Source organism: Rhea pennata, chromosome 4, assembly GCF_028389875.1.
Source record: "Rhea pennata isolate bPtePen1 chromosome 4, bPtePen1.pri, whole genome shotgun sequence".
NCBI classification, from domain to species: Eukaryota; Metazoa; Chordata; class Aves; order Rheiformes; family Rheidae; genus Rhea; species Rhea pennata.
Genome location: NC_084666.1, coordinates 40,669,055 through 40,741,143, shown reverse-complemented (window position 1 = coordinate 40,741,143; position 72,089 = coordinate 40,669,055). Strand labels below are relative to the sequence as shown.

Here is a 72,089-nt window from a genome sequence, read left to right as displayed (position 1 = left end):
CAACTTATTTATGAAATACACTTAACAAAAGCACTAAGGCAACTTAGATGATTAATTTTTCATTAAATAAGTCATAGTTCATATGTGTAATCTTATATGGACTGAGCAATGTAAGTGTGCTTCCTTAGATGTATTTGAAGTGAAAACAAAGCCATGTTTTATAGTTAGTGGAGAGGCTTGTAGTTTTAAATCAAGGTAAGTTTCCTAGTGAAAATGTTCTTCTACTGAGTTGTGGGGTACTCAGATCACAGAGCAGATTCAGCGCTATCAATAGTGAAGAGATTTTTTAAGACCTGGCTAATGTCACTGAGCTTATGTTTGATTAGATATAAAGTCTTTGGAGGAGTTTTAATCGTACAAGTAAGATAACTTCTGATATGTAGATCATCTAGATTTATTTAGCATTTGTATTTATTTGGAGGCTGGAAAACTGCCACTCAATGCAGTTTTGTTTACAAAGATATTATTCCAGAAGCATGTGTAATGGCTTTGAGAGACACTTAACTCCTTGCAAATGTTTAGCCTGGCTGCTGCTTTGCTGTTGCAATAAACACAGGTGGATCAAGGCTTAAAAATCCCCTTTGTTGAAGAAAGAAGCAACAAAGAAGATGCACAGAGAATCTCTCCTACACTTCCAAATGCATCTTTGAGCTGCTTAGCATAAGTTCTAGATATCTTTAATTTTCTTTACTCACCTCTTATCTTCTATTTATATCAGTACTCCGTAGGCATTTTTCTGCCAATAGTTTAAATAACTGAAGTCAGCAGATAGAACAGATCGCATACTTTCTTGGCATGGCTTATGTGACCCTGCAAAGAACACTGGGCCCAATTTACTTCCCTCCACTTTTCCTTCTTTTGAATCATATTTGCCAAAGCCATCCGTCCTTTAGACCTGTTTAATCGTTTTCTTTTTCCAAACGAAGATGAAAAATCCAGATGCAGAATGTTGTAACAACATAAAAAAATAAAAAGTAAGTTTTCTTTAAACATAGACATGAAGGGCTTTGCAGGGCTGAAGGCTTCTACTATGTAAATTCCAAATTTTGGATGTGCTTCAAATGACTGATTCAATGCATTGCATATAGTGTTTATTACAAAGAGTATTTTAGTAAATTCCATTTTAGTTAGAACATGAAAGAGAATAAAATATTAGGAGAAAACAGATTTGATGACTAATTCTTCTGTATCCCTATAGAGTTGTAAGATGCATATAATTACTAGTTTTTAATGATTGACTTCTACATCGATTGGTTTCCATGATACAGTGCAAGGAGGTTACACAGAGATGCTGTGATTAGGACAGGATTAAACTTGTCAGAGGCAGAATTTAAAGGAATCTGTAATCATTCATGATTGATTCTAATAAAAAGGATCATTTCAGGCTAAAAGCAAGTGAAGTAAAGCTTTCTTCCTTTCCTATCAGTACCTTTAGCTCCTGAACACCGAAGGACAGTTCTTCAGCTCATCAGAACTAAACTATGTACAGCCCAACGAGTGGGACTTGGTCTGGAAGCAGGGCCTGCCTGTGTACTGGCAAAGACAGTTGTGGGTTTGCCTATTTCTGCCATAAGTAACAGAAGGGGAGAGCAGAAGGGATGCAAATGAATTTGCCCTGCACCACACAGGATCTTGAGTCTTGCCTGTAAACTGCTGTGATAAATTCAGCTCTTCCCAAGCATGTCTAGGTATGGCCATGTCTATGTAGTAATTTTGCTGGAATCCTTCAATAGTTTACTGAAGGTCCTCTATAATTTCAGATTTTTCACCATTTGAATTACTTTGGTTTGAACACAGTGAAATTAAAGTAACAGCTCCCTATGGGGGATGCAGGGGCAGCAACTTGCAACAGTTTGACCATAGTTAGTTAGCCTCTGTACGTAACATCTAAAATAGGAATGTCTTGCTGAAATAATAGTTGAGAAATATGCTCATAAATGTAAACCCTACTATGTGAACAGTTATACTATAAAACACTGCAGTCTACTGGTATAATACACGCGCCCTTCATTAACAATTAATCCACATACTGGAGAAAATCCATCATTGCTGATATGACTGTACACCATACAGTCTATACTTACGACTGGGGATTGCACAACAGAGTGGTGCAGTTAGGGGAACATGCCCTATCCCTGCATGATTAGACATACCAGCAAAAATCTTTAATGGTTAAAATCTTTAATCTTAAAACTGAGTGGCAGTCTGTGAATTAAATGTTAAGCCTCGGCTACATAGGTTATTCTTAATGTAATATCTCCATGTGTGGTGGCTCTCTTCCAGAATAAGTTGTTAACTTATGTCAGTGCAGGGTTCCTTATTTCTGATAAACCAGCACTACTGTGTTATTTACTCTGAAATAAGAGTGCTCACTACCAAATTTTACTAAATAGCTAAATCAAAGTAACTAAGTTTGTCTGAATTCCTCTATTCTTACTCTGACATAAACAGGCACAAATTTTGTCTGCCCTTCACAGCCTTCCTAGCAGATAGGAGATGGGATGCTCTAAGATGTTGCTACAAATTATTTTATTTATAGTGACTGGTGAAAAGTAGCATCTCCATTGTTGTCTTGGAAATGATGTTTCTCATGTGAGTCTGTATGTGGACAGAAAGTAATGCTCTTTTAGTTAAAATTGTTTTAGCAAGAATTTTGAGTTTAAAGAACTAAGTAATGAAATTAAAGTAATATTTGCACAGGTACAGATGTCCACATGGCCAGACAGCAGCTCAGAACAGCAGAAACAAAAACAAACAAACAAACAAAATGCAGGAAGCATCAAAGAGCTTGGTCTTACACCACAATCTTTTGGTAATATGGTCCAGGATATCTTAAAGTGGGATCATAGGCATATGTGCCTGCAAAAATTTCTAGCAAAGGTGCAACTCACTGAGAGAAAGACGACCCTGCAGGCAAAATTCAGTATAGATTCCTTTAGTTCCTGGCATGCTCACTCTTATCAGTTGCATCCATATCTCACAGGTGCCTTAAGCAGCATCAGAAGTCTAAACCATCGTCGGACGTATCTGTCCTCAGATTCCAAACTCTCTAGGCAAGAACGGAAATGGAGAATGTTTCTGTTCCATATAAAAGCTTCCTCCACACTCAATATATCATTGTGTCATAAACGTAACAGTCTTAAAACTATATGGGAACGGGTTTGTGTCTTGCTGTATGAAGGTGAGCACACTCCTTAAAGAATTTTTTTTTTAACTTCCTGTGCCTTGGCATATATGATTGCAGCACAACTGAGGATTACAGAGAAAACAACAGCAGCAAAATCCACCCAAGTCTGAATGCTGAGAGCGTATTTCTGGTTGTTTGCGTGGGGTTGAGGGGGGTCTGTGAGCGATAAATACATTTTAACCAGGAACCAGGTTGCTGCGCTGATTCCTTCCTGCTCTTCTGTTAGAGCAGGACCTGTCTGATTGCAGAGAAGGGAGGAGTAGGAAGGCAGCTGGAATTGTACGATACAGATTTCTTTGAAATTCACTGGCATATTCCAAACATGTTTTAATTGTTTTAAGAAGCTCTAACTTTATCTATAAGCTTTCAAGATAGGAAATGTCTGTGTTAGATAAATACCACATACATCTGTGTTAAAATAGGGAAAGCTTTTTCTTGGTGGATATTCTGCTGTTTGGCTAGGCCTCTAATAACTTTAAATTCTTCAGAAAAAAAACAGTAAACAATGAACACTAGCTGCATAAGTTGCACTTGAAATCAACTGCTGTTGATATACTGCAGTCTAAATTGGAAGGCTTTCTAATAAAAAATATTCCTACTACAACAATCACAAACGTATCAATGGTGCTGTACACAATAAACCAGACAAAAGATGCCTGCCGTGCAAACATCATCTCCATTGAAAAGAGATCTGCTGTATTTTGTCCTACTGCAGTGCAGAGAGAAACTGTTCCACAACGTATGGGCTCTCAACAACTGAAATTATATATATATATATATATATATATTTCCCTTTCAACTCCTTTCCCCTTTTCACTGTGAGCTAACATTCCAGTCTTTCAGCCAAATATGTATCATAAGAGATCACATTTAATATCTGGCATTGCTTAGAAAGTTGGTATTTTTATTCCCAGAGCAAGGTTATCAGGGAAGCTCAATTTGAGATGCTTCAATTTAACAACTGAAGGAGAACGGTTAGGAAGTGACTCTTGCAAGACTTTCCAGACAAAGGTGCTAGAAAAGCGCCCGCTCAGTAGTCCTCTCTGTTCTCTTACACTTGCGTGTCCTATGCTGCTTGCATTTGCCCTGTTCAGAAACAGTACTTGGTAGCGTAACACAAGATCGGTCTGAAGTTTAAGACTGTTGTTCCCTCAGGGTACTTCAGCAATTGAGTTTTATCTCATGAGGCTATCCTGTGAAATAAAGGGGTAATTAAAACAAAATATCAGGAGGTTGCCTTCATTTTAAATTTAAAGCAGCACAGCTAAGCTCTCTTAAAAAGTGAATTCCACTGAAGAGGTCTCTGCGCTGAATTAATAACCCTCTTTCTCCTTCCCAGCATGTGACACCACCACTAAAACCCAGGCTCAAGCGGGAACGCAGGAGTTCGGGGTCCTTAGCGAAAGCTGCGGGCTCTTTAGCTTTTTGCCCGGAGAAGCACATTTGCTTGATAACCCCGGTGCTAATCTGAACTCATCTCTTGAGCTTTCGGGCTGAACGCGGCGTTACCTGAAGAACAGCCGCGCTCCTCATTCCCGCGGCGCGGGCAACTCCCGATCTCCAGCGGCAGCTCTCGCTCCGCTTGCGCGCCGCCCGCCCGCCCGCAGCCGCTGCGGCACGGCACGGCACGGCACGGCGCGGCACGGCGCGGCGCGGCGCGGCCGCCCGCAGCCCCTGCGCCCGCAGCGCCCCGGCCCGGCTCCGCAGCCGCCGCCGAAGGACGCGGAGGACGCGCGGGCACCGGGCGCCGCAGCGGGTGCCGAAGCCCGGCGGTACCGCGGGCGAGGCGGCGGCGGAGGGGGGGGGGGGGGGGCTGCCGCCTGCGCCAGGGGACGGAGGGAGGGAAGGGGGGACGCGGAGGGGCCGCCGCGCCGCGCCGCCCGCTCACCTGCCGCCGGGAGCTCCGCTCGGCCCGCAGCCGCCGCCGCTCCGCGGCAGCGCCCGCCCGCCCGCCGCGGCGCCCTCAGCGCGCCCCGCGCAGCACCATGCCGGGGCCGGGGCGGGCGGAGCGCGGCGCTGCCGCAGTCCGCGGTCGCGGGGCGCCGCTGCGCTGTGCTGTGCTGTGCCGTGCTGTACTGTGCCGTGCCGCGCCGAGCCGTGCCGTGCCGTGCCGCAGCGCTCCCGCCGCTCGGCCGCGGCTGCCGGCTCCGGCAGGGGAAAGTAGGTCAGGGCGGCACTGAGCATGCTCCGGGCCGGGGGCGGCCCCGGCTGCCGGCGTGGGGTGCGGGCGCCCCGGCCGCGGCGGCGCCCCGTGGTGCGGCGAAGGCGGCCCCGGCCCCGGCCCCGGCCCCGGCCCCTGCGGAGCTGCGCAGCTGGGCGGGCGGCCACGCTGTGCTCGGCGTGAGGTCTGCGGTGCGCCGGGAGGCTTCCTGGGCAGGACAAGGCAGAGCCGGTGGGGCAAGGCACATCCCTGCCATCTCATACTTTTCCGCGATGTCTGCGGGGGAGATGGAGGGCTGGCTGGGTGATCTTGTAGAGCGAAATACTGTGCTTCGGGAGGATGACACGTGTGTTTGCCTGTCAGTGCTATACAGCTGAATCCACAGCAGGATTACAGCACCCAACTCTAGGTTTCTGAGCCCACGCTCAGGCGGTCCCAGCCTGACTCCATAGGTACCTAAACGTGCAGGGTCACAGGCTCATAAAATGGTCCTCTCGCCTGGGCAAATCTGCCCGAGTGTAGTTGTCACTACCTGACACCGACTGTGCAGCCGCCATACAATGCTCGGGGTGTGTGCGGGCAGGCACGCTCAGGGTGCGTGCTGTCCTCCGGCCCCGTTTCCCTGTGCTTCCTCACTGACCTTGTGGCATCAGGAGAGGTGGATGAAGGACCGCTTTCAGCTGAGCGTCAAGGCCAGTGGGATAAGCCACAGAGATCTCTTCCAGATGTTTGTATTCTTTCTATAGCCAAGCGCAGATTCTGCTCTTGATAGCCTCCTCTGATTGCTTCCAGGGCAGTAACTGAACCTCCCCTGCTTCTGTGAGGAGGGATCAGAGAGCATTTGCTGAAACTGCCAAAAAAACATGGGTTAGGGCTCCTATTTATAGCACATCTGAGGTACACTCTCATGCCGGTCAAAGCAGGTCTCCAGCCTGCATAGGAGAATGAATGATAACAGCAGTGGCTTTGCTGAAGCAGAGAGGAAGACTGACTCCAGGGAGCTGGATGGGTTATGCCAAGGGCATGGGCACCTGGCCCCACCACCTTGCATGTGCTGCCTTTGAACATCCATGCAGCCAGGGATCAGGAGTGGTGCAGGGGCTGGGGTAGCCAAGGATCCTGCTAGCCAGGACTGCCTCATATTTCAGGATCTCCAGCATGAGCAAACTGGAAACCATGGGGGGGAGAAGCATCTCGCGTTGTCAGACCTGGCAGAGCTGGGGGCCAGCTGAAGGAACAGGTCATGGCATATGCTTCTTACCATGCAATCTCCTGCTCATGCAGCAAAACTTTCTTGATGGCAGAAGCTATTTCAGTCACAGGACCCCTGTGTGTTACTGGCTTGTGACTTGTACTAGCTTGGCACCACTTGTCTATGCATTCATTTCTCCCTGTGCCCTTCTTGCCTCATTTGATTATTAGTTTTGAATACCATCGAGTGGCTTTTATTTGTCAGTTAATACTGAAGCAGTCAGTGACAGGGTCCCCAATTTTACAAGCTCCTTTAGGTCAAATTGCACTCTGCCACTCTCTGAGTGCATACCAGATCTGTGTGAGACAGTGCTGATTTTTTGTATTTGAAGATGTCATAAGCTTTTCCTAAGCCCCCCTGATAATGTCCCTCCCTAAGTCTCACCCTTCAACCTCCTACATTTTCAGTGCACATAAGCCTATATTGCTGGAAAAAGCCCTAATAATTTGGATGCCCATACACCTGTTGAAGAGGCAGTTTTGCTGCAGTTTTTGCCTTCTTCCAACACTATATCTTGATGTGAGCCCACCACTGATAGCTACATTATTTGCTTGATGCACTGTACTGAGAGATCACTGTCTCCCAGACTTTGTGTGGTCCAAGCTTGTCTTGTCATTCACTGTAGCTGTCCGACAAGCAAGTCAACAGAGAGATGTAGCGATCGTACCACGAGAAGCCTCCTGTGGCTCCATGTTGCCTGCTGTAGTTAGGAAGTGAGGACTTACACCATCACAGAGGTTAAAAGCAGTGGCCCATGCTGCTGTCCTGCACCATGGTTTGATGCTTCCCTGATGTTGTTCCCTTCTTCCCTCTCTGACTCCTACTCTTAGTACCTACAGTAGTTAATACTTAGTACCAAACGTGTAGTAGCCCTGAGAAAGAGAGCTGAGCTGTCAAGAAGGACCTGCCTGTCCCAGTGCGCAGGGTGCAGAGCCTGTGTCTGACAGTAAACTCCTGGTGACCAAGGGGAACTACCCTCCAGCATGTCAGGCTGTCTTGCCCTGTGGCAGGCCCTGTTCCTTGTTTCCAGCGTTAGACATACCCACTCAGTGTATCATCTGTTGCCTCAAATGCCACAAATCTAGTGTATTTTCTGAGCTAACTCTGCACCCTGCTGGCTAAGTTTGATGTCTTTAGTGCATAAAGTGCATAAAGAGTGCTATCTCTCTCCCAGATGTCTTAGCCAGCATCAAATTCATCTTTTGTCCAGCCTGGAGCAAGGTTTGAAATCCCAGTGAACAGGTTTTGGAGGTATTTTCTGTCCCACCTTTCTGATAGTGCTTGTGCCACTTGTGTGCAGCGAACAGGCGCATTGAATGGAGCAGGGACTGGACCGCAGGTTTTCTGGTTGAGTACTCTAGCTCTAGATTAGTTATAAAATCTTTTGTTTAATATTATCTACTGTAGCTGAACAGTGACATTTTATAGTTAGTACTACAGTGAGCACATTTTTCTTCTGTAAACCATAACATCATTTTAATCATCATCAGCCTATTACCTTAGAGTAAACAGAACGTTGGTATTGCTGATAGTTGTGTTTGCACAATGTAATCAGGAAAGCTAATCGTGCTGTTAGAAATAAGATTAAATTGTACATTTTGCTTAATAACAGTCCCTCTATCCACTAGGTGGTGCAGAATCCAAGAGTGGCTAGGAAATAGCTTATTTGTATGCAACACAACATAAGGCAATTGCAAAGATCCAAAACAAAAAAGGAAGTTTTCAAATGCTGTTGACCAAAATAGCTGTATTAGATAGCTTGCCAGTCAACATAGTTACATGGGATGATGTTCTGTTTAGTAATTACATTGGCACATTTCACATAAAATGGAAAGGAAGATTTTGATCATAAGAAATGCCTTTTTTCAGTATGGTGATGCTACTGTTTTCTTGTTTACGTTTCTGTACCTCTGTAAAATTAGATACTTCATGAATGCTAAGGAGAAATTAATACCTTTCTTTGTTATGATATATGTGTTAAACATGCTATATTAATTCAATTTAATTGTTTTCTGAAACAAAGGCTGCATGGTTTTCTGAACCAAAGGCATTTTGGTTGTATTTGTTTCTGTTACCTGAGATTGTTGCATTAGTCATGGTAATTACTTCATTCCCTAAAAGTCTAAAAGACTGACTGGAGTTCTGTTTTTTAGGAAAGATGTGGACACCTAAGGCATAGCTTTGTCCTACAACTGATGTAGGCTAGGAGGGAGATCCAGAAATTTTATCTTGCTGGGGACTCCCTGCTGCACCAGATGTGCCTAACTGGTGGGAGAGAAAAGGTGTTGCCTCGAATCAGACAGCTGGTTTGAAGGCTAATCCAGAATACTTTTTTTTTAAAAAAAAACCCAGTGTCCAGTCCTGCAATAAGTGAAAAAGGAGAAGACTTCTATTGGTAACTGATAGGGAAGAGACCTCCCTTCTGTGTATTGGTCCTTTTTATGAATGTCCTACTCTGAATTGTGTCGTAAAGCAGTATAGCTTATACTGTTGCTAGTATTTTATTTTTGTTTCTCACCTGACATGTTTTGAGATAACTGGAAATAAATTCAAAAGTATTAGACATGAAGTTTTTGATCTTTTGCTCTTTCTCATTTGTACCCTGTATGGTAGCGGAGTGGTAACTATTCATTGATTTGGATTTGTTTGGGATTTGTTACCTTCCAGTTTTGTTGGTCATTTCTTTTGTCCTCTACATATATATGAATGGGAGTGATCAATTAAATTATATTACTCCATATATCTTATATTATAAGGAATAAGCTTATAAAAATACCTTCTTTTTATACCTTTATTATGCCCTCTCTCTTTGCTCCTCTCAGAAAGAAAAAAATTCTTGTCTTGTTGTGGAAGACTTTCTCTGCACTGATCTATTTTCATCACTCAAATTTCAAGAGGAGTCATACTTTGCATTTCTGTAAGATAATGTTACAGTGCTCCCAAAATGTTTTTGTTTCATTTCCTAAGTATGCCTATGACATGGTTCAGGAAGAGATTTCCCTCAGAAATGAGTGATCCTCTTGCAATTTAGCAGCCTATATTCTGTGTTTTCATTTCCTCTTGGAAGCAGAGGTTCTCTCATCGTTACAATATATTCTTGTGGTATAAAGCATTGCTGTCCTATAGCGTGTATGTAGACAGTTTCTGTATCGGTTTGAATCTGTGCTGAAAGGGTTCATGCTCAGACTCTTCAGTGATGTGTGCAGCAGAAAACCTAACCACAAGGACATGCTAAACTGAAGTTAGATGCGTCTGCATAAATTATTGGCCGTGGAGAGGAGGATGAAATCCATACCTCTTGTGATCTGAAGGGAAAATTCCACAATGAAGTAACAAAAACCCAGATTCAGAGGGCTTGGCACCATTGCTTGGATGTTGCCAAGCTCTTTAGGCTATGAAGAAGTAAAAGAAGGGCTGTTCAAAGCCCCTCTGCTCCCCACCCCCCCGGCAACTTACAGGGGAAAGTAAAAACATTACACCTCCAACTGGATTTTGAGCCTGTTTCCATTTTTCTTGGGCTTAATTTAATTTAATGCAATTCTCATCTCTAGTTTGAGACCTGCTGCTTCTAATTCAGCTTCAAGCCTCTTTCCCTGGTGCAAAGGGGAGCAGACTTTCTGTGCATGCAAGGTCTGGAAAAATAAGTCTTTAAGGTTGGATACACCAGAACGGGCAGGAGGTGCTAGCTGTGCTTAAGGAAACTTTCCATGTGTAAGTTGAGGCCAACTGAATGCACTGCTTGTGGATAAGAGAGTTTTGGTTTCATTCTTTCCTTCCCCCTCAATCTCTGTCCCCCTGTCCCAGCAGTCTCTGCCCTGTGATTCCTTATACATCTTCCTTTTTATTTTAGCTGCTGAAAATTGGAGGCAGGGTATGGCTTCAGAGGACACTGACAAGACAAAATTCTGGGCTAGAAATCAAGAGGTGCAGAGCCAGAAATAGAAGGATCTGAATACTCTCTTGAAGCCTAAGTGAGCTTTTGTCTTCAGATAGCAGTTTTGGATGACAAATGAATTGGTGTGGACCCTGGAAGAGTCCAAGGTCTAAGGGTCAAAACAATTGGCTTTCATTTACCTTAATAATGTCAGGTGCCTCACACTTCAACTCTTTTCATTTCTACACAAATAATCTTACTCATTTCAAGTTTCTACTGTGTGAAACACTGCTCATTTTTTTAATTGCCTTTGCTGACCTCCTCTGCCCATATCTCTCCAGCTGAATAAACTTAGATAGGGCAATAAAAATAATTCCACACTACTAATTAGCTTTTGAAGCATGCGTGTTTACCATTCACTGCAGGAACTGAATATCAGACATTATACCACCATGGAAACAATCTACAACTGCATGTCATGAATGTAAAATAATGAGGCAAAGATTAGAGTGCTGAACTGCACATGAATGAGAAGATACTGGGAATGCTGCGTGACCTTCAGCAAGATTTGGTGTTTATGTCATTGAGAAAGATGAGCCAAATTATTCATGAATCTGAGAGGGGGAGAATAGGCATGAGATCTTGAAACAATTAGAATTATGTTATTCCTATGGGAAAAAGTCAGGATGATCACTTGAATATTATCTTCTCTGTTACAGTCTTACCAGAGTAAGACTTTTAGGAATGTGGCATCCTCTGTTTTTATATCTAACTGTAAAAAGGTGATAAGATTTAAAAGACTCAATCAACACAATTTTTATTATTCTTTTTTTTTAATAAGGCAAGTGCTTTAAGAAACAATGTGAGTCAATAAATGTGAATCCCAATAAGGTGTCTAGGGGCTACCCTAGGGGTAGGATGGGGCAAATTTTCTAGGGAATAAAATGTGATCATGAGTTAGTATGTTAAAAGCAACATAAGACAAAGAACTTTTAAGGATTTTATAAAATAAAACCAAATCCTGAACCTATTTCCAGTAAATTAGTCTTGTAGATACCCATATAACCTTGGAGTGCTTACAAGGCAATTCTCTTAATACACTGATTACAAGTTTCTGAAATACAGTGGGTAGCTTCTTATTGCTTTGACTGGAAAAGAAGATTCAGAGAATTGTAATTTTAAGAAGCTATAGACTGGCCATTTGCAACCAGTTACTAAGCTATACCAAGCTGACCAACTGATAGTGTAATGTTAATGTACATGTAATTTCTGATACATAATGAAATGCTTCTGAGACCCTGAGGGAGCCTCTGGCTTTCCTTCAGGCTGTTTCCAAGGGGATATCTTACCTGTGACAGAGTTCTCCAGCCACTATGTTCACAACTTCTAACATTAACAGGAGCTGCACAGAATTCCCCTTTGGGGTGATCTTCTTTGGCTCAGTCCTTCAAAAGTGGTGAACAGTAGTACACTGTCTACTGAACTGCTTTTGGTCTTAAAGGACATTTTCACTAATCATCTTCAGTAATATTTGTAATTGGTCTTTTTCCTTTTCCCATGACTTTCTTCTTCTACAGCTGACAACTCCAGTTGTTTCTTATATTAAAAACTGTATTTTCTATCTTTTCAGTTTTATGGTATAAATAGTCATCTATATTAAGCTCATTTTTAATAAAGCTCACTTTTAATACTGTATTGAGGTTCAAGATTTTCCATTACCTTAAAATAAAACTTTCACATTTTCTCTCTTACATTAGATCCATTAAATCAGCGTGTTTATCCCTTTTCAGATACTAGTTCATTCTGCTCATTAAGTATACTTAAATAGTACTTGAACAACTAGTTATCCAGCAGCCCTTTCAACTTAAGACCTATCTTTGTCACAAAGTAACCCTGCCATCTATTGGAAAAGCTTTTTTTTGTTGTTGTTGTTTTTTGTTTTTGTTTGTTTGTTTATAAAGCTGGATGGGGTAAGGGGTGGACTGAGTCTACGGCTTTTACCTACAGAAAAGGCCACTTCTATTCTGCAAAGCCCAGGCTCACTTCCAGTTGTCTAGCGGAAACGTGCATCTGAAATGCATAAATAATGAGCTGCTGGAGAAGGGATCAAATATGTGCTAAAAAAGCCTTTCTCTTTCAGTCCTTTGACTTTTTCTCTGTCAAAGATTCCCTGATTTGTCATCCTCCTCTCCAGTGACTTTCTAGGTAGTGACCTGGAGCTAGGGGGCTGGCAGGGAGTCCCCTGGCCTTGTGGTTCTCTGTGCGGTTGGGAAGGCTGGAAGTTCAGTGGGCAGTTGGGGATGCAGAGCAGCTGTAACAGGTCAGAGGTTTTGCCCACATGGGTCTGATTTCTGTTGATCTAGACCCAAGAATCATGAGGGATTCACCTGGAGACACAGGAGCAGCAAGTGTCTGAACAAACCAACGAGAAGCTCTGTTGCGGCAGCTGTGTGTGTTTCTACGCTGCAGGCCTCTGCTCGCAGGTGGTGCTTTCGAAAGGGCCCTCCAGTCTCATCTGGGGCTAGTCTGGTCTCTTCTCTATAAGTTAGAGAAGACTTTGGAGCTGGTTGGCTCTTCTGGCTACTGGAAATATTGGGACTAGTAAAAGGTAGAGACTTTTCCTAGCTTTCTGAGCACACGTTGTTTTCTTCCTGCAAGTCTGTGCTGCTGAGAGGTGCAGTGCTCTGTAACAGCACCAGTCATATGCTATGTCTGTGCTTCTGGGAACATCTTGCCTTGAAAGTCTCAGAGCTGACATCTATACTGACCATAGACCTACACTGTGCCACACTCTTCTGACACTCCCATCTTTGAAGGTGAGTTTTGCTTTAGTTATTCCACAAAAGCCGTTTTCTGCCCAGAAATTAAGCCCCACAGCTTTGTATAAAACTCAATCTAAAGAACAAGAGGGATCCTCTCCTCTGATAGAGAGGGAAACAAAACCCAACCCAAAGTAGTAAATAAAAAATTGTGGCATAAGACTTGCAGAAATTCATAAATCATCTGACATTGGCTTGCGAGGACTGCCAACTGTGTTCCTGCTTACTGAACCACTGTTCAAGGAGCACGGAGATTCCCAGATAAATGTGTATGTGGTTTGCACACAGCACAATCCTGGGCAACTTCACCAGCTCTGATATGGCTATATATATTGCCCAATGTTCAGTCCTAGCAAATAAACGCAACTGAGACTTTACCTGTGCTCATTAGGACATAATACTTGATCAAACTAATGTCCAAACATTTTCTGTGTTGTCTCTGTGCTGGAGTCTCTCCAGAAGGAACTAGTTTAGATGTGCATATCAGCACCTGGCCATGCAGATATGCCTGGCTAAGACTGGCCTATTGACATGACAGCTTTCCTTTAGCAGGTAGAAATTTCCCCAGAATGCTTTTTAAATTCAATTACTTTGCAGTGAAGCATATTAAGTTTTATTTTAAAGACAAGACTGAAAAGCAAGATCCAATAGGCAAGTAATTTTAAGGATCATCATACAACAAGGATATACTCAAAGTCTATCTGTCCTCTGGATACAACTTTTCAAAAGAGATGATACTCTTCAGGAAGAAGACAATCCTTCTGTTATGAGGAATTGAGGCAACTTTCTCTTTGATAGCACAAAAGATCAAAATTGTTATCTAATCCTCATTAAAATTGTCATTTTACAGCTAACCTCTTCATAGAAAGACTTTGAATAGAGTTGGCATTACTCTCAGATATCAAAAGAAAAAGTAATTGGTAGCAACCCATTATCTGGATGTTCATAACATTTTAGTTTTACCTATACTGAAAAAAATATTTTTTTCTCAACATTCATTAGAAGGAAGAAGGCTTGGTGCAATCACAGGCTTACATAAATTAAGCTGGAAAACATTTTACATTATTTAGTCTATCCCACTGTTTACGGAGGATTGTCTCCTAGCATACAATAGAGGGCAATTTTAGATGGCTAGTTTTTGAAGCCCCAGACAACAGAATTTATCTAGGACTGAAATGCAATGAACTGTAGAAGGCTACCGCTTCAGGAATGGGGCTTAGAAGGTTGGCTTCTGGGCTCGGCAGAAGAATCTCTGCACTACGCCTGTACAGGGAGAGTTTTGCATTACCCATAAACAGGGATAGTTTTGCAGGGAGAAGACGCAGGAACTCTTCAAGCTGCTCTTGATCTCAGTTGCGTGGAACCACTGCAGCAGTGAACTCCATTTGCAGTAAAATCCAAGATGTTCTTTCCCATTTTTCATTAATTTAGAACCCAAGTGTCATCTTAGGTAAATCCGTGTGGTCTAAGCCGTACATGTACGATGGGGCAAAACTGCATTCAAGCTATGCACATCAGTAATTTGGTGGCAGATATTTCTGTATGTTTCAAGTAAATAGGTATGTGAAGATAACGGTTTCTTCATACTGCTTTCTCTTTGCTGTACATTAACTGGTATGTGACTAATTGTTTCTCATTGCATACCCCTCGTTTCTGGCCACATCTGTGTTTTAAATCTTTGCTGTATTCATCTTTTTTCCTGGGATGAAGATTTTGAAAAATTCTCGTTGCTGCAAATATTCAGATCTAAGAAATATGTCTTTGTTTCTAGACTTGAGAAAAGTAATGTGGCAGAGTGCTGATGCTGGTCTATGAAGCAGAAACTTGGGTTCTAATCCTGGTCTAACAGGTGACTTGTACTCTGTCGACAAGACATTTTTGCTTCTTTTTCTGTGTTCCCCCAAATCTATAAATGATTATTAATATAGCTCATGTACTGATGAAAAGTAGTCGGTGAAAGTATTTGCAGCTCTGAAAAAATAAAACGCTTCTACTCTTGATATTCATTGTTAGGTGCAAGCTACATAATTTTGCCTACAGAGTTTATTTCTGAAGCCCAGAGAACAGCTCAATCACTTTAGAAAGTTAAGATGTGAAATTGCTGGAAAATATTACAGTCTTCATTGAGTAACTTCACGTTTACAGTATGTCTTACTAAGTCATGTTATATTTAAGCATAGTAAGAAGTGATAAAACAGTAGAAATACTTGATACTATATACAGTGCTTTAAAAACTAAATTATACAGGAAATCAAGATGTTTTAGAAAAAACCCTCTGCTAGTCTGTATATTTGATATATGAATATATATCAATACATATGTAGTGTCAAAAGCAACTGTAAAACTGCAAACTCAGTACCATGTTAGTTACTGAGTTTGCATTTCACTTTTAACTTGCCTTTTTAATTTTTGCTTACCATTCAGAGGGTCAAGGAAAAGATTATCTACATGACGAACGTATGGTTACATTGCTAATAATACTAATTGTTAATAATATGAGGATTTTCTATTCTGTTGTCTGTTTGGAAATGGTTTATGAATACATTTTTCAAAATTAAACCTTTTGTTTTGAAATGACATTTTTGTTAAAAAACTATCCAAATGTTAAGGAAGATGTACTCTGCTTTGCAAAAGGGGTTTAACTTTGGTGACATTTCTTAATGAAAATTAAGGCAAGCCCCAAAGTCTCAGACCTACTTGGGTCCTATAGAGTGGTTGTAGGGGTTGTGCTGGCTGGTTCTGTATCGTGCTTGTGGTCTTGTGGTTCTCTTCCCTCTCACATGCTATGACAAAGAATTGCAAATGCTCAGATTTTGTGCAGGGATTCTAGAATTCATCCTCTTGGATGAATCTCTCTTAGTTTCGAGGATTGCTAGAGGAGCTAAGTATATGAAGCCGCTGTCTGTATGTAGCCACTCTGTTTAATATTACAAACCTTAGGGCTGACGTGATAATGACACTGTTGGGGGGCGAGTATCTGCTTTTCAGTCAGTGGGTTCTTGGGCTGATTGCTGATGAGCATAAACACATGTGGTGAAAAGGAAGCAGCATGATTATGTATATCGATTGCATAGAGAGAGGCAATAATAATCCTGAGCCATACATGCAGGGGGTATGGAGCTCCTGGGCTGTATCTCACTAAGCTGTGCTGTATCCTTGAGCAGATCTTGTCAACTCTTGGCCCTGAGTTTCAGTTTATGTATTAGTAAAATGAGGGCAATAAACTCCTAATTAGATTGCAGAGATACTGTTAGGAGGTAATTGCTGACTGGTCTTGTATGTGTTAAGTATTATTATTATTAGGAGTTATTGTGGGATTCTTTGTAGTTGCTGCAGGTAAGATCATTTTGGTTTTGGATGTCTCAAAGAAATTAGAGCTGCAGTTCCTATACATCAATAAATGCAGGTTTCAAAAATGACAGTTCACAAGAGAATTTTGCTTTGATCTCATCATCCAATTTCTCTCAATCTCTGACAGTGTCCTAAAAACCTGCTGTTGAAAAATAAGAAGAAATGGATAAAATATGTGTAATGAAAGAAGAAAAGCTGGAACTGATGTAATCCTAATAGCAGCAAGACATACTGACTATTAATATCAAACTCTAATACTGTGCCTGTAAGAACTTTCAGCAGTAATATTATTTCACATGTTAAAAGCCCCAAACAACTTTCCATCTTGCTTTCTCTGTCCTGTTCCCATCCTTGGCACTTCGAACCTTTGTTCTTTCAAGCCATGATTGTTTTGACTTGCTTGTTCAGGATGGCCTGTAGGCTGCTGTCTTATGCTTCAGAATTTGTACTTTAATACAGCAATTTGTCAGTGTCTGAAATATTTTCTTCATGTGATGACACCGTTCTGAAATGAACAGTATAAACCAGTTGAGGGTGGTGGAGAAATGAGCAGCATTTCTGCTAGCCTGGGATTATCTCCAACTTCTGAAATCAGCAAACATGACAATAAAATCTATGAAAGCTCTGTAATGAGAAGCACAACAGGCATATGGCCATGACAAACAAGGTTCGGCTCTTGAGAAACACATGTGGAAGCACTGAAGTATATCAGAAAAGCTCCACGGATTTGTCACTTTGCATTTGTTTCCTTCTCCCAGGCAGACGAGTGATCTTGCTCTGCACCTTCTGAGCAATGGAACTTGACAGTGCTGAAAGCCAGTGCTGGGTCTGACCTACTCTTCTGTCATGCACTGTATGTTTTACATCAACATGCCTCAGAGAACTTTGCAATAATGATACAACTCAGAGTCACCAGACATTAACAATTATGATTTTGCCAAGATTGTAAAAATGAACCAGACTTTCTATGAATAATGAAAATAATCACACATTAGTGAAGGGTTAAAAATGGGTAGCTTTTCGGATGAGCGCATTAGGGTAGAGAGAAAGCTATACATATGCTATTTTTCTGTTTTTTGGTACTCAAGCTGGTGATGGCCAGTGTCAATAAATTCCTTATGTCCCTTGGCTGAAGGTATAAAGGCTGTGAGTATGTAACTACCACTTTTAGAACTGCTGAGAGCGACAGTACTTTGGCTCAGCTGCTACTGCCCACTTTGATTCTCACAGCAAACATCTCCTGGACGTTCTGACCACCGGGTGACAGGCAGTATTTTCAGAGTACTCCAACCTGAATAGAGTGGCCTCACTCTAATCAGAGTGAAGAGGAAGGTGGGTTCACACCTGCTGTCCCAGCTGCCTGAACAATCTTGATAATTCAAACCTACCCAGTTTAAGCCTGTGTCACGTGCTGTGTGAGTGACCTTACTGCCCAAATGCCTGAATCAGCACTGATGGGAGCTATTGGGAGCTATTGTGTCTACACAGCATAGCACTCAGCAGAGGTACTGGCTTAGTCTTCAGTGGCACTGAGCCTTGCCTGTACCTACCTGGTACCACCCTGAGCTAATAAGCCTTGTTTTGCTCATCGCCACTGTAATGTAGCTGCACTGATACCAGTTTCAAGGCAAAACCGTCTCTGCTAATTTGAGTATATGCTCCATCTCACTGTACCCATCATCTGCTCAATTGAGTGGTAGGGTTCCTAGCTTTTTTGCATTAGTAGCTGGTTTTTACTTACTCCTATGTCCATGGCTGCTTCTGTGGTTGTCTGTTGTATTTTGGAGGTTTCCTTAAACTGCAGTCTATGAAAACAGGATGGTACTGCTCTGCCAAGCCTGGCCAAAAAGAAAAAAAAAGAAAAAAAAAAAAGGCCAAGAGGGATTTAAATGAAATACGTTTATTGATTCTGCAACCCTCCAACACTGTAATAGTGGAAGGAGTTTCTAGATGAAGATTTCATCTGTAGTACTGGAGGTAACTTATTACACACTGTTGGGGGCCATGTTTTGTGCAGTGACCAAGCAATTCCCTCTTCATATACTTTTCTGGAGCCTGGGTCAGATTTCTTTCTGTCAATTGATGATCATCCTAATCAGTGACATGCTCAGTTCAGCATAACTTAATCAATGCTTTTAAATTACTCAATGTTTTTAAATTTAAAGATTTAAAAAAATATATAAAGGTTAAGTGCAGGGGTGTTATCTTCATGCACACTAGTAATAGTTATATTAATTTGATCCTTTTCTGTGCAACATATGTGTGTGCATGAAAGCATGCATGTGTAGACCCTCTAGACTCCCATATTCAAAGCCTGGCAGCTTGCTATATCACCTCTTTCCATCATCTGATTATGTGATCTGCGGCTATGCTAACGGGTTATATTTGCAGCAAATGGTGGCACCAATTTGTCCTGACTTTCATAGTGAAAGCTTTAATGTTAAAATCATACATCCTCTTGAAAAATTGCTCCTTGCAGACAGCCTGATTGCAGCTAGCACCTTTCAGTTAGAGGCCTATTAACTTCATTTGTTGCTATCTGCTTTTACACAGAGTAACTACCTCAGTGGCAGGCTAGAGGCTAATTGACAGAGTCAAAGGAAACTTAAGCCAAAAAGATCTGAGAAAGAGAGGCACTTAATTTATGAACACTTTTGCTACTGAGTTTATGTAGACAAGGCCTCCTGACTGTTAGTGTGCATGGCTATTTGAATAATGCTTATTTCCTAGAAGGATTTCTTTCATTCTTGCCTATTTTCTACTCATTGTCAAAGAAGATAAATAGTATTTTGAGGAAGGTCCAGCTCATCAGGCCAATTTGCTGGCAGTTTATTTTAAGAATAAAATGTACAGAATCAAAAAACAGCTTCCTGGTAACATGTGTGTCTCATGTAATCACCTCTGAGTCAACTTGTGCTGTGAATGTAAGTCTGAACTTGAAATTTATTTGATGCAGTCAGAGATCTTCCAAGATAGTTTTCATTTTCATAGCAGTTCTGAAGAGACCAGCAAATACTGAAACATGGCTTGTATAGCATTGCTTACTGCATTGAGAATAACTATTTCTACAGCTTAAGCAGGTTGACCTTTTAGCTGCCTATGAAAACGGATTTCTCTGAAAGAATGAGCCCACTGTGCTTTGCACTGTCCAACTTGTTTACAAGCTCCCAGCCCACAAATCAACATCCAGTGACCCTTAGCCATGCGTTTCAGACACTTCTCATCAGACATACCAACTTCCAGGCAAGCAGGTCATAGCACAAAAGGCAGAAGGACAGGCACCAAAGTTCCCTTTCTTGTGCACAGGCTATGGGGCTTTGTGAGTTACTGGTCATCTCCTTATCAGACCCAATGGTATTGTGTCCCGGTTCATCATTTTTCAGTCAAAAGCAGTGATTTGAAAAAAAATCTAAATAATTGATGTTTTATGCTTTGTCTGGACAAGTCATGACTTACCAATGGAGAAATAAACTTTGGAAATGTAGTGGAGTGCAGTCACTTCCAATCATCAGGGTGATTCTCCAAGTTAGGTCCCTTCAGGCCTAAGGTCCCTTCCCTTCCTGTGAAACTCCAGCTTTCAGCAATGCTCAGAGCATCTTTTATATCTCCAGGAGGCAAAAGATCTTGCTGGTATTGCCTTCAGTCCTAGAGTTTGACAGACAGCAAGTTGTCCCTGGGCAGAGCCGAGGGTGATTTGCCTTTGGAGCCCTGGGGCGTTCCTGCAGCAGACGAGTTGCCTGCTTGGTGAGCATGGCAGTCAGATGGACTTGCAGCCGTAGCACCTGGTGGTGTGTTGCTGTTTGTTAGCTTCTGGTAAAATCATGGATATTGGTTATAATTTGTGCTGTCTGTAGTGATTCAGGCCCTCTTCTCTTTGCCTCAGTATCTACCATTTTTTTTTTTGGGGGGGGTAGGAGCTCACTGAAGATGAGTCACAGAGTAGAACTTTCAAAAGTAGCTCCCAGTTGAAATCTCCTCAACTCTTGCTTTCATAAAGCCCTGAAAAATACCCTGGAGCTTATCCACGTGTCATCAGTCTTTAGTGTCTGCGTGTTCCAGAGAAGAAGGCCCCATAGCTCTGAGGAGTGAGTTTCTGCTCCAAATGAAGAGGTGTTTTTCTGCCAGAATAAAGTCTGGTAGCGTGGTGAAGCATTGCAGCACGTGGCCTGTAGCGTTACAGCCAGAAACGATAGCGCTGATTTGAACCTTTTCTGTGCAGTTTGTGTACGCACGTGCAAGTGTGCATATGTAGTCTCTCACTTTCAAAGACAGGCAGATTGCTGCATCAGCTCTTTCCCTCATTTGATGGCTCACAGCTGCTGCTATCTGATGACATTTGCAGTTAGTAGCAGCTGCTCTAAGTTATAATTTAGACAGTCTCGTTAGACACTTGCTAGGATGTAGACAGAAAACAACAACAAAAAAGGCAATGTGTTATCAGATAATATTTTTACTTCATGAAGGCTTTCTTGAAAATCTTTTCATGATTGTTTTCTTGAAGTTAGTCAATAATGTGTTCTGATCCTGTAATATAAAAGGAACTGTGGAGTACAGAGTAATATGAGACAGTATGAATGCATGGTGGAGATTGTCTTTTCTCTAAAACACCACTGTACCCCTGTGCATGGAAGCTTTCTCATTCTTGTCAAGCTTTGAGCATTTTAATTTGTATGGAGTTCCTTTGGCTCTGCTTCTGCCTTCTGGCTGGGATGAAGGTGAGGGGTCAGACTGAATAAAACTGTGATTTATGCAGGCCTAAAAAGTAATGCTGAAGCCCACTCTACTCCTAGTTTTAGTTTCTATCTGGCCTAGAAGAGGTCTGGGGCAAGACTGTGTCCAAGAGACCCCAGAGAAAAGAGCAGGAGTGCATAGGTTAGAGCTAAAGTTGGGATGCAAGTTCACTGAGCTCTGTGGGAAAGCGTAGTGCCTGCAAGGGGGAAGTGCTGCTGCCTTGTGTTTTGGCTGGCCGGACTGTGGCAGGCTCGCAAATGCCACTGTGGAAGGATGGAGCTGAGACTGGGCGATACGCAGGGTTGAGGCTGAGACAAACTGAAGGGCTAAGCAAGGCCTTTTTGTTTCACACTGAGTAAAGAAATAGTGACAAATTAAATTTTTAGGCTCTGGGGCTTCAATGCGAGGTTGGGGCAAAGACGAGTATTAGGGCTGGGGTGCAGGTTGAGATTCAATTCTCTTAACACCATTGTGGAGAAGTTGGTTACGTGGAAGTGGCCAAGCTGTGTTGAGAGCCAGCACCACTCTGGGTTACTGTCATGTTTATGGATGTGGGACTGGAAGGAGTCACTGCATTTGGGAAAAGACTACTCTTGGGCTTAAAATTACTGTGAGCCTTAGAAGAAAAGACAGAACAACTCAGACACAAGTCTGGTTCAACTGATATGGATTATCCCACACAAATGCATTGAGGTCAGCACTGATCAGTAGTTTTCAGGAGGCTAAGCTAGTGCCACAGGTAGACATGCTTCAAATACATTTTCTTATTTGATTTCGCTTGGATTTTCACAAATATAGCAGCAACACAGATGCTACTGGTGTGCACTGAATGCACTGACCTTTCAGCCTGTTGCAGCAAGTGTTGGATCCCTCTGGGCTCTGGAGAATCGTAGCGTGCTGGAAGCAAAACCAAGTAAAGTGTAAAAAAATCAATGCTCTTGATTTCAAAGAACAGCGAAAACATGAATCAGCCACAGAGATGTCATTGCTTTCTACTGTCTGTCCTGTTCAGCCATAATTTCATTGGAAATCAATCTTAAGTGCTCTCTTAGATGGAGCTTCCTCTGTCTGTATTTTTCCCCAAGTATTTTGATTTTTTTCCCTTCTTTCTTCTTCTTGTGTAGGCTTTAAAAAAAAAACCCTAACTTGTTAGGTGATCAGTGGCAGCTGATGATGGGTTAATTGAATGCTTGGTCATGAGAAGAAGCTACCTGGCCAAAAAAAAAAAAAAAAAAAAGGCTACTGAGATAACCATTGCCTGATCACTCCACACTCCAGTGTGCCTACTTGTCCGGCCTGCCTGCATCCAGCAATGGAGCAGAGCAACCTCTGGGGAACAGCTGTTTCTTTCAGAATTATCTAAACTAAAAGATAATGCCAAATTCTGTGGTCCGTTACATGTGTTCTGTGATTGTAAGTGACAGTAGGCTTTGGTTTATAATGCATCACTGCAATTACATAGCGAGAAGTTTGTGGCTGAATTGGCGAACTGGAAGTCGAAAGGTCTAGGTCTCCGCTCTATCACAGGCTTCCTCAGGAATTTTGGACAAGTTGCTATTTTTGTGTCTCAGTGTTCCAAACTAGAGAAGAAAATTATTTAAGCTACGGAGTGAATGTAAAAGTAAACTTAGAACTTTTTACACTTATTGTAAAGTGTCTTGGAAAGAAAATGCTTTTCTGGGACTGCAAACATGTTGCATGCCTACTTTCAGCTGGGTTCGCTTGCTTACCTGAAAAGAGAGATACCTTTTCCTGCTTTTGTTCTCATGCTGTGCACAGAATGGGATGGAAGCTCTATTTGTTTTTTAAAAAGATCTTGGTAATTATAAATTAGTACTTGCCTTTGTGAAAGTACTGATGGGCTTAGCTGAAGCCTGCATATGTCTCTGTTACTTAAGCCTATTATTAAAGCTTCATTTCAACTTAGGGAAATGAAAAATCATCAAAACAAATGATTATGCAATTTCTATTAGGCAATGTTTTTGCTTTGCTAGAATCTGTAAGGTATAGTTCATCCTTTTTTTTGCAAACCTGATGGGTCATTGCACTTGTGATGAGTGGATCTTCATGGATTAAATTAGTCTGTTCCATTATGTCATATGCATATTACACAGTATGTGAAGTAGCTTTGCCTTAATCTGCTTTATCATCAATCATGCAATGTAAAAATTAGATGCAGAAGGAATCGCCCACATGGAATGTAAAGTTGTGCTAGTAGACTAAGGGGTGAAGCCTATTCAGTGTTTAGCTTTGCTAGACAGCAACAGTAATAAACCCTGCTTGCCAAGGACAATTCCAAAGTGATCAGAAATCTACAGATTTGATTCTGCGACGTATCCCAGAAACAGGCCGCTCTGTAATCATTCATAAATGAGCCAAAAAAGAATAATACTTGATTCCACAAGGACTTTTCAAGGAGAAGGACTGTCAAAATTAGTCATGATACCTTGAAACAGCAGGAGGCACATCGCTGAAGTCTGTGCCATTGAGGAAAAGAAGCAAGACGTCCTTAAACCTGTGTAGTGAAGCACTAGTCCTCCCCTGATCTCTACTACGTAACTAGAGGTTTGCTTTATGCAGCACAGGACAACATGGCATTAAAACACTTTTGCAGCGAGGAATATTAAAGAGTAGAGGATGTTTGTTTGTTTGAATAGCATAGAAATCATGAACATGTTCTGGAAGTTTGTAATATGAGAAAATATTCTGAAACTGTGCTTGCCCAGCAGAGATGGGTTTTGGAAAAAGAAGTAAACCTGATCATTTTTCCATCAGCATCCATGGAAAGAAAGGATGGTGTGTTAGGCTTTTAATATTTGGAAAACAGGGTGGATGGCACAAAATGTAAAGAAAAGAATATCTGCTTCTTCTCTTTAATTGAGAAAGTCAGATAGCAGTGATGAAATTGTGGCTGGCTTTTCTGGGCTAGAATAAGGAAGCAACCTCTTTACAGAGGGACAACATTTAGAAGCAGCTCACTGTGCTGAGCTAACAGCTGTGGTAGCATAGATCTAGGGAAGCTGAATTTTAAGGCGAGTCCAATCATGACTCTGTGGAGATCTTTCTTCTCCAGCTATCTTGGCCGCCCTTACCTGTTGCAGTTTTGGAGGAACGGAGTGTTATTTTCAGCATTCCTTACAGTGAGTGTTACAGACCTCTCGCTGCCCAGTGCATTGCCTGGGATGTGGGAAGCACTTAAGATGAATTGCATCAACCAGCAGAACTCTCAAGACAACCTGATAGACTCAGCACCCACTTTTCTGAGCACAGCTCTATGCAGCATTTGTGCTTTCCAAACATAAGCACCAATAAGTTTATGCAGCTCTTGAGTTTACATGTATACTATTCAAAACAAGAGCTTCAGTCTTGCAATAGTGGGTTTTGTGAGCCCAAATTCTAACACTGGTGAATGACAGCCTGGATGGCCTCTATCTGCCAATGTATTTAAAACAAGGCATTCTTTCAATGTGTTTGACTATTTACATATTTTAACTGGCACAGATGGAAAATTTATTGCTCCTTGTGAAAGAAAGTGTTCATGACATGAATACTAAAAAATACAAGCAAATACTTAACTATTCATATTGAAGAAAATAATATGGGTCATCTTCTGTCATAAGGAAATAAAATTGTGCAAGCAAAAAAGAAAACTTTTTAAAAAAGGAAGTATTTTCTAGGCATTTTCTAGGCTTTTAAAAATTCTTTTATGATCATCTCATCAGTCCTTTTTGTTTCTGTTTCTGTGTGAAAGCTCTGCTGTGAGGTTCCCGTTTGGTACCTGTTGTATCTGTTTATGACCAGTACTCAGTGAGGACTCCAGTGGTTTCCTGCCATTTGGGATTGGATAGAGGAATTTTGCTTTCTTCATATCTTCTGGTGAATACTTGAAAATAATTTCTCTCATGTCTTTGGAAATTAAAGTATTTCTGGTTTTAGTTTGAGCCTAACACATTTTTTGAAGCACAGCGAACAGTGGTGTAATAACTGAGCTTTTGTCTTGATTGTCCTGTCCTATACACTAACTTAGAAAAAGGGAAGGTCTTGGAACAGTTTTTAGGGAGATCTAGCAACATGCACTCTACATACAGGTCAAGTGATGCAATGAAGTTTAACAGCTTTCATGTCTTTGCTTGGCTTCTCAGATTCAGCATTTTGGAGATTTCTTAACTTACAAATGCACTTGAGGTTGATGAGGTCTCAGCTTTTGTCTAAGGTAAGATCCTCTTCTGCACGCCTGCAGTTTGTGTTTGCTTCAGTTTCTACAATCCAGGCTCTGTACTGCTTCCTCTTGAGCAGGGTGGATTCATTATATCTGCATGTTTTGGAAGGACTGAGAACTCTGAAGAACAAGGCATTTGTGGTAATTTTTAATCCATACAGAATTGCTTGTTTCTCTGAAAACTGCATTAGTTTACTGAAGATATTTGCTTTTGTTTCTTTACAGAAATCCTTTTTAACCAGTGAAATAGGAAACAAATCACTACTTTCTTTTTTTTTTTCTTTTCTCCCCCCCCCCCCCCAAAAGAACTGAGTTTCATTACTTTCTTATGAGCTCAGTTTTTAGGTTAGCAATATACTACCATATTTTCTGAAAATAGTTTGGTCAATAAGAACTTGAATGTAAATTTAAGAAATCCAATTCACAGCTTGCACAACATATGCATCTGCTCACTTTCAACACTCTAATGGAGCGGACCCTGTACCGCTTCACTTCAGGCTTCACAAAGTTGGTTATAGCTAACCAATGGTGCTTATAAGCTGGGTGGTTTATTAGCTGGATGGTATCTGCTCTCGGTATTTAACTCTTCGTCATAGCTGTTTTTTAAAAATCTCTCTTGTTCATATGATGACTCCTCTGTTTTCAATAAATCCAGTACAATGTTTATAAACCAATTGGTGAAAAACTGCATCCATGTTACTGCTCTAGATACACTGCATTAGATGCTAGTGTTCTGCTCTGTTTTTGGAACCTTCCCAAGAATCATTTAATTATGTTTTTTATTTCCCTGATTATCTTCACCCCTATCCTACTCCTTTTTTCTGCTACTTCATATATTTGTGTAAACTAGATAGTGAAGCAGCATAATCCTTGGGCTGGCAACAGTATTGCATGTTGTTAAGGGAGCTCTTGTTTTGTAAATGTTGAACCTAGGTCCTGAAAAGCATTCTCATTAAAAACTCTGTTGTTAGGTGTTAACAGTTGAAACTTGCCAAATCTTGACATCAAAGAGCAGGGATTAAAAAGGAGCCACCTGCTTGTAAATTCACCGGAAAAGCACTTGAAAGTAGATGGTTTCTCAGATTGGAGTGCAGGTAGCTTCATCGAGTAACAAAGGCAATTAATGTGCATGTGCAGAAATACCTTCAGCTATAACTACTGCAGCAACTGACCTATGTTTCTCCTCAAAGCAAACCTGGTTTGATACTGTCCTCTGGAAAAATTAATATCTTACTTTGAAGAAAGGAATGGGTGAAAAAAATAGGGCCCCATCATGCAGTATGAAGGGTTTATACTCCTTCTCATGAACAACATTATCAGATGCATCTGTTCATCCTGGGCTATTCATAGTCAGCAGCACTATACTCACTTGGTCCATCTGGTCTTGAGATGCCCACCGACGGAAGAGTATACAGAACATGTAGGGTCTGTGCTACCATTAAATGTGTGACCAAAGGACAGCAGCACTTCAGAATGAAGATACATTAGCAGTTTTCTTAATTGTGTACCTTAATTTAAGATAATTTACTCTATAAAAATGAATTATAAAAATAACTTATGACCTATAAAATAACTTAAAAGGAATTAAAGTATATTGTTCTTTCACTTTCTATTTAAGTTGTTACAGCTTAAATGCATAGAATTATTTTTTCTTAGCTGCAATCCTTTCCAATACCTCTTCAGAGGTATACTGTGTGGAACCAAATCAGGTAACAACAGAATTCTGTATCTATGATTTTGATGGGACTGGGCAGATTCAAGATAAAGGAAATTTTCAGCCTGTAAATTAAAAACTTGCAAGACAAAAAATAAAATGATTTCTTAGAAATATTGCCAAGCAATTCCTGATGTAAAAGCACTACATTGCATCTACATTCTGTGTGATTTTCTGCAAAGTAATTAGATGGCTATATTGATAGCATCTCTGTATCAAAGTGCTTTACAAAGGATGGTAGCTATCGTTATCCCTGTGGAGATAAGGTACAGAGAACGAGGGAAGTCCAAAGTTACTCAGAAAGGAGCAGGAAATTCAGATCATTTGAACGCTTTTACAATGGTCTGTCCACCGGGCAATGCCGTTAAGATTTTTCCCCTTTTGAACATAACCAACGTATTATTCCCATTCATATTCAACTGCGGTTCTAAGATATTGCTCAGATATTCTGCATGTCAGTGCACACATTGGCTTAAGCTGGTTGAACACATGGAAGCTAACTTAAGATTGTGAAAAATGGGACCTAAACAAAAGCTTGAATGTGGTCAATAGCAAACTGACAGGTAGCAGACTCTGGGATCTCTTCACCCCAGCTGCCCTTGGTACACATTTAGGGAATTCCAAAACATTTACTGAATGCTGTGTTTGGAAAAATAGCCCAAGCCCTAAACTGTCAGGATGCAACTGGCCTGATAGTTACCCTTCTGAGACACGGTGCTAGAGGGAATCTCCTCAGCAGATGCTCCCTAGGGTCAGTGTTGGTGCAGTCTCTTTGAGTAATCCTGGCTGCCTTAAATGAAGTGTTTGGATCAGGCTTGCCAGCAGCCAAGAGGTTACTGATGGATGGATTTATGTGTGACGTGGCCTGCAACAATCGCAGGGAATAAGGTAACAGTTTAATTGATCACCAGGTTAATACAAGATAAACCAAATGGTGGCAATTGTTAGAAAATAAATAGGCCAGAATCACTGGCCTTGATTATTGAAAAAATGTTTATTTTTGTCCTAATGCAAGGATACAAAAGTGGAAATCAAAATGCTTTATCTGAATATGCATATATGCATTGTTGTCATTGTTACGTTTTATTTCTTTTGGCAAAGCATACATTTACAGATCAAGATGAGATCATGCTAGGTGATATAGCAAAAGAAAATGCCTTTTCTAACTGTAAATATCAGAGATAAGGCAAATGCTGGGTATACAGATGGAGAGGTGACAAGGGACAAGCAAGGCAGAACTGGTGACCGTAGAAGGAAGGGGTGTGACGCTGGAGTCCTCACGGATCTGCAGGGAGACTGAGCTGAGGCTCAGCAGAGCCAAGGCACAATCCAGTTTGGAAGGAGATGAGTCTTGAGCTTAGAAATAGCTCTGGGAATTATCTACACAGGTGATACTGGATTTCTACCATGAAAGAAATTTCCCAGAGATAAATTCTTAGGTAGTTGAAAAAGAGCCAAGGATAGAGCAAGGTCAATCATTCTAGGCCAGCAAGAGGTGAAAAATTTTCAAAGGCTTGTTGGGGAAATGATTAGAGAGACCCATGAAAACTTGTGTGGCCAAAGAAGATAAAGATCATTAGGTAATTTCTGCATAGGAATTACCAACAAATTTTCCAAATATTGGAAAATTAATTTAAATTTCTATGTCTGATGAATTTGATGTGTACTGAGCTGCAAAAGTGTTGGTTAAATACTTCACATGAAAAAGATACGAAAAAAATTGGATACTCAATAATCCACCTTTAAAAATCAAGGTTATATTCTTTGTTAAAGAGTTTATGATAATTTCCTTTTTAATGTATTTCTAAAGTGCTTTTTGCCATTTTCTTTTGTGTTTGTGGGATACTTGAACTGTTTACAGTTTAATTGGCTATGCATGTGCTAAGACAGTAACTCTTCCACTCTCCAACTCTTCTTTCTCAGAGATTCAGGAACTAGCTTATTTGTTTATTAAATAATGTCTTCCAAGACCCCTAAAAAAGGTGTTTTATATAACCTACCAAGAAAACTGAACTGGTATTTCCATCTCTCCTATTTAATGTTTTGGGGGAGACAGTGAGAGCTTTATGTATTAAAGTATAACCATCTGATTGAAAGAGCATTCCCTATAATGCAATAAAATCATTGTGTTGTCAGAATTCTGAACATCAAGAACACTATACCAGAAAACAGAAACAGAAGTCATAAATAGGGATGTAACTCCGAAAACCTCTTCTAGAATAACTTGTTTATCACTAGTGCAACTTCAAAAACATCAGCTAACATATCAGCTATAGAGATCACTTTGCCTTGTTAAATTTTGTTTGGTGCTGATGTTCACTAATTGCACTGCAAATTTTAATTTAAAGACATGAATGTAAATCTATCCAATGTTTCAAATTGTTTTTGCATTCTGGTGGCTACAAAAAAGGAGACTGTCAGGGCCTTGGCTATCTTGCAGGACTATGAAGAGCTGAAGTAAGCAACAAGCCGTTCAAGGTCACCAAGGAGGAATTCCTCGAGGGCAAGAGGATTAAGAAATTAAGATAAGCAGAAGTCTGTGAGCACTTACAGGACGTGCATCCAGAAAGGGAGTCAACACAGCAGCCAATTAGAAACTGAGCAGATGCGCGTGGACAATGCTAGACAACCAATAGAGATGCTTTGCGAGGTGCGTGGACGCATGAGCTTGCTGGAAAAGATATATAAGCTAGATAGACAAAGGAATACAGTTGGATTGAACTTGCATCACATTGATGTGTGTGTTCCTTCCCGTCTTGCCAAGAATAATGGACTACGGCATCTGGTGACCCCGACGTGATCCTCAGAGACCAACTGGGGTAGGAGTGGAGCCGTAAGCGGGCAAGGATCCTGCATAGCCAGCGACCATAGCTGGGCGCCCGAAGAAAGGCGGATTGTGGCCACGACTGACCGGTGAGTCAGGGAAGCAGGATGGGGTTCGCTGCATCAGCGATAGAGCAAGCAGCACTAGAGAGCCTGTTGAGATTGGCTTGGAAAACGGACACCCAGATAACAAAGTCGGACCTAACTGACTTGTTACTGTGGTGCCGAAGAAAAGGGGCTTATAGCGGAAGCTCCGCAAGTATACAAGCTGGAAGCATGGGAACGAGTCGGAAAGGAACTGTGGGAAAATGTGCAAGTGGGATCCAAGGAGGCGCGGGCGTTGGCAAAGACTTACCGACCGGTCCGACTGATGCTGGAACAGCTGCACGGGGAAGCGGCTGTTGCCGCTGCCATTCGCAGCGCCATACAAAGTGTTGGCGAGGAGCAGGAGGGCTCGGGAGACTCAGAATGGACGGCTGTGAGTGGCTCGGGACCTCAGTATGAGGAGGTGCCTGACGACGATGACCTCAAGTGTCCCCTGTGTGCCTGTCCTGTGTCCGTAGCCAAAAGAGAGGCTTGGGGGGGGGAATAGATGACGATTTGCCACCATGGGAAGTGGAGGACCGTCCGGTGTCTACCGCTCCCCCGGCAGATATGGACACTGATCCAGTAAAGGTCCCGCTGCTGGATGATGAGCCAGGGGTCCAAGGGCAGCTGAGAGAGATTCGTCAAGAGCTCCGCTGCCAACCGACAGGATGAAGGCTTTGTTGGACCAGATGAAACGTCTCGACTGGGGATCGGGACGAAGGGACATAGAAGCAGCGTATAAGGCTGCCCATAACTCAGTCGTAGAGGGGGTAGAGAACATTGAACGACAGATCGATAAATTTGAGTCGGGTCGGGCGGCCGGCTGTAGGGCAGGCCACGGGACAAAAGAGATGAGTTCGGATGGGGTGAATCGGCAGAAACGTTGGTTGCGGAGAATGGTGGAGGAGGGAGAAATGACGCTGGATGAGGCACAGAATTACTTGCAATCTAAGTATGACGCGGATGGGTGTTTCAGCAGGCAGGAAAAAGAGGAAATGCTTGAGATACAGCGGCAGCTTGGAGGCGCAGGGGAAGAGGCCCGAGAAGGGGAAGGGGTGTTGGCATGGCTACAGTCGGTGGTGCGTGGTAAGGAAAGGGAAGTGATCGGCTCTGCAGGAAAGGAAGGCAAAGATGAGGGTGCGGCGCCACCTCGTGACCCGAATTTTAACCCTGTTACGCGTTACAAGGGCCTTATAGAGAATGCTAAGTTGGAGGGAGAGTTTCTGTTCACTCCTATGGCCGTGCCAGTTATACAAAGAGCGGACGGACCAACATGGGAACCAATAGATTGGAAACTAGTTCGGAGGCTGCAGGAAACAGTTTTGAAGTATGGGCATGAGAATAAGTTGGTGAGGAATCAAATTACTGCGTTGTTTAAGTATACCACACTTGTGCCGGCAGACACTAGGGCAGTGATGGAGCTTATTTTGTCATCAACCACTTTCATGTTGTGGATGGCAAAATGGCAGGAAAGGCTGGAGGAAAAGCAAATGAGTAATTTGAACCTACGAGGAGATGATCCTCTGCGGGCTGCCAGCTTGGATCAGTTAATGGGAAATGGTCAGTATAGGGATCCAGCAGCGCAGGCGGCTTTGCACCCTAGAATCTTGCAGCAATCTAAGAACGCGGCCTTGGCGGCATTCTTAGCGCTGCCACAAGTGGGTACCCCGCAACTGCCATACACTAAGATTACGCAGAAACCTGATGAGACATTTTTTGGATTTGTTGATCGTTTGAAGGATGCTCTTGACCTCGCGCCAAATGTTCCCCCAGACATGAAAATGCTGTTGGTAAAAGAATTGGCGGTGCAGAATGCCAATAGGGCATGTAAGCAGTTGCTTGCAGCATTACCCCCTGGGGCATCCATCACTCAGATGATAGAGGCCTGTGCCAGAGCACCATTAGTCGAAGAAGAGCAAAAGGCAAAAATACATGCCACTGCATTAGCTGCAGCGTTGAAAGAAGGAAGAGTGTTGGGTAAGGGAGACAGGGGTCCAAAAGGTGCCTGTTATCAATGCGGAAAAGTAGGTCACATGAAAAGAAACTGTCCGGAAAGATCGAGAGGGCAGGGTGGAGCATTAACTGGGAGCCCGAAAGGATTTAATGGGAACTGCGGCAGGTGCCAAAAATTTGGACACAAGGCAATTGAGTGCCATTCTAAGTTTAAAAAGGATGGAACTCCGTTGCAGGGAAACGGGAGCAGCCGCGTAGTGAGGGACGCGACGAACAAATATCCCCAGCCCAACCAGACCATGGCTGTCTCCATGAGCTGGCCTCAGCCACAAGAGGCAGCGCAGGAGTTGATTTGGCTCTATATTCTTTCAGCTACAACTGTAAATACCAGAGTCCTGTCTGCTCTGTATGAATATAAATGGGCTCAGTGGAGTTCTGCCAATTCATAGCAGCACAAAATCAAGGCCAGAGGATCAAAGGGTCTTTTCTGTAAGAGCAGGTATTTGTTTCCATGCCACCTTCTTCATAGTGTTCTGAATTAATCTGGTGAGTGCTCTCCGCACTAGAATTAGTTGCTTTCAGTGGTACTGTGTGTAAACAACTGTATATAATCATACCTTTCTGCATTAATAGATATATATTTAAAACTATAATGTCTGAGTCCAGGAGACAAATAAGCCACTCAACATGACTGCTAAATTTAATCTTCGCTGTCATCTGTCGCATAGCAAGAGATGTTCTGCCTTCTGCTAAATTACCCCAGCTAACCCCAGTAGAACAGTTCATGTTGTACCAATTAGACTGCGTATTCACTCAGGAGCTAGATTGGATAGGGTTTTCCTGAAGCAGTTTTATGTGAACTAAACTGATATAATTCAGGCTGTTGGCACAAATAAGCAGATTTCTGGATTTAACTGAAGCAACAACCTGAAGAAAAAAAAAAACCCAACCAATGAAGAAAAAAAATATTAATTCTCAAAGAGAATCAACAAGATCTTTATCCTTTTGCTATCCTTTATCCTATTGCTATTCCATAGCAGTACGTGAGCTTTATGTAGTAACACAGTAACTTCCACAGCCATTAAAAGAAAGGTGAGATAGCAATGTTTGTTAGAAAAAGGAAAGTGTTTCTTTGTGTTCACAGAGTTCTTTTCATTCACTGTCATTACACTTCAAACACTGTAGTCATTCTGTTCCCATCTAAGACAAAGCCTACAGTGCTCTGCTCAAAAACTGCTATTAAATAATAAAAAACACTGAGATATTGGAACATGAACTCTCATAGTTCAATGCAGTTCTTTTAATATTTACCCCAGTGTATCAAAATCCAGATGTCAGTGGCAAAACTAAAATAACACATTCTGTAAACCATAAGGTTTTAAAATGCAGGGTTTCACACAGAGTAAACAATTATTGCAGAATTAAGTTTAAAATGCAACAAGTTCAGAACTTAGGGGAACCTCCCCCCAAAAATTAAATGAGGTGTTTTATACAGAAACTCCTCTAAATTCTTGGACACCATGATGAACGCTTAGAAATTTGTATTCAAGTAGATGAAGTAATTCTCCGTATGTTCATCTTTTAAAATTAGAACTGTCATACTGTATACACACATACATTTTTCTCTTCTAATGAACTTCCCCCAAACAATCTTTTTATCATCTCCTCAATTATTTATCTTAACTTTATACTAGAAGGCTCTCGTTTTTGAAATACAGAGATCAGATCAGTTTGCTTCAGGTAAGTTTTTATATTTTCCTTCTTTTATATTTTCCTCTCCAGATAAATGGCCTGTATGGACCAAAAAATTGTGGAAATATTTTATGGAGAAATTTAGGAATTATGTTGAAGTTGTTATAGTTAATATTTACAGATATACACTGAAGGGGAGAACTTCCTCTCCTTGCTAAGTTCATGCAACTGTGAAAGCAGAAGCGTGACACATCACACAATAAATCTAAATGTGTGCAGCAAATCTGATGTGTGCAGGGTGGGGTAGGATTTGCTTCCCTTGTGCTGTAGCACTGCTTGGGTCATGTGCTTTGTCCAGCACTTCTAGGGATTTTTCATCTACTAAAGGCCTGAAACTCCAGTAGAATCAAGCTGTAAGCCCAACTGGAAGTGTTAGTGCTGGACCACTCGGAAGTGAGTCTTTAGAGGCAGATTGCCTCAGAGCTCACTGTACGTCTTGCTGGTACTGCTGGGAACACTTCTGCTGTGCAGGTAGCACCAGACGAGCTACTTACGGGAGTTGTTTCCTTCCTCCATACGCGCTCTTCCTCAAATGTAGATTGTGCCACTTGCATCATATTGCTTATATCCAGCTATGAATGCAAGAGGCTTTTTGATTTTTTGATAGCTCAGAAAAAGAGGGAAAAATGACCCTCTGTCCATCACTTCTTATCTGCATGACCCTGTTTGGCATTTTCCTTTCGTCTCCAGATGGCTTCCTCCATCAATGTTTAATCTCAATGAACGCTCTGTCCCAGGCATCTAGAAACTGCATTTTAAGAAGTTCAGGAAAAGAGTATGTGCATACAAGATTTCACCATCATTGTTTGATTTGTATTGTTCAGGAAATTAATTTCATTTCATATGATTCACCACAGTCAGGGAAAAAAAATCTAACTCTAATTTAAATTACCCAATCGTAAGGGATCTAATGTGCAGCAAATGGAATTGCATTTTGTTTAAATTCAACTAAATTAACATTTAGATGTTTGAAAGTTAAGATGTATTATTAAACACATCACCATCATAAAGCTTGCTTAATAATGATGTTTTGATTACATTTTTCTAATTCTAAATCTGGTTTAACAATGATGACAGTATTTTCCCAAGAACAGAAATCAGTCTTGTATAACGCTTACATTTATTCCTCTGTAAAGCATAAGCATCATATTATTTTAATTAAACAGTTATGTCAACTCATTCTGTTGCATAAAATGATTTTCTAAATTGAACATGAAATGAAAATTCATGTTTTTGTTTTACAGATGATAGCAAAATCTGAGCTTTCAAAATTACGACATGCGGTTAAGAAACAAGGTTGAAAACTGCCAAATAGCTGCTCAGCATCAGTGTAATGAGGACCCTAATAGTTTGGACACCATTTGCACCATCAAAAAGTGTAAAAAAATGACATTTTTTTTCCCCCAATGAACTTGCAAGTTCAGAGAGACTGTCCAAGTACCGTGCCCTTGGCTTGGGCTGCCATGGAGCAGGAGCGGAGGAAGGGCCGCGGGGGGCCTGGCCAGGCCTGGCCTGGCCACGGCGGCGTCGCAGCCTTCCCTGCCCTGGCCTGGCCGCCGCAGCCCCGCTCCGGTCGGCCTGTCTGGGCCCTGTGGGGTTGCGGCTGTGTTGGGGGCCCTGCCCGGTGGCCTGGCCTCCCCCTCCCTGGCCGCACTTCAGCTGACACAGAGGACTCGAGTAAAACACGGACGTGCTACCAGTGGAAAACTACAGTGCTTTCATCCAAAGAGTAAGTAAACTTACGTCAATGTGTAAGCTATGGAGTGCCGGAGAATCTGAACAGATAAAACTTTCTGAAAGCTTTGTGCCTGTTGGCAAGTATCCAATGCTTAGAGTGATAAAAACAAGGAATTAGAGATTATAACATTTTATTTTTTGCATTTTGCTTGCTTTGTACATCTGCTAGTGTCATTGTTCATTCTACTATGTCCCCTGTTTACTTACTTAGTCCATTCAAAAAGATGTTTATGCTTAATTAAAAGAGCGGCGAGCAGTTCTACTAGCACATACACATACCTTTGCATACCAGAGATTTTCTAACATAGCTACAGAATAATTGTTCACAGACTGGAATGGAAGCCAGTAATCAGAAAACCTTTTAAAAACTAGGAAATAAACTGCAAAACCCATGCAAATTGCAAGCGACCTTAGGACAAATAACTATTTTTAATCACAGACTAATTTTGCTGGATTGTGTCCAGATTTTTAATGTCCTTACATCAGTTTAATCTGACAAAATTAGTAAAACTGAAGTAAATTTTAGTAAAACCAAATATTGATCTTCAAATCTTCAAACCTAGAAGCCAAAAAAAGGTAGTAGGACAAGAAGGAAAGTGACACACACACACACACACACACACACACACACACACACACACACACACACACACACAATTCCAGCATAAGGTGCTAGAGGAATATATCCTTTAAGATTAAGAAAGCTCAGATGACCTCAGGTGTCACTTTTTAAGTACCTGACTTCCCTGTTTCCTGGTCAAAACAGAAAACAAAACAAAAGTCCAAGGCAGAACAAAAAATCAATTCAAATGAAACCATGGATTTAACTGAAAACAACATTTTGCTTTTGAGTATTTTTAAAGTTTTTGAATTGGAATAAATTTAGTAAAGCAAATTCTTGTCAAAAAATTAAAGCAAAATGTTTTTTACTCTTATGTTTCTATTTTTTTTAGTTGAAACAATGAAAGCAAATTAGTGTAAATTTAAACAAATTTGTCACAACTTCCTATCAAATCAATTGATTCCAAATGTGGACCTGAGAGAGTGGTCTTAGTTTAACTTAATTAAATACTTGAAAGCAATTCTTAACATTAGCTACTTGAATAGAGCAAATGTATAAAATACCATTTTTTCACAAAAAATCTACTGATAACAAAGTGAAAAGAAACTACTTCTAAACATTCAGTTTGAATTCAAAATATTTTCCCATTCACACTTAAAAAATGACTGTATGTGGTGATTCATACCAGGTCAGAAAGTATACTGTTAACCTCCTCATTACCTAATGATGTTATTTGTGAAACAAAACAGAATTTCCCTACATACATAATTGTAAAAGACTAAACTAATTTTGTAAAAAATTTATGGTAAAATTTGGAGTAATTTTAGAAATTCACTCAAGATACTCTTAAAATAAACAAATTGAAAGATGTTTTGAAAAAGTGAGCTTTAGAAGCTACACCTTAATGCTGGCTATTTCTCACTGTTATTCATGTACACCTTAAAATATACAGTACTTGCACTGACATCTTGAGAGTGGTCTACATCTTTTTTTGTATGGTATTATTGTCACAAAAAGTTGTATATGGTAATCATTAAAATATCCATGCTTACATTCTCTACAAACCTTTTTTTGGATGTTGATTATCTAAGTTTGGAATCCAAGCACTGGTACCATCTAAGGGAATGTCCACTGTATTATGCTTGCTTTTAAAATGTTCTGATGAAACCCAAATGTTAATAAATGTTTCCTGGAAATGATTTTCATTGCTGAAAGAGTTCTATTTATAGTCTTTTCATATAGCTTCTTTTATAAGGTCAGCCAGTCTCCTGAAAGCCTGTGATGACACAAAGATGGTTTGCATTTATATTCCAGCATTACTTATTAAATAAGCAATATATTTAATCTGTAAAACTAGTACAACTACCCTAAACATAGATGAACTCAGTACTTTATACTCAAAATTCTGCTGATATTTGCTGTTTTACTTTGTTTTTAACAACTTGTATGGGCTTTCAACCGTAGCGTGGCTTCACATAGCTCTCATTCCTCTAATAGGAACAAAAAGATAGAGTATTCTGAAACAGAATACATATATTGATATTCAAAGCTTATCCAGATGCAACTAAAGAGCTGTATTTTTAATACAATTAATGAACTCTGGAAGAGTATCTCTTATAAATGTACATCAATATAAGGGGCTAGAATTTTAAAAGGCAAAAGGAAGAATAGTTGAAGGGAGAAACATATAAAAGTACAATTCCGGCAAGATACAATTTGACTGTCAATAATAGTCAGCATATGAATTTATTTCAATAATTACAGAAGAAATAGGCAACAGAAGTGCACATCTGCCACAAACCTTCACAGCTGAATGAAAGTACAGCTAAAATTAGTGAATTATTTCAAAAGCCTGAATCAAAAGGGTATAAAATTTGCATAAATAACTGTCTTGTATTCTTTGTCCTAGTGATTTTACTGCTATAGCCAAATAACATTGAAAATGTTCCCAAAATAAACAGAAGATTAGTTCCTAAGTTATGAAATACAGGGCTTATGCATCTTCCTTGAAAGAAAAAAAACAATATTCTTTCGTAATAAGAATTGACAACACACAGAAAATAAATACAGGTTATTCCATTTAAGGAATGGAAAGTCTGAGAAACAAAGATACATGGTGTCTGCTCCTGCTAATGCTAAAGCAAGTAGCAAAACTTACTGTGGTTTCAGTAAAGTGTTTTGGAATAATGTCTGTCATGATTGAGTGTGAGAAAATCTACAAGTGTGGGATGCAGAAAAAAATTAAGCGGTCCTAAAAATGTGATACCTTTCAGGACATTTGGATATAAGTATCTTGTCTAAACAGCAGCTAATATTACTTAAAGAGTACTGCTTAATTGCCCAAGATTACCAAAACAAATACACTAACAAACAAAAATCACATAATGAGAAGTAAGTGAAAATATGGGAGTGCTGTTACATGAGAAACTGTTCTTCAGAACAATGTAGGAAACCCTCATCTCACTTACTTGATCCATCTGGGCTGGAGAAGACAGAGAGAAGGAGGCTCTGACATAAGAACTAGGCTCTGAACTATCAATATTGAATGCTCCTCCAGGAACTAGTAACACCTAAAAAAATTGATTAATCATTCCATTATAAGCATTCCTTTACATAATGTTGAATTAAATCTGAGAAGACTCATTGTTAAACCACTGTTTTCAGAATACAGCTTAATATATTTTGTCTACTCAAAAAGAGAAGCCAAAAACATAAAACCTAGAAACAAGACTTTTCGTAACAAAATGAAAGGGGTCTGTAAAAGCCATAGGTTAGGTCTAGCTTATCATTACAATGTACCTGTGAAGTAGGTTGTAGTTTTCACAGTAGTGATGAGTCTTACAAATTGTGGAAATAAAATCACATTTAATGTTTCCTACTAAAGAGATACAGTGGACAGCCTTCACTGATCGTGTGTGTGTGTGTGAATGTGTATAAAATATATATTACCATATACATTATGTATATAATATATATAATGGGATAAACTTAAGCAAGTAGATTAAATATCAACATTTGATTACAGACATGAAAGTATTTCATTAATGAGTCACTACACTATGTGACAATGCCTGACAAAAACTTGCAGACTTAACAATTTTGCACTGCAAGTTCCCCCTTTTTCACATATACACATATATGGGCACATAGATATGGTGAATTTGTTTCATCTTTCCCTCATTCCATTTTAACATTGGAAGCCATTAAGCTATAGTTCATACCTCTTTCTGCAAAGCTTTTTCCATGATCAGCTGCTGTGTGTCAGAAACTCCCTTAATTTTGATCCATAAGAACATGCCTGCAGCAGGAGGGCACCATTCTGCCAACCCTGGAGAGAGAGAAAAGGGGGGAATCAAGAAAAGAAACCCCTGCCCCATCTGTAATCAATACATCATAGACTCAGTAATCTTGTGAATTTATTGCTCAAATGAACTCAAACAGAAAACGGCCATGGAGCCAGGATGCCACTTGCTGAATTTAAAGTACTCCAGTCAAACTGGTTTGGGCTTACTGCATTCATACACTGAAGTGTGAAAGTGCGAAAGTGATTGTTCTGAACTACAGAATGCCCAACAAGAAACTAAACAACTAAAGTTATTGATTATTTTCAGATTAAGTAAACAGCTTCTCCAAAGAGTCCAAAGTCATTCTTCTAATGCAGTTTCTCCTAATATGACATTGACTATCAATATGTTGCAAAGCACAGAACTGCAGGCAATACCTGTTTTCCTTTGAATTAAAAATTATTATTATTTTTTCCCCAAAGAAAAGAAGACCTTGGGAGTTATGAGGAGCATGGGAAGTCTTGGAAAGGATTTATGTCTTAGATCTATATGCAAACTTAATGTGCACCTTTTCTTTATCTAGAAGAAATTCTTTATCTGTTTTCAGACATGTTTTTTGAATAAGTTATTTATTTGACTTGCCATCTTCTCCAGCTCTTGATATATTTAACCATTACATATCTACAAAATAAAGGTCAATCTTCCATACTTACATAGCTACTATTATTACAGTATATGTTTTTACATATGAATATATTCTCACAATCCACCTTAAGATAACCCAGTGCTATTACATTCCTTTTATATTTGGGGAATGAGACAAAGATGGCTTATGTTACTAGTCACTCAGAGTCATGTAGAAAAGAGGAAATATTTTTGATCTAAAAACCCTGAATTAGCAAGACTAAGTACATTAAAGACTGAATGGTACACAACTACCCATATGCCACCAGGTAGGTGGTCTGTTGATAAATAGTTATTGTTGCTTCCACGTTAGACTGACTAAAAGGAGTGACACACTCCTTTGTTGATCAGATTCTTTCAGTGCTCTGCGACTAACCGTGAAAGGGGATATTTGAAATTAATTTCTGTCAAAAAAAAAAAAAAGATTATAATTGCTATTATACAGATCATTTATATCTTCTTTTAAATTGAGTCCAATAAACCTGGTTATTTCCAGACAGATTTTAAAGACAGAGATTTTAAACAAAAAAGTATCAGAACATAGTGGACTGAAATATACATCCTTTGTAAAACTTCTTTATACAGTAATGTAGTGGGCTTTTTTCTCATCACTATCTCCTTGTTCCATTTCAGATAAACACGAAAACAAGGGTACCAAGTAATTTATCCTAAGCTTAATATTTAATGCCATTGATTTGCTTATAGTGCTTATCTATCACTTCAGCCAGGAGATGAACTTTACAGTGCTTTTTCTTGAATATGAAGATGATAAATAGCTAGAAAAAAAGTCTACATAATTAGCTGTGTTGCTCTCACTGACCTTTTAACCACTTGTCAGCAGCAATGAGCATTGCATCCCGCTGGGTTCTGTAGAACTCCACCACCCTGAAGGCAAAAAATCAATTCAAAGTCAAGATCCCATAACACTAAAGGGAATCCTTTGTTTCCAAAGGCAAAAACAAAGCTTTTGTACTTTAACAACCAGAGGGAATATTCAGTGGAAATAACAGCATATCCTAGATGGGCACAATACAGTTTACTGTGTATATGAAATGTTTTATATGTATCCAGTAAGTCTTGAATGTATCTCCAGTGTATCTCCAGCACAAAAAAGAGGAATTGCCTTTGCACCTGTTTCTTAAGCCTTACCTATGCAATGGAAAATGCACTATTAACTCTCTCTATATTACATTCTTTCTGTCTGTCATATTGGTGGATACAAGCCCTGCTAGCAGTACCTGAGTTCTGACAGCACACAGAAGAAAATGAAGGACTTACGCATGTGCAAAAGCACATACTCAATATTTGTGCATTTGGATTGAAATTGTGTAATAGGTATATGTGGAAAAGGTATTTCACAAGGTAAAAAGCAAATCATTTGATAACCCTGTCATGACTTTCTGCCAGCTTCCTCCGTTCTAAACCTTTGAACATACATCCCTCACAATTTAAGCAAAACTTCCAAATAACGACTTCTTCCAGTTTCGTACTGGCAGAAAAGAGCATAACCCAAGTTCCAACAGGACTTGAACCTGTCACAGTCCTGTGCACAATCTTGTGCAGTGACTACTTGTGTTGATATAAATTGATACAACTGTGATTCTGCAGCAGTAGACCCAGGAGAAGTGCCTGAGGTAGACTTTGCAAGTCTGCTTCATGCAAAAGCGTTCTCTTCTCTATAGAGATACTATACTTAACAGTTTGGATAATTTTACAAGTTTTCTTTTTCCTTTTTTTTTTGACACTCTGAATGAGTAGCTTTTATTTCTGCATATATTTTACATAATCCATAGACAAATGCTGACACCATCAAAAGCTTATATAGTCTACCACTCTGCCTGTACCAGTTACTACATTCTGCATGAAATGTTAAAACATTTATACACAGTTTTACTACATCACATATGCCTTGTGATTTTTTTGCTTTCTCTGTTGTCCTTTTATTTTTACAAAGGAAAGAAATCGTAAATACTGGTGAGGCAGGGCTTTCACAGGGATGCAAATACTCCAAACAATACACTAGCTTCTACTGAGAAGCATGAGCAAACAAATCAACCTTGCCCATCATTGAAATCACCTGGTTACAGTTACCTGTTGAGCCTAATCAATAAGTCACCTGACAAAGGAGTCTAGAAGGTTATAAAGGCTTGGAGCTAGCCTACTATAGCACTATTTTCATTGTGCTCACTAGGAAGAAAGTCCTTTAGCTCAAGAATAGATGCCTGCCTTCCACAAACACAAGGTAGGCTAAGAGACATATACAGGATGTATTTTTTTAATTGCTCAAAGATGAGCTAATGTGTGGTCTGAGCTCCTCTGCAAAATCTATCCCTATTCCTGTGTTTTAATGTGTATCCTGTGCTACCTAAAACAAATCAAAGATAGGGGCTTATAGCAGAGACAAAAGGCAAGCAGGCGGTTGGGGATAAAACTAGCTGTTAGAGTCAAATACAAGAATTTTTGTCATACTCCTGTAAAAGTGTGACATGCTATCCATGTGGGAAGCAGCAGTAGTGTGGGAAGCTTGCAATTCCAGTGCTTCACTGGAGATGAATCATAAATACTAAAGAGAAACTATGCTTCTCTAGTGCAGTAAATGAAATACAAATGCATGTTGGTCACTACATAAGAAATGCCTTGCTGGGTCAGACCAGTGGTCCATCTTAGCTGAGTATCGTGTCTTCAAGAGCGGCAATGGATAAAGGCAGTGTTTGTGGAAAGGAGGTGAACCTGGCTGCTTTCTGTAATTCTTTCTGCCTGTATTCCTCTAGTTTGCACAACCACTGGATTAGGGATGTTAGAGGGTAAATCCCTGCCAAGTTAGTGAGGCAAGATTTCTATTTTGAAATTGTGTAATAGGTATATGTAGAAAAGATATTTCACAAGGTAAAAAACAAATCATTTGATAACCCTGTCATGACTTTCTAACATGCTCTTTCTCAATAGACTGTAGGCTTGGTGATCACATTCTTTGCTCTAACCTTACCACTTTATGAAGGATGAAAGCTACACTCACTGGCCTGTAGATCACAGGGTCCTCTTGGGCCCTTTTTAGATGGGAGTTGCATAGCCACTGTGTGAGAGGACTGGCACACTGCCACTATGTAGAGATACCTCACATGCCTTGACCCTCCTTGTGACCTTTCTTATCCATTTGGTCTAATACTACACATATATCTACTTCAAACTGATGTAGCTCCTCTGACCTGTTTACTGCAAGGAATGTTTGCTGTAAGTAACAAAATGCGGAAAGCATGTTAAGTGATGATGGGATTCAGCATATGACATGATCCTACCTGTCTATATGCTCCAAGAAACCCTTTTCTCCCCATTGCTGAAGAAGCTGTGATATCATAATCTAAAGAAATAAAACACACCATTAGTATTTTAAAAAGGTCACTTAGAATCATCACAGAATCAGTAAGGTTGGAAGGGACCTCTGGAGATCATCTAGTCCAACCCCCCTGCTCAAGCAGGGGCACCTAGAGCATGGTAGACAGGGTTGCATCCAGGCAGGCCTTGAAGATCTCCAGAGAAGGAGACTCCACAGCCACCACCTCTCTGGGCAACCTGCTCCAGGGCTCTGTCACTCTCTCAGGGAAGAAATTCCCCCTCAAGGTCAGGCGGAACTGCCTGTGCTTCAGTTTCTGCCCATTGCCTCTTGTCCTGTCACACGGGACAACTGAGAAGAGTTTGTCCTCGTCCCCTTGACACCCTCCCTTCAGGGACTTGTACACATTGGTAAGATCCCCCCTCAGTCTTCTCTTCCCCAGGCTGAAGAGGCCCAGCTCTCGCAGCTGTTCCTCATAGGGCAGATGCTCCAGGCCACTGACCATCTTCATAGCCCTACGCTGGACTCTCTGCAGTAGCTCCACGTCTCTCTTGTAGTGGGGAGCCCAGAACTGGGCTCTCTCTAGTCTGAGACCTCAGACTGTTGAGATGAGCCCTCACCAGGGCTGAGTAGAGGGGCAGGATCACCTCCCTCAACCTAAATTCCTCAATTAAACTTCCTCAATTATCAAGCAAAGCCCCATATATAAGCCTTATAGCCCTATATGTTCCTCAGAGTTATACTGGGGCAAGGAACTGGAGCCCTTTACTAAACAAAGGTGGTAGCAGCAACAGATCACTATAGTCCACGTTACTGCTATCTCCAAGGACTATGTTAATCTTAGGAAGGAGGCGGGGGAGACAAAGGAATAGATGGAGAGCTAATTAGAGGAATCTGGGAGAAAAAGGGAGGAAAATGCACATTACTTTAGAGTAACTTTCCCCCATATTAGCCTCTCTGTTTTAATGCTGCCTCTATGATGAACTAATGGAGCTGGAAGATGGATGCCTATGCAAATATGCTTAAGATCTCCTTGTTTTACTGCTGAATATAAAGGGTCTCTAGTTAGAATACTGTTTTACAACCTATTAGCTGCCAGTATTAACTTTACTACCAAGTACAATTAAAAATGGAAGAAAAAGGTCCAATTAATTCCAATATGTGCTTTATATTGAGGTTTTTCAAATGAATCTACTGGCAAGAGAGGCAACTCACAGTGACCTATTTTAAATTCATTCTTAAAATCCTAGAGCTAATACCATATTTGCTGAAGCAGTGGTGCTTTCCATACATTAAGACGCCCTTAAGCTCCAGTTGTAATTTCTATGGTGGCTTCTCTTTCTTTGGAAGAATCAAAAATGTGCAAGCCTTACTAAAAACAAAGCTGAAAAAGTGCAGAGTGCTTATAAAAGCTGTTCGTTATTTGATGTAACTTGGGATCTGTTGTTGTTTTCCAAATACAATCCAGGTGGCAGTTTGGTACTTGCCTGTGTGAAAGTACTGGTGTGCATTGTTGATACCTGTATGTGTAGAATAACTCTGTCGATAAGAGGCTTTGGACCTGTCAGAAAGCCTATCCTCAACCTAGAAGAAAGAGGAAAAGATTACAGAAATAGTGTGCTAATCCTTTATGTGAGTTATGGTTTAACTTGTAACTGGGAAAACATGTAACCATTTAGTAGCTCTGTATCATGAGGCTCACTCATGCATTTAAGTTTATGCAACTTAGGAGCTGAGTCTCAGAGTCATGAAATTAGTATTAAAAAAATGCTAATTGCTTCCTAGTTCTGAGACTTCAAGACATGCCACATTTTTAAGTTTTCCTCTGAAACCAGAATGGCTACATGAATCAAAGGGAAGAAAAAGATTTTCACATAATCAAAAATTATGGATGCTCAGGCTTTATGAAAAAGCAGATGGGAGCTGGCAAGACAGGCTCACTTGTTTTTACTCCCTTTCATTGTTGCAGAGTAAGTGGAATTTATATTGATAGACCAGAGTCTTATTCATGTTTCAATGCTTACAATCCATCTTTACTCACAGATTCTGACTGGTGTTTTTATTTGAAGAAAAATAAAACCAGTGAGCTCATATGTCTTTGACAAAGATAAAATTGCATCATGCCTTTTTTGCAGTGTCACTTCTGACAGTGCAACCACACTTAGCATCACGTTGTCTCCTCAGTCCCTCAGGGAAGGAGTTACAATCCACTAGTTGCCAGTGGATTACTTTCTTATATCTATTAGAATAATAAACAAATGAATGTTAGAAATCAAATATGTTGATTTCTGTGAAGCGGAAAACAGCTAGCTTAGTTATTCAGGCAGGTGGAAACAACTTGAAAGAAATCTAAAGCTAGAAGACAAGAGAGGTCAGTATAACCCTCTGATTAGTTTATGCAGGAGAATATTGTCATTTTTCTCCTACACTGCAAGGTGCCTAACAGTCGGCTGGAATGGAAAAAGAGAAAGAAGTAGAAGAAGATAATGTAAGTAATAAGGGAGCAAAGTTTCTAGAAGTTCCAGGAACAGAGCTGGAATCCAGCATCTCAATCTTTTTGCCTATACGATATCTGTAAGAATGGTGTGGGGGGAGTTGCTTAACAACCAGTATCGGAAGAGAAGTGGACTCCGTGGAGTTATATGACTGCCAAGAAATGGCATGAAAAGTAAGCAAAACTGCAGATCTGAAAGTATTTTTCAGAAATATATAGGTATTAGTTGAGAAAAGTACAGTGTATCTGATCATTTTGCATGTAGTATTAGTTTTGTGCCCGAAACAGCAGGCTGAGCAGTTTGAAACTGGCCTTACCCTGATGACAGAATTTTAGAGAAAGAGTCAGTCCTGATAACTCGGCCATCCACATCCATTGAAAGGAAAGTTGGAGCCCATGGCTTGGAAGAAAAATAAAAAAAAAATAAAATTCAAGTTGCTAATAAGGATTATGATGGAATTACTTTCTTTACTATGAAGACATAATTATTTCTTAAGGGAGGTTTTTTATGATGATAAATATTTTAGATGAACATTCAAAAGACAAATGCAGTAACTTGTTGACAGATGATTGTTTAGACCAGCTTTCTGGGATGTGATGACAATATTCTGTGAAAGTCAACTACAAAAATCAGTGTTTTTTGGTGCTTTACTCACAGCTCTGCACACAAGTGCTCAGTTCAAGTTTTGGTTTGATGCTATAAGCAGAAAGAGACAAATAATGCATTCTCTGCCAAGATTTTTTTACGGCCTGTATGGAAAGACATTATAGTTTCTAAGATGAGTCCCATTGGCTTTTAGCTTTATTAAAAAAAAAAAAAAAAGGGAAAGAAAAACAAAACAAAAACCCAGAAGGTATGACCAAATTTTGAGGATCTTGTTGGGATCAGAACATTTTCCCTGAAGTGAAGCTGCCTACCCAATACCACTTCCTGTGGTCTGTGGGAGAGCTTGCTTGGGGCCCCCATAAGACAAAGGCGTGGAAATAGGATATGGCAGATAAGGAGCTGTGGTCTTGTACTGAATGGAGTAAGAGATTGGACTGAAAAGAACACTAAGAGGCTGCTACTTGGAAGTGCTGCTTCATTGGTGTGTGATGTGGTACATGTTTTGTTCTGGAGGCAGAGAGAGCTGTTCTTGTTTTCTGACTAATGAAGGAAATTTTTCACTGTATAATGCTTGAGGAATTTGAACCATAGTGATTAACTGGCCTGAAGTGATAAAATGCCTCAAAGGGGACACAACTGAAAGAAACAGAGAAATGGAATGGCTGTTAGGCTTACAACTAATTTGGCAGGAAATGAAGGAGAAGCATGCAGGAACACCCATAGCTCAAATGCTTGCTCTCTTCTGGACTGGAAAAGGAGGTGCTAAGAAGCATGGAAAACAAATTACCTTTTCAAACTGAAGAAAGTAGTAAGGATCATCTTCTATTATAAGGAAATCATATTTTCTTGCAAGCTAAATAAAGAAATTAATATAAAGATAATATTCAGTAAAAATTTTGAAAATTCAATTCTTCACATATCCTGGACCTATTTCCAGGACCATATTCTGATCCTACATATTGCTCGTTCCCTACAAGCAAGACCACATCAAGAGAAGCTTTCAAATGCCAGATTTAGATATCAAGCAATTACATGGGTAAGCATAGTACTTACACTACAAGGACAGGTATATAACCAAAGGTCTGCTCCAGATAGTGCTCATACCATGCAGAACACTTATGATAAGCCCAATCTGAAGCTCATGGGAAAGACACCAGCCAGAAATGGGCTACTATGGCAAGAACAATTTATCTAATGCATAGCCTGCATTAGAAGAAGAGTTGTCATGAAAGAGGTTCTACTAGGAACAAGTACTGGGAGGAGTAAGTAACAGGCTTAAAGGACACACACGAGGTACCCACAACTGAAAAAACTTATCCATTTTCATATACAAGATGCATTAGGCCTCAGCGACGTACCTGGTATATCTCCTTCTTGCGCTCTGTGGTCAAAGAGTTTCCAGTTGGGTTGCAACCATTTGGTATAGTGTACAGGAATTTAGGGATATTGTGGCTACGGCTTTTTACATCTTCAGGGCTCCAAGAAGACAGAATTTCCTTCAGAGCTTTTGGAATAATGCCATGTTGGTCACTAGGAACATTAATTATGTTACAACCCAAAGGTCTCAGCTGTTGACAGGAGGAACAAAATTGTCATGATCCTGTAATTCTAAAATCTTCACTTTGTCATTGATATGGTAAAATTTCAGTGATAAAGTCTTTCTAAAAATCTAGACATATGAGTAATGAATTTATTATAGCTGTCTCAAACCCAATTTGCTCATGATTCAGGGAAAAGTTTGCCTGAATTTACTTGTTCAACTTAACACTATCTTCTATTTGCTCTGTTCAGCTAAACAAGAAGTGGGTCACTCTGAAGACCAATTGCTGTCCTTATGTAGGAAAGAGCACATGGCTTTGCATTTTGAAAGACATCTCAGGAATTTGTGGTCTATGCTAACCTAGGACTCCTCATGCTCTGAACACAGAGCAAGTTCACTGCACTTTCCTCCTGTTCTTGATAGATACATTCAGCAATACAAGGGAGAATGAAATGGTGTTACTAACAGTGACATATTGATGCCATGTGTAAAGAAACAGGAAAAAAATAACAAAAAGCATGCAGTCTTCCCTTTGTGGAATTTCTATTAGCACCATGTAGCTCTGCATTTTAAAATAAAAATGCAAGTTGCTGCAGTAACAAAAGTGTGAAAATAAGTTTTTAATGAAGCATTTCTCTTTAGTGAAAGATGTACTCTGAAAATTAGCACAGCCAGGAACATCAAGATAGCTTTTGTCACAGGGGAAAAATATTGAAATAGTGGTGCATTATCTATCCTAACCCTTCTTTCAATTGTCACACATTTTGAGTCTACATTCAACTACATACAGACTAAATTACCTTTCAGAAGTAAACACTGCTGATTTTGTATAGTTCTTACTAACTTTCATCTTAAAACTCATACGGATGTTTCAGGCCTATTCCCATGTTATGCTGTTAATGGAACAGTATAATTGGACCAACTGATCAGATGGACAAGCTGACATGTTCAAATACCCACTTTATAAAATTGCTTTAAATCAGACTTGGTCATGATGGCTTTTTCTTTCCAATCTCAAATGTGATCTTAGCCTTAGAATGAATCAGAAATCAGAAGAGGAGCTCTGGGAATATCTTTTATAGAATGTTTAGACTTAAAAGCTTCTATGAATTAATCTTTATGAACTTCATGGGAATAATACTAAAAACTTCATTCTCAGATATATTTTTGCAGTAAATACAATGAGTATAAACTTGCAGATCATGTACCAACTAAACAAACAAACTTGCTGTTTATTTACATGATAAACAAATGTGATATTTGCAACATTTTGTTCTTAAAGAAAACTTACAGCTGCTAGTGTCCCAGAATATGTAGGTGCATCCAAAAGGATATTGTCCCCAGGGTTAATGAGCATTTCAAACACCTACGAAAGAAAACTGTATTTTAGAAAGACTGTGCCATTCTTGTACATATGCTTCGTATTTCTGACTTCCTAATGGGATTATAAATCCTGATTACATATTAGCATTTCCATAACCATTTAATTAACTACGCTGTCTAAGAAAACAATGAATGGATTAAAACTCTGCTTTAGAAGCTAAATGAAGCTAGATAATCAGCTAGAGAATACCAATTTGAAATGGAAAGACAGCTCTCTAATACCATATAAAAGAAATAGTGCTTCAGTTTCAGGAAGAATCAGCCAAGCAGAAGTATCAGTGGACTGAAAAGGGCTATTTTTAAGGAAGTCTAACATAATTAGAATTGAGTTATGGTAAAGCAAATAATGCATCAATGTACTTAGTGGCCTATGACTAATAATAAATGTTACTTTATGATATATTCTCTGAAATGGTTTTTGATTTTACCCATTCATGTAGCTTTGACAGATGAGACTGATGCAACAATTTTATTTAAATTCTATTATCTTGTATTGATAATTCTGTGAGACATTGAAACTACTCTGCAAGTGTTACATAGTGGCACTTATGCTGGGTATAACTGAACCAACTGAAGAATACATCTCTCTCCAAACGAAGTAATGTTTAACATATTGGTCTTACCTTACATAAGCCTTCCTGGCTGCCAGTTGTGATGCACATTTCCATTTGTCCTTGCTCAGGACTGTAGCTGGCTGTGGGGGGATTATGTAGATTCCTCTGAAAATTTTTTAACCAAGACAACAGTTCTGGAATCCTGAAACATAAATTGAGGTGCATCTAATATCTTGTATGGGCTGAGGCTAATCTGTTCCCCTAAATCAGTCACTTAGCATGCAGCAGCCCTGCATTTAGTTTCTTGAACTGTCAAGACGTTCAAGATGCTGAACGTCCATATACGTGGATGCTGATTTTGTAACAACTCTTGTCAAATAGTGAAAATGAAGTAAGTGTTTATCTGATGGAAAAGCAGGGGAGATAAGCATCTACCATCAATACACCAAATTACCATAACAAGGTTTGGGCAGAAATGTTTCACCAAGGATGGAACTGAGGATGGAGGCTGAACAATATCCACTCCTAGGAATGATCTCTCCAGACTTAATGTGGAGATGTAACAAAGCTTGCAACACTTCTGCTGCTAATAGGCTGCATGTAAATAAAGAATTCAGAAAAAGATTTTTTTCAAAAGTATGTCTTAAAAATGGTAAAACTTTCTACAAAGTTCACAAGCGACTGAGTACTTAGGCTGTGTTCCATTAAAATATTAAAATAGTAAGTCCACTGTGTGCATCTAGGTACCCAAATATTTTTGCAACCTGTCGCAGGGCTGACTCAGTACTGTTAGCTGGGGAGTTCAGAGGGCTAAAGTAACTTCACTGATATATGCAATTTTTTGTATTAAATGTGACAATACTATAAATACCTCAGCTACCACAAACTATAAATGTTAATTATTTAATATATTTTACCAAATAAGAGCTCAATGGATATTCCACAATGTCAAAACTATGTGCTGCAATGCAGTATCATGTAATGAGTATCTTATTTCCTAACATAATGAGCCTTCTCAGTGATCCTGGAATCTTGATTCTAAAATACTAACAGCCAGCAAATGCTCTGGCTTGATAAAAATTAAAACTAGGTTTTTAAAATTACTTATCTGTTCAGAACTTTCTGCTTAAAAAATGTAATCTACATATAGAGGAAAACTAAATGTAAACCCTTTTTTTGTAAAGATCAATTAAAATAAAGGAATTTTATGATAGTTTGATGCTGGTATCTTGAAGTGTAAGCTGCCTTGACAGGTACCCTCCTGAGGCGGAGTACTGGAGAGCCCTCTTCATCAAATCTTCCCCAATTTCAACAGCAGTTCCATGTTCAATGGCAACAGTAGCTGCCTTAAATGGGAAAGTGTTAGGGTTTGGTGCCCCTCCAGCCAGTGAGATGAGTGATGAAGGAGACTTCTGCATCAGTTCAGCTAGAGTAAAGAAAAAGACATTGATTACATTTTGATTATTGCAACAGGTGGTTACATCCTTTAGTTCAGTAAATAATAAAGAGCCATAGAGGTAGTTTGTTCCATTTTCACTTTTTAATAGTTAATGAAGAGCCAGGAATTGAAAAGAATGATAGCTTTTTAAACTTGTCTTTCTACTTTGACTAAATAGATGTTAATCAAATTACCTTCTTCGAAGAAAAAAACCCCTATGTTTTAAAAGAATATTATAATATTTTTTACCTTGTTTGAATTGCTCTTCTATTATTACAAACTTCTGTGATGTATCTTTAAGCTTCAAGAATTTATTGTAATGATATTTCAAATGATTGGCTTAGTTTTTAAGTTCAGCCTCGCTCTAGCTGATGTGGCAGTGGTGTGGCCTAAACTAGTAAACATCTATGATGACAGCCTTTTTTGTAAGGGAGTGGGAGCATTTCTGGCAGCACAGCTTTAGTGGCACCAGCACAGTGTAAATAAAGTACTGTGAAGAAAATGTTGACAACTCTTGCTTTAATGTCACGATTTCATAGTCCTTCAGATCGAATCTATGCTCTGCAGGCAGCACAGAGTGGAGCTCAATCAGGCAAGGGCACTTGATTGCATTAAGTTTAACAGCTCACAATATGGCATTCATGCTTGCTTAATGCTTTTATACTAGATATGAGAGGACAGATAACAGTACATCTGGTCTAAAGCCTCCTCGTATTAAATTTGTTCTCCACTACTTATTAGCACATTTGACCACTGGGAGAGAATTCATGCCCAATGTGGGTCATGTCTGTGACTTGATCTAGCAGGAAGACCTCCTGTGTCATCAAAACTGCATCCTCAATATGTGTCTTTCTGCATATGCCAAGTTACTTAATGTTTCTGTTACCAGTATCAATGTATCACTTGAAAAAAGTGCATACAGAATATCTAAACTGAATTAAACTTGAATAAGCAGTAGCTGTATGAAGCATTAAAACAGAACAGCCAAGAAAAGAAATTGATCCCTGGTAAAGGTTTAACTAGTAGTATGTTTCATGCTGATTGTCAGGTCTGTGTAGATTTTAACTGAGTACATAAGCAGACAGTTGAACTTTTCTATGTCACTCAGAAGATTATATAAGATAGTATTAATAACATTGTCTGGGGTGGAGAACTTTAACAGGGTATAGAAAAGCTAAGTGGAAAGAAACATTTAACTGGGACTAATGTTCAAGTCATTAGCAGTTGCTTGTTCCTGAACAACCTGTGTAAATTCAGCAGCAAGGTGTGCTAAAAGCTCTACTTCGGAGACAGTAGCAGAGACTTTTCAGATATGTAAAAACAATGTTACTTAGTCTGGATGGTTTTCTGAAATGGCTCAAGGCTATTCATTTTATACATCTTTATACCTGCTTGACATCTCAACTTTACAAAAGTCAAGGCAGTTATCAAACCAGCCTTGCAAATACTTGTCAGGTTACTGCATGGCTTTCTCTTGAGCCTTTTCTGGTATTTAGCCACGATGTCTTAGCAAAATCCAAAAGGCAGGATCACATTTTTAAAGGATCCTGTAAAGGACAGGGGTGTACTCACTTAGAAGTCTTATTGGAGATGCTTTTCTTGCTGCACTCACAGAGGTGATGAACCGAGAGTAATTCATATCTGTGGGGAAAAGCGCAATTAGTTGGACATTAACCTGGAAAAAGGAATAGGTCTCAGGGCATCAACATATCTACATGTGCATCTTCCACAAATAATACCTCCAATTCATCATCTCCATAGGTATGCTGTTTTATAAATTAAATGTCAATTTATTGCTGTTCAAATCACTTTTAAGGAATTTATCTTTTTGGAGTTTGGAATGTTTCTACTTACTAGTTCTGCTACAGCTTTCCAGTAACACAGTAAGATTAGGTCAAATGCTTGTATTCCAATGAATACAAAGAGCAATGTAGCTTTGATCTGGAGAATTTGGTCTGTTAATGAACAGTGTATACTGAATATTCCTCTTAAAGCACTTTCAGTGGTTCCCAAACAAATAAAAGCAACCCTCAGCCTTCCTCCCCCACCTTCACTTCATGCTGTGGAGCTCTAAAAACAGATTACAAATTTAGAGATCTGACAGATCTTAAGCACCCATCAGCTCTTTAAATGAGAATCCAACTAAATTTCTTTAGCTGTATTAAAGGCTGCATTTAAAATGCATTAACTTTTGCAAGCTATAGTTGTGTCACAACACTTGTCAGCATAGAAGACAGGTGTTTTTTAGCAAGGATAATTAAGCATGTCTTTCAAAGTGTTTTAGACTTGTATTTTTTCCCCTTTTCCCTGGTGTCAAAAGCAACTAGGCTAACACTGAAAAACATTCCTGCAGGAAGCTTCAAGGCCTATTCTTGCAAGAAAGCTATATTCTTATTCAGAGAGAAGAAAAACACAGGAATCAAATGTGTGGTGAAAAGAGTCTAGAATTTTGAATACTGCTTTTGCTGTTTGCAGAAAATAATTCTCTAGCAGCCATACTAATATGCTTGTGTTTACCATTGATTAAAAATATTGTCAAGCAACGCTGCACTTAAAAAAAAAAAAAAAAAAAAACAAACAAAAAAAAAAAAAAAAAAAAACAAAAAAAAAACCACTCGTGCCTTTAAAGAAAGAAAGGTTAACTTACTGGGTGTTTTTTCTACCCCAAGGAGGTTTCTCCCTAGCAGAGGCACACAAGGGCCTGCAATAGCCATTTTTCTATACACAAAGGCTTGTTTTATCATTTCAGGCAAAGCTGCTTTTATTCTACTTATTTCTGCTTCCAGCCCGAGGCCGAAAGGCCGGCTCGGGGCACGTTCTGGAGGCAATCTGACAGGTCTCGCCGCTTTCTGAGGCGCTCGTCTTGGGGGTGCGGAGGCGGCTGTGCGTGGGGCTCCCCGCCCGTTCGGGCACGGGACGCGCCGCGCCGCGCCGGCGGCCTCCGGACTCCCCCGGGCCAAATGGCCCGCGCCACCCCCGAGGGACCGGACCGCGCTTCCCCCGGCCTGCTCGCGGGGAGGGAGCCACCGGCGGGGCGGCGCGCCCGGCCCCGCCGCCCGCGCGGACCTACCGGCGGCGGCGGCGGCGGCAGCCGTTGGAGCAGCGCTCGGCGGTCCGCGCCGCTGCGCACGCGCGAGCCTGCGCGCGGCGGGGCGGATCCCAGAGGCGGGTGGGCGCGCGCGGGGCCGTTGGGGCGGGGCCGCGCCCGCGGGTGCCGGCTGAGGAGGATGAGGAGGAGGATGAGGAGGGCAGGCGCTCCCCAGCCGCGGGGGGAGGAAGAGCGCGGGCGAGGCGCGGGTGTTTTACAGCGGCCGCGCCGGCACCTCTGCCCAGCGCTTCGAAAATGAGGGCGGAGCTGCGGGTGCCGCGTGGCCAGGCGTAGGGAAAGGCCAGGTGCGCTGGGCAGTGGTGGGGAAGCTCCTCCCGCCTTCATGCGTGCCCGCCCCCAGGGACGGGTCAAACAGAGGGAGGTGAGGTGAAAGCGTGGGGTGGGCAGAAAGAGAGGAGGGGGTCCTCTGATTTTCCTTTTATCCGCATGATTAGGCCTAAGGGAGCAGACATGTTCGGTAAACCCAGCAGTCTGGGGTGGTTCTTTTTTCTGGTTTTGTTTTTATTTTAATCCCTAGCAAAGGGGGCAGCGCTGTGAAATGAGAGGTAGAACCAGCGTTGTCTTGCTGGGGTCAGGGAAGCGAGGATGAATAGCTGAAGGTCTGCCTGTCCTCACACCTAGAGCTTCCTAAAGCCGCAGGACAGCGGTCCTGCCTCTGGCTGCTGTGGCTTGTTGTTTTGGAGCTGCGTGGGATGGAGGAGCTCACCTGGGTTAAAATGCTACAAAAAGGAGTTTTTCAGCCAGGTTATGCTCTGATCCAGTTGACTATGTGGTTTCCCTAAGGCTTCTGCTGATGAAAGGGAAGGGATTTTGGATCAAAATCTGAGCTGGGACATCTAGAAGTAAAATTTTTTTCACAGTTGAGCAGGATGGCTTTGAGGGGGAAACTGGAGTCGGCTGTGTTGCTGTGTGTCCTCTCCTGCATGGGTGGCATGTGCTGTTGCTTGTGCCACCCATGACACTGCCCCCTCCTACTCAGAAAAGTCTGGTAGCTCACAGCTGTTTTCTGGTCACAGCTTCGGACTTTGTAATTCAGTGCCACCTTGGTCTTTGCTCCTGAGTGCCAAGTGGAAAAGAATGTGTTTGTTTTTCAGGCCACTCTATAGCTGGAGTTAAGACATGTGAAATCAGGCATGATTTGCAATATGTGGGTATTCCTAGGTAACTTGAAGCCAAGAGAGTAAAAAGGATGGAAGGAGTGAGCACCAGAAGACTCTATGTTTTAAATCAACAAATTTAACATGACTTTAAGATGCCTAGAATTTTAAGTACACGTTATCTGACACCTTCCAAGACCTGCTGTAGACAGGGTTGGTATTTGAGTGAAATATCTCTTGGAAAAAGAGGAGGCACCATGGCAAGCTATCTTTATTTAGGTGATTTTGTGCAGTGCTAGGATCTGCTGATAATCTCCATTTTTAGATGGAGTGATGTGATGTAGAGAGGGCATTCCTTCCTAGTTTTAGCAGTGCAGATAAGGATGTGTTGTTTGCTTAATTGGTGTGCAAGCAATATTTCAGTGAAAATTGTATTTCAGCACTGACTTTTATGGACTGCTCCAATTTAGGTAATCACCTTTCTAATAATATGATAAAGACAAACTGTAAAGGACAGGCATATAAATAAAAATTAATCCAGAAATTAGTAGCCTATAAAGAAAACCATTTGGTATATGAATACCTCCCTACATAAATGCAAATGAATAGCTATCAAACTTCCACGGGGAACTGATTGTGAAAGCATTGATTGAATCTGAGTTGTTTTGAATGCAACTTTCTTTTCATTTCTAGGTTGTCCGTGTTGTGGTTTGCTGCACAAACCAAACTCCAGTGAAAAGTTGATTTCAGTGGGCTTTGTTTGGTCTCTAACCAATTACAGTGTCATCCTATTGAAACAAATTAAAAAAAAATTAAAATTATACAAATGTTAGGATGCCTATCCCCACTAAATTCATATGGCAGGTCTCTGCAGTTTGCTCATCACTGTTTATATTCCTTAGCAACCACAAATCAAAATGAGTGCTCTGTTTTCCTGCTGTGGTAAGAATAGTTATTTTCTTACTGTCTTGGTGTATTACATAGACAGTTAGAACAAAGGCTGCCACGAGTCTATATAATTCATGAAACAATTGGCTATTCACTGGTAAGACCCATATATGGGTTGTTTTTAATGAGCAGTATTTCTTGTCTTTATAAAATGTATACTACATCTCTCCAAAATATCTGCCTGTTTAGGCAAAAGTAGGTAGTTACATGCATGTGCAAACATGTACACCCTCCCCCCCCCCCAAAAAAAAGGGCATTTTGAATTGAGGGAGTCAGAGATTAGGTAAATTATATCCTTTCCCTGTTTCCTTTGTTCCTTGGGGCTTCAGAAATACCAAAGCGGCATCCCTTTTGAAAGGGTCAAGAAGAAAGCTGCCTTTACTTTCAGATGTTTAAACACCAAAAATCAACCTAGATGCCTGAATACTAGTTTTAGTGTAAAATATAAGTAACCTTAAGGAGCTACGGTGTAACCTGAAGTTCTTTCTCTCTCTCTCTCTCTCTCTCTATATATATGTATATATATTTATAGTTTTAAGGTGTGCTTGTTTTGACAAAGATTTGAGTGGCATATTTGAAATGACTGAATGACCTGCCTATTCTGTTCTGATTCTATGAAAAATATGATACTATCTACCAAGGACCTGGTTGGTACTGAAACTGTAGGAAGGATCGAATCTTAGATATTGGTGGTCGAAGCAATATGAACATTGCCTTTGAAAGCCTCAAGGTGTGTGGCCTTGCACTGACTGTCGTTGACCGTAAGGTGGCACATACGCACTTAATTTTGCGATGGCAAAATCAAACTAAATAAAACTTCCTGATAAAATCATATTGGCACATTTTATTTGATTGTAATTGCTTCATTGCAGGCAGATTCTGAAACCTGAAATTGAATCCCACCTGAACTGCTTTGCTATTTTAGTTTCAATTAATGGGTTAAATTTTAACCAATAATGCCTTATAGTGGTTGGAGATGCAGAATTCAAAAAGCGGTGCTGTCAGTGTAACATCACAGTATGAAAGTGGAAACTTCAACATGGCAAATTGGAATGACCGCCAGTGAGAAAATCATATAAAACCAGAAAATGGATGTGAGTGCAGACATTTAAAATATTAAGTGCAAATTGTTTCTATTGAGGATACTTCCCTGGGATAAAATGCTGACTTTGGCAATACTTGTGTGTTCACAGAAAGACCTGCATGCAGCAAACTATCACAGATGTGCAGCAGAAGAGCTGCACGCCAGCAGTGAAGATCATGGAGATCTCAACAGTGCAGAATAGAGTTTGCATCTAGGAAGTGGGCATCTGTTGACTCAGTTGCTACAAAGATCACAGGTACCTTTCTCTCTGATGGGAAACTAAAACTGTGAGGAGAGTTCTGTCTTTGTACTTGGAGTGAGCTCCTGGAAGAGATGTGACATTTACTGTCCTTTGGCTTGCAAATTACATGAGTAGTTTCCTGGCCCTCTGTCTTCAACATAAGCTCTTGAGGAAGTTCCTGTAGTGCAATGTCTATGCATTGGGTCATTTTGCTGGCAACTAATCAAAGCTTCTGTAAAACAAATAGATTGCTGTGACTTGCTCCTCTCTCTCTTGCAAGGCAACCCCACAGTAAAACTTACTTATAGCATCTTCATCCAGGTTTTGAGAGTTTGATGTATCCTGAAAATGGAAAGGGATATAGGGAACATTGAAGGAAGATTCTCAAACAGTTACAAATGCTACTGCCTATTCAGATAAAGTAAACTGTAGGGTAGGCTCACCTATCTGCTGTTTCTGCTTGCTGATCACTTCAGGGTTAGGAGGGCATTCTTACTGTATCAATCTGTTTTCTGTTTGTGCTCATTCTATTATTTTTTCCTTTTTACTGCTCACTCCTTGTTATGCTTCAGAGACTGTCAGCTAGATGAAAGTGACAGCACAGCTATGGTACTCATAATGCTCATAGCAGATGTCAAATCATACAGTCTTAGAGTGAAAGACTACTGTGGTTCTGAGAGTGGTACCTTTGGCTTGTGTATATTTGAGGCAGCCCTCTGTGCTTAAAAGGTTGCTGCACCAAGAAATGTAGCAGTCTTTCTCTTGGATTGGCAACCTCTCACTCTCCCTCCCCCCCCTTTTTTTTTTCTTTTTCCTTTTTTTTTTTTTTTTATCAGGAGCTGTCATTATTGCTTCTATTTTTGCCCTTTTCCTATCAAGCAGAGAGAAGAGTAATTAGAAATAGTTTTCTGGATATTCTAGTACAGATTCTAGAAAAGCTGACTTTCACAGTGAAATATTCCTCAAAAGCAGTTTCTTGTTCCAGAATGTGTGTTTGATGGGATGTCTAATACAATGACATGCAACAGACCAGTGATAAAAAATAAGCCAGAACTGATACTTTTCAAATCACTTTGTGCGTGATGTTGAAGCTGAAATTGGATGGAGCAAAGATCAATAATGTATCCAGTTAATATACTAACATATAAATGAAATGAATCATATGAAATGAAATGACTTCTCCTGACAGTCTTGAGATAAATACTGTTCCATAAAACCTCAGCCTTGTCAATTTGGATTTATATTATAGGGAAACAGTTGCTGACATGTGAACTCTATTGTGTAAATCTTTCAGAAAGTGGGTACTTGGTCTTATTTGCAACATATGTTATTCCCTGGCCTCAGCCTTTATTACCCATTTTCATTTAGTAGGTGAAGGAGTTTTTCTCCCCTGGCTCTATATATTATTCTGTTTCTAGCAAGGTCAAATGTTTTGGTCTGAACGAAGCAAGAGTGGCATGGAATGCATCTTAAAGGCTGAATAAGATCATGGAAAAATAAAGTTGTCCCTTCATTCTTGTCGTTGCCTTGAGAAAAAGTTTCGCAGGTGTAGTGACAACTGGTACTAGAGATATGTTGCTGCTTTTACATTTAGTGTTCATCAGGCTGCTGAAAATGCTTTTTCGTTGTTAATTTTTGATTATGATTAGGCCTCTTATCAGGAGAATGTTTGTCTCAACTTGGGCATTTAATCTATTCAAGGGATGTGAATTCTCTCCTATATTATGTACCCCGTTATACCTGTTCTTGGACATGCTTCACAGTTATTGCATGTTATTGAAGACTGAAAATTTTTTGAAAAATCTGTTTTGTATTTATGGACACATTAAGTGGACTAACTCCACCTTCTGCTTAGCTTCACCAGTGGCTGTTGTTTATCATATTTGCTTTACCATATTGTATTACCGTGTTTGGCATATAGCAACCTCACTGCTTGCCAGTGCATTTGAGATCCAAACCCCAAATGGGTGAGAAGCCGTAGAAGTTAGTCTTTCCTTTAATATTAAAAGTTGTTACAATATTGACTGCAAGATAATCTCTAATGAAGGATAAGCATACTTCAAAATAAAATAAAAAAAGAAAAATAAAAATGATGAGGAAGCAACGGAGAGAACTGAGATGGTGAATCCCATCCATTTATCAGTGTGCTTGAATCTGATCTTTTTTTCTCAGATTGGCTCTCGTTTTGCCCCTATACTTTTCTCTCTCATACTTGAGAACATCACCTCTATCTCTGTCAGAAAATGCTCACAGAAGCATGCTCACTAGGGTTCCCTTTTGTGGACAACTGCTGCATTTGTTTCTCCTTTCCTAATCAGATTTCTAAATGTTCAGTTATTCTGATTATGCTAATCTGTTAATTCAGGTTGAAACAAGGTCTTTTTTAATTAGTGTCATTTTCTACTCCATAATCCTTATTCGGAAGTATGCTAAGCCCTGCAATTGTGCAATGAACAAAAAAATGTTCATTGTTTCTCAGATTCTTATGATTCTATCCTTGTAAGCAGTCAAGGTGACTCTTTTTATGAAACAAATTCCTGTCTTCCTGAATTTTGCAGTGCTGAGTGATCTTTGCTTGCACATTATATTAGTTTTCTTCCTTTCAAATTTTTCATTCCTCAGTTCCTTGTTTCTCTGTCCTGCTTTTCTCCTGCAACTGTAGCTCTGTGTTTAGTTCTTTAAACTTCTGATTCTTTCATGTTACATGGAACAGCTTTCTAGTTAAAGTAAATCCAGTTTTTGCTCTCATTTCAAAGGAGGTGTTTAATCAATCTTATTTAACCACCTCTGTTATAACCAGGGTATGCTTTGTTGTCTTTGTGATACTTTGTGCCAAACGTGTTTTTTTTTTAAACTGCAGCCCTTCCTGAGCAGTTGACCACAATATAACTTCCATAGACAGTCAAAATGATGTATCGTTTATTAGAATAGCAAGACAGATGGAAGCAAAATCATGAATTTTACAGGTCTGGTACTTTTTGGAAGTGCTCTGAATGGAGGTGGATACAGATTGAATAAGACTATGGTTATAGATCACCAAATCATAGAAAGAAAGTTCTAGGAGGGTTAACTTTATCTTGTTTTTAAAATAGTACAGTCAGTCTCTGAACTTATCCTTCTCACTTTGTAAAACAGCTTTATTCCTGTGTCAAGTTAGTCTCAGTTGTGCTATCATTGTTTACTGTATTTTGTACTGTAGCATTTATGTCCTAGACAAGTTTCACATCTGTTTCCATTCTGGTTTATCTGGGACCAGATAAATTTAAAACATGATAAACAGTTCTGCAAGGACCAAAAATCTATGGACTCATACCTCTGTCAGCATATTCAGAGGAAGCAATTGCATCCACAAGAAGAATGATGAAACAGACTGTATCATATAGACTATGAACAGCATTTTAATGGCATTTTAGCATTCATCAAAAGCTCTTAGCTCTGCAGTTGCTCTTGTTTTGCTCCCTGTTTGCATTCATGTTATAAATCACTGCTTTTAAAATGGTTTTCAAAAGTGCTTTTTTTAATGCTTTCAGCAATTAACCTATGAAACTTAATTCTTTAGGATGCTATTAAAGTATATAAATTGGATTAATTAGTAAAACTAGTAAGGCAGAAATTGGTAAAAGTAAAATGACCTGTAGAAGTAAGCATAGGAAATAAAAATATTTGCAAGGCAGATTGAAGAGATGGCGTAATGAAACAGTTCATCTTCATGCATAGAATATGTATGAATTTCCTCTATGTCTCAGCACTCAGCACTGAGTGTAAACAACTATTAGACGTAATTGCAAACTAGGTATGTCATTGGCCTTATTGCGTAGAGCACAGATTGATACAGCGTAGGTATCCTGTGAACATCTTATTCAAGCAGGTAAGAGAGGAATTTCAAATAAATTCTGTAAGGTCTCATACTTAAAACATTATTTAAACCTATTCTTTTCACAAAATGAAATATAGGAAGGAAATTAAATCCAGCAAGATGGATTTAATACAGATATAAGGATACTTTTACTGCTTTTACCACTAATAAAAATTGCAAGGAATAGAGAAGTGTATATTCTCATGTTCTTAATGCCTTCTAATTATGGACTCAATTATTTCAGGAAGAGAAAGTGGTATTCATATTGAATACCAGAACTACTGGTTTTCTCAGGTTCATTTTCTAACATTCTGTTTCTCCTGCAGTCTCAGTGATTTTTTCCCCGCAGAATCCTGGAAGTTCAGGGTTTTTTGATCCTGCTAAATGGTGCATGGTGGAATAATATATAGATCAAATAGTGATCTCTCAGGGCCATACTGAAAATCTTCTGTTAGCATTGGTGAGCGGTTGTTCCTGTTAATACTCCAGTTGGTTGGTAAAATTTTTGGAAGAACTCTTCAGTGAAATTTCTACCCTGCTAGAATAGGGAGTCCAGCATTTTTTCCATTCTGTGTTTTGGTGGCCTCTTTCTAGGAATTTGTTAAGGACTGATATAATGGATTTGTCATCTTTTGCTTTCAGCTGTTTGTGTGAGCTGTTCATGCGTATTTTTAAAACAAACTTTTATGAAGTCTAAAGATATGAATCATGTACTTAAGGGAAGAATTCAGGACTTGTTAAGAGAACTGTGGGAAGGAACTGGTATTCTCATTCATATTTTTACAGAAGAGAAAGAAGCACTTTCTGTGGATAATTAGAAGCACTCTGATACCAGCATATTAGGACTTTAAGTGTTTGATTTGGCAGCTTTTCATGAACTTGAGGTAAAGTCACAGTCCAGGTGATTTCACTGAGACCTAAGTTTCACATAGGCTTAATTTTAACCCAGGACTTAGTTCTCAGGGATATACATTTAGTTTTCTCTTTCAAGAGTTTAAGATGATTCTTTATTGAGTATTCTTTACCTCTCTTTAAATTTCATGTGCATTTCATGTCAGTAAGTTATATGTTTAAAGGGTGACTTGACCATGGAAACAGGAGTGCATGCAAGACGTTAAACTTTTACACTTTGTCTTTAGCTTGAACTTTAAAACCGTTCTTGCAATAATATGGGTTACGTGGAGATGCAACTGACTGAACCATCTATGGAGTATTTCCCAATAAACTGCAAATAGAGTGGAATCAATATAAAAGTAAAGTAGAATCAAATAATGCACTACCAAGTAAAGAATGTCAAAATTTTCAAATACAAATTCCTTCATAGATCTGTTTTTCAGCCTGGGAAAAGGAATTCAAGACTATCGGTAAGAATCTGCATCCCACTGAAAGGACTTAGGTCATTAGTTCATTTAGGGAAATGGAATATTGGAAATTTTGAAAGTGTTACCCTTAACCTGTATGCATTTTAGTTTGTTCTCTTTATAAATGAATACAGGAATGCCTAATAAATACCATAAAGGTAGTTTTCAATAGAGAGGGGAAATTTTTTTTTTTTTTTTTTTTTAAAAAAAAGGGGGATACTTTGGAAGTTGAAATGAAATGTCTGATTCTTCCTTTAAGGAAATATGATGGGGCTGTGTTACTGATGTGGACACATGCCTGAAACAGCATTTTGGAGTTAGACTATCTGTTTTGCGGTATTTAAAGGTATGGAAATATTTCTGTGCCACACTTAGTGTTTTCACAAAGTACCGTGCTTGACTATTTTTTGTAGAAGTGCTATTTAATTGGACGTTTATTGTCATTTTATCCATCTCATAATGAAACGGAAATTGTATCTGCCTTAAGAACTGTTTAAAACTTTTTTTTTTTTTTTTTTTTTTTAAACTGAAGCAATTTCTATTGGAGTTCATTTTATAATGAAGATTAATGCCCACTTAAAACATTCAAAAGATACTTTTTCTCAGATGCAATGTGAGGAAAATAAACTTTGACATCATCATAGACATTTTTCTAATTGTGGGAAAATATTTAAAAGATATTAGGAGAAGTGTTAAAACTTCTGAATTCTAAACTGCAAAGTGAAAATACTAATGCTCTAAGCTGTTGAATAAGACATGAGACAGACCTTTATCCATGTCTAGTAGTTACTACTTTAATTTTAAAAAATTTGGTATAGCAATGTCTAGAAGTCATGTAGGTTTAATCTGTGGAACAGTATGGGATAACCATTATTGTTCTAGTAAATACCACTTTTACGCGGAATAGTCAAGTCTGCTACTTTGTGAAAACACTTTAGTGTGGCACTGAAAACGTGCTAGAAACTTGCAACTGTTTAACTCCATCTTCAATTATTTTAAATTAGCTCTTTTGGTCACTGTTTAAATCCTGCAAACTTTCTTCTGACTTCAGGATAGATAACTTTTTTATGCTGCATTTCTGAGTTTTTGGTTAAAGTCATGTCAGATAATAAACAGCCCTCACCTATTATTGGTAAATATACTGTATGTTATGCATTAGAGCAGTTTCTTTATCTCACTGGCTTTTGTAGAACTGTCTTTCCCTAACCATTGGAGTAAAATTTCATTATAGAAACAGAATTTTCATGATGGGTGCAAGATGGAGAAGTCATGATGACTATAAATACCACACCATAAATACATCACTTTAGCTATTGGAAAATAGTATATTTGAAAAGTTCTTCAACTTCATAGGGGCTTTTTGCCATGTTATGTCTTTTGTCAGTTAAAATAGGAGGAAAATTTTGTTATTGATTTACATGACTGGCAAAAGAAAGCAGTTAAATTACAGGTATATGGGTGACTTCTGGGATTCATTTGCTTTCCTGTTGCAAGAATATCCTGGATTTTTGTGATCTATCTATTTAACAGTGAATCCCGATTCACTGTTGCTGGGGTGTTGCTACTTAACTACTGTGAGTTTTGGCTGTAGGAGTTAAATGCTGGAGTAATTGAGATTTCATCTTACTACACTAGTCCAAGCCCAGAAGGGCATATCAAAGATATGGCAATAATTAAGGAATGACCAGGCCATATTTTTAGGGTAATTCTAGCTAACACCATGTCTGTGGTGTGACGGAGCTGGGGTGGGAAGAGATAGAGGAATAGTCTATTGCAGATGCTTTGGGTAGGTGATTTTGTGCTGTGGTACTGCCTGTAACTGATTAGCTGCATTTATGACAGAGTCCCTGAGATTCCAGGAACTGTGAATCACAAAATACCATGTCACATATCTTCTGGAAGTTCTTTGTTTCTGTGACATACAGGAGTTCTTAGGAGGAGTTATCATGTAAATATGAATGTGATAGCTTGTTGGAAAGATAGGTGCCTGCTCTGGGGTTGACTGAGGAAGTTGGTGTGAAGAAATAAATCAATATGCTCTTGCTTTTAGGATTGCTGTGTATGGCCATGCTGATACTTCAGGCTGCAACTTACAGTATGTTTTTTAGAAAACTATTCTTGTGTAAGCATGTTTAACTCATACCCGGTTTCTAACTCCTAACCAGCTCCCAGCTTTGCTCTAAATCTATCTACTGTAGACTGATGTGGGGGTGATATAAATACACAAAAATGTTATTTAGAGTACTAAACACTAGTCTTATTGAGCGTGATATGGAATTTTAACTCATGCTGACAACTTCATTCTTGAAATCTGCCAATTGTTTTGTTAACATCTATCAAATTTCACAGTACAGTGTCTTACTCATAAGGCTTATGGATTGACAATTTTAAAATCAAACAATCTAAAACTAATAACTCTGTGACTGAGGGAGCTTAGAACTTTTCTGTTGCTGAGAACCATATTTCCAAAAAGGAACCATGCATCAGCTCTCTGAGAGAAACTGTTAAGGTGTTGTCCTAGGTATTTGAAGTTGGAGCTTACAGACTTGTCACACTTGGTTTAAAAAAAATAGTCAAGATTTTCATTCTTACTGCTATCTTGATAAACACCATTGCAGTTCCTGAAACTACCAGGACTAGGGTATATTAGACATATTTTGAGGATTTCCTGTCAGATGAAATGCTGTAGCCTCCTTCAGCTACCACTCACCTTGACAGTTCTGACTGACTTTTATGACATTAGTCGCTTGACGCTAAAGCAGCTAGAAGTACTCATGAACTCAGAAGACTTTGCAGCTGAGCCTCACTTTGGGGTGAGTGTAAATATGCCATATGAAGATGGAAATCTTAACAAAAGTAATTTTTAAAAAAAGCTGTTTTAAAGAGGGCTCTCTGGTTTAATATTAAAGGGCTGCAAACTCATTTTGGTATGTTTCTTACTTCTATTAGATAAATGAAAGGGAAAGATCTTGTCATGCAACTTTCAATAAATAACATGATTCCAGATATTTATAGATGTGGTTTGATATCACTGAGACAACCTAAAAGCCTGACCAGTTCTCCTAATTACTGTATGGCTCTTGAAGAAGTGATGAGCATACTCTATTTTGGGACTGCATTTAAAGGAAATTTTGCAGAAGGGCCTTGAAATCCATGCAGTACTGAAGGGCTTACAGAGTTTGAAGCCTGAAACTGTGCTGTGAAGTGTAGGCAGTTCAGAGGCGAGCTGTGCAGCTGAGCCACCCTCTTCACTTAACAACAGCTATAGCTCTTACATTGAAGTGGAAGAAATCTTAACATTACATGGTTATTGACATGTTGTTCCTTAAGTCCCAAGGCATCTTTGGTATTTCACAATTTACAGAATAAGTGGAAGAATGCAACATTACATAAAACCTGCTCCTTAAACATCTTTTTGTGTAATTGGTCACCTGAAAGATCTTTTCTCAACTTCAGAGGATACTCTTTGAAGCTGTTTAAGATATGTGCCACCCAATAGGATTTTCATGCCTGCTTGATCGAACTGGTAAAATAACCATGATGGAATCAGTTCTCTTAGTGTTCCAATAGCCCTTCCTTAAGGGATTCTTCCTGTAAGTAAAAGTAGAAGCTTCTTTCCTCAGTCTGCAGATAATGGTTTCAAGTCAGGGCACATTATGGTGCTGAATGTTTGGAGAGTCTAAATTACCCATTTCTCCTCTGCTATTTGTATCTACAGCACTCTATTGTAGCAGGAGAAATTGCAGGTGCAAACATAAGCCTCTTGATGGCCTATATTGCTCATATGAATGTGTAGATGGAAAGGGGTGTTCAAAATTTGTGTTGGAAATTAATTGCAGGTGAAATATTAGCTGTCTTAAAAATAAACTTTTGAAAATATGATCTGAAAACTTGTGAAGATAGTAGGAAGGATGCATGTAGTCTGTGGAAATTATTTTTATAGGATAAATAGGATAAACACTTGTAAGCTGATTAAGGATCATTGCAAGAACTTACATAAAATCAAATAGATTTAAAAACTGGTTTTATTTTGAGCACTTTAGACAAGATCTTACACTACATTGTAGGAAACAAATTTCCACTATTGTCCTATCAGTTGCTCACTTTCTCTATTCTTCAGTGACCCTAAAAGGTGGACCAGTGTAATCCTATACACTTTATACAGTATGTTAGCCTCTCTGCTTTCCACAGATAAAATATTCTTTGCCACATCGTCAAATGACTTTTCTCTGTCCGAGTGTAATTTTGGTTTACAAGTCCCTGCAAAACTGTCAGTAAGCTTGCCATAAATATAATGGTTAAAAAGATGACTTCCTTAATGTCTGCTGTTATGTGGGGAATGTAACATTATATTTAATGAAATATTTTGGGATTTGAGTCAAGTATGAGAGCATTTTGAAAGTTTTTGAACAATGGGAGGATAAACTCCCTCATCTTCTTTGAGATTTTTATAACTCATTTTACAACTCTGTTGCAGCTCCTCCAGAAATAATTCATGATTCTTTCCCCTCAACAATAGACAATTGACAAAACTGATGTTATTCTGTGAAAATTCCATTTGATGTAACTGCCTTTTCTGACAGACACTCTCAAAGTTTTGGTATCTATCTCTATTGTATTTGTCTGCTTTATGGGCCATCTGACTCTGACTTTCCTAACAAGCTCTTTGTTCAGGAAAAGTCACCAAGAAGCTCCTGTTCTGACAAGGTTTGGGAATCGTCTGTCATCAGTTTTTCCTCTCCTTTTATGCTGATACTAACTGCACTGTAGCCAGTAGTTTAGACTTAACATAATTTGAGTAATGTTTCTTTCCATCCTTCTAGACTGGTTTACAGTGCTTTCAATCATCAGGTAATTGTTGACTATACAGTGGTCATAGACACAGTATTTGTCAACTCTCAGACTGGACTATACTGGAAGTGCTGAGTTTTCAGCTTCGAACCTCTCCAGCTATTTTGTAAATTGACCTGTAGTTCATGAAGGAATAAATCTAAACAATTCTGTAAGCTGCTTCGATTTTCAGAATTCTTAAGATCTGAAGTGATGGTCTTATGTCAGATCTCTGTCTTGGAGTGAATGGTATCTGCAGTATTTAGAATAACAGAGTACAAAATGTTAGTTAGAATGCATACTATAGACCTTGTTTTGCATTTGTTGTGGTATCTGAAGTACTGAGCACTGATAACTGTTGATGACAGTGTGTCAAAGGTTCAGTTGTTGTATTCTTTTTTTTTTTTTTTTTTTTTTTTTTTGAGGTCTCTTCTGCTTTTGACGTCTTTTATATAAGATATAAGTAATAATCCTACAAGAATAATTAGGAGTATGCCTAAATTGCAAATCTGAATTTTGTAGTTGTTTGGACTTCATTTTGGACAAGTTGTTTGCTTCATTGCAGTATCAAATTAGAAGGCTAAAGGTTTACACTCATGAAATCAGAATTATTTAACACTGAGTTCTCTCATCCCAGACTTACATGAAGCAATATGATTCAGTGAACAGAAAACAAATGATTTTGCCTCTTAAAGGTAATCTTTTAAACATATTAATGGAGGCTCTGCTTGTACATAAGTGCTCCCTCCCTACTATTTTATTTTTTCTTTTCCAGCTGTGCAAAAAGCATACTTTGTAAACAGCTGCAAAGGAATTTCTGAGGTAGAAAAACTTGCAGAAAAATGGTAAATGGAGGAGAAAATATTCTCTATTGTTAAACATTATTTCCAACCCACACTCCTCTTCCTGTCATCTCACAATGCAGCTGTTCTTTCAGATAATTCATTCATGTCATCCACAATTAAAATGTCCTTTCTTTTTCAAAAATGCATCTCAGCAGTTGTTTATATGAGAGGTTGTATAAACAATGGCTTGTTCAGTGAGAGAAAGGCTTTTAATTCTTTATGGAAGACTTGGAAATCTGTTTCTGTCTGATATCTAATGAAGTCATTTGTATTCTTGCATCTTGACAATAAGTTTAAACTCCAGTCTCCCTTATCTGGAGCCAGAAATCACTATAGTTGCACTGTAGTTGTGACTTCTGCATTATATAATATATCCACAAGCCAATTCATACCAATCTCAGTAAACATGGCCATTTTTGTCAATGTCTTTGTTACACCAGGTGCATTACCTCACATGTTACAGGTATGCAGTCGAAAACTCCTAGGCTTTCAGGCCTAGGATTACTGATAAAAACTTTCATTCTCTCTGATACTACTGAATCTTTATAAAGAAATCAAAATCATGGGACTAGTTCTTGATTACTTAGTAATGGTTGGACATTTCTAAACTATTGAAAAAATGCTTTTCTATATATTCATGTCACTGAAAAGGTTGAATTTTCTCAACTTAGTATCACAGCACCTCATTTTAAACTCCTTGCTGCCTTCTGGAATTCACTATTCCAAACTAGGAATCTAAGCATCATCCTCTGTGTATAATGAGAGTTCTCCTACTTGTGAGTATGGGATCCCAGTGTACAAAAATTGAAATGGATGATAACAATAATTCTCCCCTTGGTTTTTGCTAAGATCCATTTCTTTCAGGGCTGCCTAGCTCCACGCTGAACTGCAACCAGAAACACTACCATGAGACCCACAGTTCTCTCTGGGAAGCTGTTGTGAAGCTGTACGTGGCAGGGGGCAATTAAATGCTTCCTGGCATACCACGGGATAGAATTTGTTGCCTCCTTCTCAGCAAATGGCTGTGACAACAAAGCTGTAGGTGTCTTGTGATTTAAGTTCTTTTCAATTTAAGGCTGTTCATCTCTGTGGGACTGAAGTAGTTCAGCTGTAAGAGCGTTAGACTGAAGATCTAAAGGTCCCTGGTTCAAGCCTGGGCTTCAGCAAAGGGCATCCTTGTTGCTCCTTCTCTGGAGATCTTCAAGGCCTGCCTGGATGCAATGCTGTCTACCATGCTCTAGGTGACCCTGCTTGAGCAGGGGGGTTGGACTAGCTGATCTCCAGAGGTCCCTTCCAACCTTACTGATTCTATGATTCTTGATGGTATAATTTACTGTTAACAGAACTGGAGGACTATTACCGTTTGCAGCTGGAGGGTTATATAGGTCCTTGTTCAGTGAAGCATGTAAGAGTGCACCGAAGCAGGAGCAGGGACCCAGTATTGTGCCCTAATCAGTAGGACTGTGACATGAATCTCCACATTTCAGCTCACCATCTCAGTTGCTTCTTTCTGAATGGCACTATTAGGTAGGTTTAAGGTAAAAGTATATATTTTGCTTTTCTGTGGTCTGGTCAGAGTGAGGACATTTGTTAATACTTTCCATGTATTCTTAATTATCACTTACGTTATTAAGGGAAAGATGGGCAAAGCCATCAGGGCTGTGGGGTTTGTGGAGTTCATTGCTGTTTCATGGTGCTTGAAAACTGAACACCACAGTTCTGAACGTTATTGTGTCTAGGTCCTTTGTAAATACCAAGTACTTAAATTCCTCTTTTGTGTATAGCCACAGTTAAGATTTGGTCCAGTGCACACATGACACTTAAGCCTGAAGATTTTTGTTTTCCACTTTGAAAGGGCTAAGCCATTCATCCTTTCCCCATTATCGATTCTGTGCACAGATACACTCAGTGTAGTTGTCATTATATTCCTTAGAGATTGTTGCAAATCTCTGTTGCAAAGGGTTTATGACATTGATATGAGTTCTACATGAGGGCTGCTAACAGTCCAGTGTTTTTGCTGTTCTTTGAGTCCCAATGACTAGCACTTTCTTGCTGCACGTGGAGGGAAGTTTATTCCTACAGTCACATGCTGCTAGATGACATATGAGTGCTATTCACGTGCTGCAAAGAATTCATCTTTTCTTTCCTTTCTCTACTTTCTCTTTGTAACTAAATGCATTATATATGCACATAGATTGACCATTTCTTCAGGCAGAGATCATGGTGGTAAAATTCTGTCTGTGCTGAAACTGGTATAAGTTGGCTTAGGATTTCACATTAAACCCGGCATGTTGTTTTTAATAATATCTAGTACCCTTGGAAGAATATTCATCCCATCTAGGAAGATTTTTTTACATGACAAATCTTTATGCTTCTTTTCTGTATCTATTTTTCTTCCCTTCAAAAACAAGATGCTCATATGCCCATTATGCTAAATATCTAAATGAGTAACTTTTCTGTCTAATTTGTAATGGGCAACAGCAGCAAAAAAATCTGCATTCATGTGAGCTCTCTTTTGAGGTATAATGCAGGCTGCTTCAGGAAAAATGAATTTATACTGTAGAAGAGTAAATGTGGGATGGTCATGAAAACACTGGAGGTGTTTCTTCTCTTTCAAGAGAATGCTTTCCATAAAATATGAAATAAAACAGGCCAAGTTTAGTCAGGCCTGTCTCCCCGTTTCCTGGGGTGACAATTTCCTAGACTCTTTCTGTGACAAAAAATTAAGGAAGCAATGAAGAAACAAAATCAACATGGAGCAGGACAATTAGTGATCTATTCAGAGCTCATCACTGTACAAATTAAGACCCATTGTATTTTGCTGCTGTCTTTGGTGAGGGTAGCAGCTGCTCTGCTATGTGTATTATAAACTACACAAAGGGGTTTAGTTTATTTTTGTCAGCATAGAAGAAGACAGTATATTCAGCAAATACTATTTCAAGGAAAAAATTGCCTGTATTATGAGACTCCTCAGTTATTCCCCCTCTATTTTATATATCTTTCTCCCTTACTTCTCCAGTAGTTCTCATTATTCAAAAACTCATTTTACCATAAAATTAGAAGAAAATATTTTCCACAGATAATGAAAGTAAAGAGAAGTCAGGGACAAGTCAGTAAACCATTGAGCTTCACAAATGTTCACAGAAATAACATGGCGTGCTCACAGCCACAGTTGTGTTGC

General features: G+C 39.6%; 1 protein-coding gene across 2 annotated transcripts; it reads right to left on the bottom strand.

Moving 5' to 3' along the window:
• Positions 1-35,774: 35,774 nt before the first annotated feature.
• On the bottom strand, positions 35,775-54,648 carry AADAT (aminoadipate aminotransferase). 2 transcript variants are annotated; one of them, XM_062573768.1, is made up of 14 exons: positions 54,608-54,648; positions 53,110-53,178; positions 51,357-51,525; positions 50,169-50,301; positions 49,454-49,528; positions 47,981-48,190; positions 47,410-47,475; positions 46,333-46,415; positions 45,009-45,105; positions 43,487-43,548; positions 41,011-41,075; positions 39,444-39,550; positions 38,691-38,792; positions 35,775-37,498 (listed from the first exon to the last, which is right to left on the bottom strand). In XM_062573768.1, exons 2-14 carry the CDS (start codon positions 53,174-53,176, stop codon positions 37,457-37,459), a joined length of 1,278 nt encoding a protein of 425 aa, XP_062429752.1. In that variant the 5' UTR covers positions 53,177-53,178; positions 54,608-54,648; the 3' UTR covers positions 35,775-37,456. The 2 variants fall into 2 exon arrangements, with proteins under 2 accessions (XP_062429752.1, XP_062429751.1); XM_062573767.1 differs by lacking the exon at positions 54,608-54,648 and adding an exon at positions 54,185-54,377.
• Positions 54,649-72,089: the final 17,441 nt, after the last annotated feature.

Coding starts and splice junctions, on each gene's coding strand:
- AADAT (XM_062573767.1), bottom strand. CDS start 54,281: ATGATAAAACAAGCCTTTGTGTATAGAAAAATGGCTATTGCAGGCCCT. Junction 43,549..45,008: donor ACACCAGTACTTTCACACAG/GCAAGTACCAAA, acceptor TTATTTCTTTAG/ATTATGATATCACAGCTTCT. Junction 41,076..43,486: donor TTCTTGGAGCATATAGACAG/GTAGGATCATGT, acceptor TTTTGCCTTCAG/GGTGGTGGAGTTCTACAGAA.